General features: G+C 36.9%; 1 pseudogene; it reads right to left on the bottom strand.

Annotated features, from left to right (window-relative positions):
* Positions 1–2,140: 2,140 nt before the first annotated feature.
* On the bottom strand, positions 2,141–38,519 carry LOC109680302 (endoplasmic reticulum aminopeptidase 2-like; annotated as a pseudogene).
* Between the last annotated feature and the right edge of the window lie 26,201 nt (positions 38,520–64,720).

Genomic DNA, 64,720 nt, shown 5'->3' on the forward strand with positions numbered 1-64,720 from the left:
TTGAGGCTAGAGAAACAAAAAAAAAGAAGAAGTTCTATTATGGCCTTACTCTTCTTAATTGTAATGATATATCTTGGAACAGACATATGGAAATTTCCCCCAAAATTCATCTGAAGATAGAGGGCTGGACCATATGTTCTATGGTTTTGTGGTTTGCTGTATTTTTAAAGAAACAAATCCACAAAATGTCACTCGTCATTCCATATGTGTAGGTATTGTAAAGATATGGAGCAGTTTGATATCTTAGATCAGCAACAGGAGGAAATGGTATTCAGGGACCACAATTTAAGGTTTGGTACATTACAAACTAGTTTAAATGGCACTTGATTTTTTTTCTTTTCAACCAGAACTAATTTTCTAAAAATTGCCATTTTTAGAAATCTTTGCTTTTGTATTTGCGTACTTCATTTTAATGTTAATATTTACTTATAAGGACCCTTTTTTTACTATGGTTACTAAATTGTTTAATAAAAATCCAGATCCCCATCACCTGTCCTATGACTCAATCAATGCACAGAATTTTATCTGAATGTTTGTTTAGCTTAAAGAGTAAACATGTATATAAGCATACACTTTAGCCTAACAGGAACAAAAATCTACATTTATTTGTATACAATTTTAGGTTCATACCTCCTTTGCAAAATAAACCCATATTCCTGAAGAGCCAATATGGACTTTCTTTTTAAGATGAAATAAACACAACTTTTTGTAAAAGAAATTTAAAATTGTCATTTTAAATTCTACTCAACTCACATGAGGCCCATTTAAAATGAACGAAAAAAAAAAGAAAGAACAAAAATCAAATTCAAATGAATATCCATTCCTGGGTAAGATTCTATCTCCAAATTAACTGTGATTACTAATTACTTACTTTAACTCCTAAATTGATGTTTCATAAAGCAGGGAGGAAAGAGGCATATGTTACTGAGAATAGCATGTGAAAATATTTAAAATCAATTATGACAGTTTAAATTTTTTTCTTGTTCAACTATAGTCAGCTTTCCCTACTTATGGCCTCCAGGGATTCAACCATGATCCATGCAAATATTGGGGAAAAATATTGAAAATAGTTGGGAAAATGTGCCTGTCCTGAGTACATACAGACTTTTTTTTGGTAGGGAGGGAGATCACCATTCCTAAACAATGCAGTGTAACAACTTTTTACATAACTTTTTAACATTGTATTAGTCATTATCTAGAGATGATTTAAAGTTTACAGAAGGATGTACATAGGTTATACCCAACTACTACACCATTTCATATAAGGAACTTGAACATCTGCAAAGTTTGGTATCCAAGGGAGGCCCAGGAATCAATCTTCGCAATAAAGAAGGTTGACTATGCTTTAATCATAAAAGTAATTTAAATAAATATAAATGATTTTAAAAATAACTAAAAATTAGAGCAGAGAGGGAGAAAAGACCCATAATTTTAACAGCCTATACATTTAATTACAGTATTTTGGGCTAATTCCTTTGGGTTTTTGTTTCCTCTACTCAAACTTACATTTTGCTTTCCCCTACCCCCCCAACTACACATTACTTAAAATGTAATATTTTATGTGTTCACTTCCTCTTTCTACTTAAAACATGATGCTTTAAGCAATTTTATTAGGGGATACACATAATAGAAAGAGCTGACATTTATTGAGCAAGTACTGTACTTAAAGTTTTATCTAATATAATCCTCCAAACAGCCCTGTATGTTAGACATTATTATTACTATTGTTAAAGAGTTTTAGAGATTACAAAATTTAAGCTTCAAAGGGCTCAATAACTTGCCCAAGCACAGACAGTAAGAAAGAGGTAATAACTGCACTCCTCTGTTTTAATTCAAAGCTTTTACTCTTCATTAATCTGTCTACCTAATAAAGAAAAAGCTAATGTTTTCCCACTGGTGCATCAAGTACTGTGGTACTAAATTTAGATTACCCATAAATTTATAGACTTTCCACTACTTGAAAGATCAGATTTCATTTGCTGAATTTTAACTATTCTTTATTTTTCCAAGTCTTTTTGAAACCACCTTTTCTAAAACCTGTACTCTTCTCTTCCAACTAGCAATAGCCTCCTTCCTAGCCTGATAATCATGATTGCTCTTAGGTAAGATGGTGTTTTCCCCAATCTCGGCCTCCTGTGTGTTATGCCATCATGGCGTTCTCAGGCCCATCGGGTTGAGGGTTAGGCCTCACTTCTCCTCTTTCTAACTGGGGAATGCTGTTGTACTTAGAGGCTTCGCCAGAGAGATGTCCTGCTGCTTTCTTCCTCTCATTTTGACCCAAATAAACGCTGAAAAGGAAACAATATGTCACACTGAATAAACTGAGAGTATTATAGCAATTTTCAGAATAGGAACAGCTTATAATGCACAATAGCTCACCTGATCCTCAATTTTTTTCCCCTTTGGCAATCTTTTAATCTGATTTACTTCACATATTATTCTCAATGATAAACTAAAAAGGAAAGAGAACACTTTGTCTTTCCTGGAAAATCTAAAGAAGAATAAATATAATAGCTTATTCTTACTCATTTCCCAATCTCATACTGATTTCTGCACTTCAAGTAAAGTCATGAATGGATTGTGCCCTAGGATAACAGCTCACTTTAAATCATGAATGTTAATACTACAGTTACACCTGTTGTTTATGAGATTACACAGGTTGGCTTGAAGTGGTGGCACATCCTACAGGCTGGTGACTAGGGTGGCAGAAGTAGGAGGATTGCAATTCAAGGCCTGTCTGGGCAAAAGCATGAGATTCTATCTGGAAAATAACCAAAGCAAAAGGCTGGAGGTGTGCCTCAAGTAATAGAGTACTTACCTAACAAGCATGAAGCCCTCACTTCAATCCCCAGTATTGCCAAGAAAAAAAAAAGAAACAAGACAGATTGCACAGGTATTTGGTGTAATAGCTAACAGTATGAACAAATTTAAACTTTTTTTTATACTTAATCATATATTGTCCCATAGCTCTCTGATACTCTTGTCTTATTTCTTCATTTTTTTTTTCTGTTCTTCAGACTATCCTCAGACTAGAAAAGTATATATTTTTTGGTGGGACTATGGTTTGAACTCAGAACTTCACACTCACAAAGCAGGTGCTCTACCACTTGAGCCACACCTCCAGTCCATTTTGCCCTGGTTTTATTTTGGAGATGGAGTCTCACAATCTATTTGTCCTGGCTGGCCTAGAACTGCAATTATCCCAATCTCAGCCTCCGAAGTAGCTAGGATTACAGTTGTGAGCCAATGGCACCCGGTTCTAGTATGAACAGATTTGAAATTTGAGGTCTACTCTAAGTAAGTCAAGCAGGACACTGTGTGCCATTTGGGAATTTGGTTCAGGGAAGACCACTGGCCTGGCCTAAAGGTAGACCACCCCACTGCCCATTCCTCTGTGATTGTTTTGTAGGAATGAAGAGCCGTAGTTGCCAAATCTCACTTTTTAAAAATTCTAAGTCATGATTTTTATATAAAAATCTTAGATTGGCTGGGGATGTAGCTCAGTGGCACTTGCCTAGCATGTTCAAGGCCCTGGGTTTGATGCCCAATACTAACTTGTGGCCAGTGTTTGATATCCATTGAGACCCATATCATCAATATTAAACATTTGATCTGAAATCAAGCATATCTTGTTATGGGACAGTTATTTTCTATGAAATCAGGTAAAAGTTTGCAGTTCCTAACCAGCTCCTAGGCCTATTCTGTCCTTAATCCTGAGGAGTGTCTGGTTCTGATTGAGCTGTGCAACCAGTTGGTCACATCCATGCTCCTCACAGTGAAGGAGGTAGCAGTTCACATTGGGTAGCCTGGTGAGTACACATTGATTTTCACCCAGCTGTTTTTTTGGCAGTATGAGAGCTTGAACTTAGGGCCTCATGCTTGCTAGCCAGATGCTCTACCACTTGAGCCACACCTTCGACACCCAACTAGTCTTTTCATGTAAATCCAGAGTATCTAATAGTAGGAGATTGGCATAGGTATTTTGTTATCAACATATACCTCAGAAACATTTCCAAAACTGTTAGATTTAATACTATTTCTAGTAAACCAATGAGAAGACACAGTTTTAGAAGAGCCATGATGATATTCATTTCTATCGTCCACTGGATGGTTTCTTTTGGGGAAAATGGCTTTATTAAATTAGTAAATAAGAATAGTACTGCTGAAGAGGGAGGGGAGGTGGCCCAAATAATTATATACACATGTAAATAAATGTAAAAATGATAAAATAAAATTTAAAAAAGAATAATACTGCTGAATTTGTTCTCAAAAATAAATTAAGCAAGGATCCAGTGAGCCAGATAATGACCATAACTGGAATTTCGCTAAATTTATTGGTTTGGTTACTGGTCATTGAAATATGTATGTAGATGTAAATAAGTAATCTATTTTGTTTTGGTGGTACTGGGGTTTGAACTCATAGCTTTGTGCTTTCAAGGCAGGGACTCTACCACTTGAGCCGTGTCTCCAGCCCACAGAGTTCTTATTTTGATAAAATAAAGACTCAGATTGAACATGACATTAAGATGAAAAACTTCTAAAAGTTCATTGGTGTTGAGAGGTGAAATTAAAAGTATACTATATATATATAGTGTATATATACATTATACATACAGTGTATATATACATTATACATACAGTGTATATATACATTATACATACAGTGTGTGTGTATATATATATATATATATATATATATATATATATATATATATATATATATATATTGTTATTGTTTTTTCAAACCTCATAATCTACACTGGCCTGGAACTCACTATATACCCTGGATTGGCCTAAACTCACCATCCTCCTGCGTACCACCCCATGGTTGGGATTACGAGCATGCACCATCATGCATGATTATATTACACATCTTCAATAAGGTGTGTATTACACTAGAGAGTAAATTTACATCATAGCAGTCTTTAAATTACTCTGTGAGGCGTAGTGCTTATTCAAAATAAGATGAGAGTATTGAAGCTCAAAAGGAGTTGTAAAAGTTTCTAAGGTAACACATTTAATAGGTGACAGATTGAAAATTTGAATCCAGGACCAGTTAATTGCAAAGCATGTGTTTCCCTGATAAACATTTTCTCTTCATGCATAATCCACAAAAATGGATTTTAAAATCTAGATTCTGTCTATGAGAAAGAACATGTAATATTTGTCTTTCTCAGTCTGGCTTATTTCACTTAACACAATGATTTCCAGTTCCATTCATTTTCCTGCAAACAATTTAATTAATCTTTATGGCTGACTAATACTCTGTTGTGTACACATACTTCATTTCTTTATTCATATATTGGTTGATGGACATCTAGGCTGATTCTATAGTTTGGCTATTATGCACAGTGCTGCTGTAAACCTGAGTGTGTAGGTATCTCTATTGCATGTTTATTTAAATTCTTTAGACATATGCCCAGGAGTGGTGTAGTAGGATTGTATGGTAGTTCTACTTTTAGTTTTTTGAGGAAATTTCATACTGATTTCCATAGTGGCTGCACTAATTTACATTCACAATCACAGTGTATAAGAGTCTCTTTTTTCCCCTACATCCTTGCCAGCATTTGTTGTTATTTGTTTTCTCAACTATCATTCTGATTGGGGTGAGATGGAATTTCAGTGTAGTTTTGATGTGCATTTCCTTTATGGGTAAGGATGTTGAACATTTATTCATGTATTTATTGGCCATTTGTACTTCTTCTTTGGAGAACTCTCTGTTCAGCACATTTACCCATTTATTAAGGATTCTTTTGCTCTTTTATTGTTTACTTTTTGGAGCTCTGTATTCTGTATATTATTTCTTTCTCCAATAAATAGCAAAGATTTGTCTTCCATTCTGTAGGTTTTCTCTTCATTCTGGAAATTATTTCCTTTGCTGAAAAGAAGCTTTTTAATTTGACACAATCACATTTGTCAATTTTTGCTTTTATTCCTAGGACACTGGAGTCCTATTCAGAGAGGCATTACCTATGCCTATATTTTTATGGGTCTTCCCTATTTCCTCTACAGTTTCAAAGTTCCAGGTCTTTTATTTAGATCTTTTATCCATTTTGAATTAACTTTTGTATGAGATGAGAGATAAGGATATAGTTTCAGTGTTTTACTTGTTGATATCTATTTTTTTCCAATAACATTTTGGCACCTTTGTCAAAAATCAGAAGGTTGTGGCTGTCTGGACTTATTTCTGGATCTATTCTATTCCACTGCTCTGTGTGTGTGGTTTTGTGCCAGTACCGTGCTATCTTTATTACTATAGCTCTGTAGTATAACTTGAAGTCAGATACTGTGATACCTCCTGTATTATTCTTTTTGTTCAAGATTGCTTTGGTTATGCAGTCTTTTGTGCTTCTATATGAATTCTGGGATTGATTTTTCTATTTCTATGAAAAATAATATTAAAATTTTTATGAGAATTACATAAAAACTGCAGATTGTTTGGTACTATAACATTTTCACAATATTAATTCTGTTTCATGATCATGGGTGGTCTGTCCATCTTCTAGTGTCTTCTTCAATCTCTTTCTTCAGTGTTTTATAGTTTACATTTATTGTTTTATAGAGGTATTTCTACTCTTTTGTTAGGTTTATTCTTGGGTATTTCTTGAAGACTATTGTAAGTGGAATTGTTTTCTTAATCACCTTGTTTTTTATTAGTATATCAAAAATTACTGACATTTATACATTTGTATGTTGGTTTTGTATTTTATTACTTTGCTGAAAGTGTTTATCAAATTTAAGACTTTTTTGGTGGAGTCTTTGAGTCTTAAGTACATGATCACATCATCTGCAAATAGTGATAATTTGACCGTTTTTTGTATTTGTATCCCTTTTATTTCTTTGTCTTGCCTTATTGCTCTGGCTAAGAATTCTAGCATAACAATGAATAAAATTTGAAAGAGTAGATACTTTTGTTCTTCACTTTATAGGAAATGGTTTTAGTTTTTCCCATTTAGTACAAAGTTGACTACAAATTTACCATTTAACTTTTATTATGTTGAGGTACATTGATTTTATTCCTAGTTTCTGCAGTACTTTTATTATGAAAGAATGTTGAATTTTATCAAAGGCCTTTTTCTCTATTTATTTAGAGGATTATATGATGTTTGACCTTTATTCTTGTTTATGAGCTGTATTATGTAAATGTAGATCCATCTTTGCATCACAATGACCCAATTTGATCATGGTGTATTATCATTTTAATATGTTGGTGAATTCAGTTTGCGAGTATTTTACTGAGGATTTTTATATTTGTCTTCACCAAGGGAAAGTTATTTATAATTTTCTTTTCTTGTTGTGTCCTTATCCAGTTTTGTAATAAGGGTAATACTGGCATCATAATGTGAGTTTGGTTGCATTGTTTCCTTCTATTTTATGGAATAATTTGAAGAGCATTGTTGTTAGTTCTTTTTTAAAGGTCTTGAAAAACTCAGCAGCAAATCCATGCAATCCTGGGCGTTTTTGGTTGGGAGTCTGCTTATTAATTTCAATTTTATTGCTTGTTATAGACTTGTTTAAATGGTTTATGGCCTCCTGGTTCAATTTTGTAGGTAATATGAATCTAGAAATGTATCTTCCAGATTTTCCAGTTTATTAGACTATAAGTTTTTGAAGTTTCCTCTAATGATTTTTTGAATTTCAGTAGTATTTGTTGGGATATCACTCTTCTCAATCTAACTTTATTAATTTGTGTCGCTCCATCTTTCTTTTGGTTAGTTTGGAGAAAGATTTGTTGATCTCACTTATCATTTCAAAGAACCAACTTTCTATTTCATTGATTGTTCATATTGTTATTTTAGTACTCATGTTTTTAATTTCTGCCCTGACTTCATTATTTCTGTGTATTTACTGCTTTGGGTTTTGGTTTGCTCTTGTTTTTCAAGAGTTTGAGAAGCATCATTAAGTTATTTTCTTGGGGTCTCTGATATTTTAAATGAAGATACTCATAACTATAAACTTTCCTCTTGATACCACTTTTGCTGTGTCACAAAGATTCTGGTACGTGTGTTTTCATTTTTATTTGATTCTAAGAATTTTTTGACACCCTGTCTACCTGATTTCTTTGATGACCCGCTAATCATTCAAGAGTGAATTGTTCAGTCTCCATGTGTTTGTATATTACCTGTAGTTTGTCTTGTCATTGAGTTCTAGTTTCATTCCATGGTAAATGCAGGAAATTATTTCAATTTTCTTGTATTTATTAAAACTTGCTTTATGTCCTCAGATATGATTTAGTTTGAAGGAAGTTTTGTGGTTTGCTGAGAAGAATGTATATTCTGTGGGTATGTGGTAGAATATTTTATAGATGACTGTTATGTTTACTTGATCTATAGTATCATTCAATTCTGGAGTTTCTTTATTAATTCTTTTGGTCTGGATGGCCTATCTTCTGGGATCTGTCTGTGTTTTCATGTCCCGTAGGGTTTGCTTTATGAAATCGGGTATGCCAACATTCAGCACATATATATTTCAAAATGTTATCTTCTCTTGCTGTATTGTGACCTTCTTCTGACTAAATTTGATTTGAAGTCTGCTATGTCAATATGCATATAGATACTCTGCTTTCTCTCAGGCTCCATTTGTTTGGAAAATCTTTTTCCATCCTTTCACTCTAAGCCTATGTTTGCCTTTGCCAGTGAGGTATATTTCTTGAAGGCAACAAATCGTCATATCTTGTTTTTCAAGATACAATCTGCCAGTCTGTGTCTTTTGTTTGGAGTGTTGAGATGATTAACATTCAGAGTTATTATTAAAAAGTAGTAATTCCTGCCATTTTATTGGATTTTTAGTGTTTGATTCTTCCTTTCTCCACATTCTCACTAGTCATATAGTGAGATTTTTTTCTTTCCCAAAGGAATTCTGTGTAGAATTCCTTTATCTTTTGCAGTACTGTATTACTAATCATGACTTCCTTTGGTTTTTCTTTGTCATATCAGGTTTCTGTTTCTCCTTCAATGATGGAGGCTAGCTCTCCTGGATATGGTAAACTAGGTTGGCAGTTATTTTCTTCCTGGATTGAAATTCATCACACTATGCTCTCCTTATATAGAATACTTCTGTGAGAAATCTGCCATTATTCTGATGGGTTTGTCTTATAGATGTTGGCACTTCCTTTGCAGCTTTTAATACTCTTTCCTTATTCTATATGCCTAATGTTTTAAACTATAACATGACATAGGGAGGTTCTTTTCTGGTCTTATTTGTTTGGGGTTCTAAAAAGGCCTCCTGTACATGAATTACCATCTCTCCAAAGATTTGAAAAGTTGTCTGCTATTTTTTTATTGAATACATTTTCTATGCCTTCAGCTTGTACGTCTTCGTCTTCTTCTATGCCCACAATTCATGTTTGGTCTTTTAATGTTGTCCCAGAAGTCTTTCATGTTCTATCCATACTTTAGTTCCTTTTCTCTATCTTTATCTGCCTGTTCTAAAATATCTACCTTAACTTCAAGTCCTGATAGTCTCTTTATTTTTTTTTCTTTTATTATTCATATGTGCATACAAGGCTTGGTTAATTTCTTCCCCCTGCCCCCACCCCCTCCCTTACCACCCACTCCAGCTCCTCCCTCTCCCCCCCAAAACCCAGCAGAAACTATTTTGCCCTTATCTCTAATTTTGTTGAAGAGAGAGTATAAGCAATAATAGGAAGGAACAAGGGTTTTTGCTGGTTGAAATAAGGATAGCCAAACAGGGAGTTGACTCACATTAATTTCCTGTGCGTGTGTGTTACCTTCTAGGTTAATTCTTTTTGATCTAACTTTTTCTCTAGTTCCTGGTCCCCTTTTCCTACTGGCCTCAATTGCTTTTAAGGTATCTGCTTTAGTTTCTCTGTGTTAAGGGCAACAAATGCTAGCTAGTTTTTTAGGTGTCTTACCTATCCTCACCCCTCCCTTGTGTGCTCTCGCTTTTATCATGTGCTCAAAGTCCAATCCCCTTGTTGTGTTTGCCCTTGATCTAATGTCAACATATGAGGGAGAACATACGATTTTTGGTCTTTTGGGCCAGGCTAACATCACTCAGAATGATGTTCTCCAATTCCATCCATTTACCAGTGAATGATAACATTTCGTTCTTCTTCATGGCTGCATAAAATTCCATTGTGTATAGATACCACATTTTCTTAATCCATTCGTCAGTGGTGGGGATCTTGGCTGCTTCCATAACTTGGCTATTGTGAATAGTGCTGCAATAAACATGGGTGTGCAGGTGCCTCTGGAGTAACCTGTGTCACAGTCTTTTGGGTATATCCCCAAGAGTGGTATTGCTGGATCAAATGGTAGATCAATGTTTAGATTTTTAAGTAGCCTCCAAATTTTTTTCCAGAGTGGTTGTACTAGTTTACATTCCCACCAACAGTGTAAGAGGGTTCCTTTTTCCCCGCATCCTCGCCAACACCTGTTGTTGGTGGTGTTGCTAATGATGGCTATTCTAACAGAGGTGAGGTGGAATCTTAGTGTGGTTTTAATTTGCATTTCCTTTATTGCTAGAGATGGTGAGCATTTTTTCATGTGTTTTTTGGCCATTTGAATTTCTTCTTTTGAGAAAGTTCTGTTTAGTTCACTTGCCAATTTCTTTATTGGTTCATTAGCTTTGGGAGAATTTAGTTTTTTAAGTTCCCTATATATTCTGGTTATCAGTCCTTTGTCTGATGTGTAGCTGGCAAATGTTTTCTCCCACTCTGTGGGTGTTCTCTTCAGTTTAGAGACCATTTCTTTTGATGAACAGAAGGTTTTTAGTTTTATGAGGTCCCATTTATCTATGCTATTTCTTAGTTGCTGTGCTGCTGGAGTTTCATTGAGAAAGTTCTTACCTATACCTACTAACTCCAGAGTATTTCCTACTCTTTCCTGTGTCAACTTTAGAGTTTGGGGTCTGATATTAAGGTCCTTGATCCATTTTGAGTTAATCTTGGTATAGGGTGATATACATGGATCTAGTTTCAGTTTTTTGCAGACTGCTAACCAGTTTTCCCAGCAGTTTTTGTTGAAGAGGCTGCTATTTCTCCATCGTATATTTTTAGCTCCTTTGTCAAAGACAAGTTGGTTATAGTTGTGTGGCTTCATATCTGGGTCCTCTATTCTGTTCCATTGGTCTTCATGTCTGTTTTTGTGCCAGTACCATGCTGTTTTTATTGTTATTGCTTTGTAATATAGTTTGAAGTTGGGTATTGTGATACCTCCAGTGTTGTTCTTTTGACTGAGTATTGCCTTGCTATTCGTGGCCTCTTATGTTTCCATTTAAATTTAACAGTAGATTTTTCAATCTCTTTAATGAATGTCATTGGAATTTTGATGGGAATTGCATTAAACATGTAGATTACTTTGGGGAGTATCGACATTTTTACTATGTTGATTCTACCAATCCATGAGCATGGGAGATCTCTCCACTTTCTATAGTCTTCCTCAATCTGTTTTCCTTGTAGAGGTCATTCACATCTTTTGTTAGGTTTACACCTAGGTACTTGATTTTTTTGAGGCTATTGTAAATGGAATTGTTTTCATACATTCTTTTTCAGTTTGCTCATTGTTAGTGTATAGAAATACTAATGATTTTTCTATGTTGATTTTATATCCTGCTACCTTGCTGTAGCTATTGATGATGTCTAGAAGCTTCTGAGTAATTTTTTGGGTCTTTAAGGTATAGGATCATGTTGTATGCAAATAGGGATATTTTGACAGTTTCTTTACCTATTTGTATTCCTTTTATTCCTTCTTCTTGCCTAATTGCTCTGGCTAGGAATTCCAGTTGAATAGGAGTGAAGATAGTGGGCATCCTTGTGTATTTCCTGATTTTAGAGGGAATGGTTTCAGCTTTTCTCTGTTAAGTATAATGCTGGCTGTAGGTTTGTCATATACAGCTTTTATAATGTTGAGGTACTTTCCTTTTATTCCTAGTTTTCTTAGAGATTTTATCATGAAATGGTGTTGGATCTTATCAAAGGCTTTTTCTGCATCTATTGAGATGATGAAGTGGTTTTTGTCTTTGCTTCTGTTAATGTGGTTTATTACGTTTATTGATTTTCGTATGTTGAACCACCCCTGCATTCCTGGGATGAAGCCTACTTGGTCGTGGTGAATAATCTTTTTGATGTGTTGTTGAATTTGGTTTGCCATTATTTTATTGAGGATTTTTGCATCAATGTTCATTAAGGAGATTGGCCTATAGTTCTCCTTTTTGGAGGTGTCTTTGCCTGGTTTTGGGACAAGTGTAATACTGGCTTCATAAAATGTGTTAGGCAGTTTTCCTTCCCTTTCTATTTTGTGGAACAGTTTAAGGAGGGTTGGTATCAGTTCTTCTTTAAAGGTCTGATAGAATTCAGCAGAGAATCCATCAGGTTCTGGACTTTTCTTTTTGGGGAGACTTGATTGCTGCTTCAATTTCATTTTGTGTTATAGATCTATTCAGGTGATTAATTTCCTCTTGGTTCAGTTTTGGATGATCATATGTACCTAGAAAGCTGTCCATTTCTTTACAATTTTCAAATTTATTTGAATATAGGTTCTCAAAGTAGTCTCTGATGATTTCCTGAACTTCCATGGTGTTTGTTGTTATCTCCCCTTTTGCATTCCTGATTCTACTAATTTGGGTTTTTTCTCTCCTCATTTTAGTCAGGTTGCCAGGGGTCTGTTGATCTTGTTTATCTTTTCAAAGAACCAACTTTTTGTTTCATTAATTCTTTGTATTTTTTTTTGGTTTGTATTTCATTGATTTCATCTCTTATTTTTATTATTTCTCTCCTTCTATTTGTTTTGGGATTTGCTTGTTCTTGTTTTTCTAGGAGTTTGAGATGTATCATTAGGTCATTGATTTGGGATCTTTCAGTCTTTTAATATATGCACTCATGGCTATAAACTTTCCTCTGAGGACTGCCTTTGCTGTGTCCCATAGGTTCCGGTAGGTTGTGTTTTCATTTTCATTGACTTCCAGGAACTTTTTAATTTCCTCTTTTATTTCATCAATGATCCATTGTTCATTAAGTAATGAGTTATTTAGTTTCCAGCTGTTTGCATGTTTTTTGTCTTTACTTTTTTTGTTGAGTTCTACTTTTACTGTATTGTGATCAGATAGTATGCATGGTATAATTTCTATTTTCTTATATTTGCTAAGGCTTTCTTTGTGCCTAGGATATGATCTATTTTGGAGAAGGTTCCATGGGCTGCTGAGAAGAATGTATATTGTGTAGAAGTTGGATGAAATGTTCTGTTGACATCAAGTAGGTCCATTTGGTCTATTGTATATTTTAGATCTTGGATTTCTTTATTGATTTTTTGTTTGGATGCCCTATCTATTGATGATAATGGGGTGTTAAAGTCTCCCACAACCACTGTGTTGGAGTTAATATATGCTTTTAGGTCTTTCAGGATATGTTTGATGAAATTGGGTGCATTGACATTGGGTGCATACAGGTTGATGATTATTATTTCCTTTTGGTCTATTTCCCCTTTTATTAGCATGGAATGTCCTTCTTTATCTCGTTTGATCAATGTAGGGTTTGAAGTCTACTTTGTCAGAGATAAGTATTGCTACTCCTGCCTGTTTTCGGGGGCCATTGGCTTGGTAAATCTTCTTCCAGCCTTTCATCCTAAGCCTATGCTTATGCTTATGAAATGAGATTTTTATTTGAGTTATTAAGCTTTTCATTTCCAGATTTTCTATTTGATTTTTTTTAGAATTTCTGTATTTTTATTGATTTTCTCTTTCATGTCCTGCCTTGTCTTCTTTATTTCATTGACATCTTTTTTTAAGCTTTATTGGAATTCATTCAGGCATTTATTCATGTCTACTTTCATTGATCGTACTTATAATCATTTTTTTCTGAGTTCTTTGAGATTTCCTTTACTGTGATTGTTGCTGTAGAGTTGTTGGGTTTTGGAGTAGTTGGGATCCCTTGTGTTTCCATATTTCTTGTGTCTGCATTGAGATTTGCATGTCTGAGGCCAAGTCAACTGTTTGGCTTTCAATTTTTTAGTTGAAATATTCTCAATTCAGGCAGATCATTGTGGAACATTGTGGGTATAGCTCTGCTGCCAGCATTCACTCATATGCCCAGGGAACTGGGCCTGATCCCCCAGCACTGCTCAGATCAAGGAAAACTAGCTGGAATCTCTTGTAGCAGGGTTTGATTCTACTTCTGGGCTGCTTTCACTACAGAAGCTTTCCTTCTTTGTGTACCAGGAGCTACCATGGGCCTTAAGGAGCTTTATAGCCTGTGGGCGAGGCAGGTTCCCACCAGTACACCACCGTGTGTCCTCAGGGGCAGCAGCTGTCCACACCTGGAGGTATATTCCCTGAATGAATCAGAGAGTGGGAATGGAGGAAACAACAGCGAGTTCTTTACTAGCTGAGGGAAAACTAGGGGACCTAGGCACTCTGTCTGCTTCTCTCAATGCTAACGACCCCATTCAGGCATTCACCTCTCTAAGGGGAAGCCTCATGATTCAGATGGTGTGGACTCAAGTCCCTCAGTCTCACCTGGCAGCAAATGTATGCCAGTATGCAGCTCTCAGATGTGGTTCTCAGTACTTTCAGACCTGCCTAGCAGTTCACCTCTTATGGAAAGGAGTAGGCTGTGGAAATCACATGATTCAGTAGGCCTGGGTTCAGTGCCCTTTGACCGACTTGGCAGCAAACACACACCTCAATGCATTTGCCACAAATGAGCCGTAGCGCTTTCAGATTCTGCCCAGAATTTCACCTCCTTGTGTGTGTCAAGGGGAGGCTGTGGAAATCACATGATTTGGAAGATGTCAGCTTGGGCCCTTGACCAACCTGGCAGCAAACACATGCTGGGATGCCATTCTTAGAGGTGGAACTTTTAGACAGAGCTCAGCTATTTACTTCACTGTGCAGAAAGGAGGAGGCTGTGGATATCATGTGATTTGGAGGGTCCCGGCTCAGGGCCCTCAGACCCACCTAGCAGCCAACACACACAGGCAGTGGGCTTTTCCTGGAGGCTGAATACTACATGGCCACAGGCTTGACTGTGTTTTGTTTCCACAGTGGCCACCAGATGATGGGATTCACTCCTTACCAGGGAAGGTGGGGCCTCTGACCATCGCACCCTTTGCTGCTGAAGTTACCTGCTGCTTGAATTTATTTCCTGGACCATGTGAGACCTCCTCCCTTTCCACTACCACCTGTTATGGCCATCTCCCACCAGACACTCTGTCAGGGTGTCTCAAGACATTCTAAGCCATGATTATTCTTTGTTTTCAGGCCCCCAAATACCTCAGTCTGAAGCAAAAGTCCCTCTGTCAAAATGGCATCTTGTTGTAGCTCTCATAGATGAGGAAGCAACAAAATGTCTTTTTTCTCTAAGGCTAGCTTTCCACCCTAGAGCAGTCACTAGCTCACCAAATCCCCACACCTGGTTTAAGGCTTGTGTGGATGGTGTGGGCTTATCTTACAGCTAGATATGCCTGTATGTCACCAGGGTTATGTGGCTTACCTTGTGATTGCATCTTTAGTTCTCCCTCCCCCCTCACAGGAAGCCACAGGTCAGGCTTGTTGCTCTGTGCTTTTCTGCTGTCAGACAACTTCTTTCATGATTCCCCATGCTCTTTTTCTCTCTTCAGAATACAGTCTTTCTTGTGTCACCTGACCCTTTTTTCGTTCATGGAGTCAAAACAGTGGAAACTTCTAATCACCATCATTTCTTGATATAAACATAAATCTATCTCCAAATTTTATTTTATTTTATTTTTTTTTTCATTTTTCTTTTATTATTCATATGTGCATACAAGGCTTGGTTCATTTCTCCCCCCTGCCCCCACCCCCTCCCTTACCACCCACTCCACCCCCTCCCGCTCCCCCCCTCAATACCCAGCAGAAACTATTTTGCCCTTATCTCTAATTTTGTTGTAGAGAGAGTATAAGCAATAATAGGAAGGAACAAGGGGTTTTGCTGGTTGAGATAAGGATAGCTATACAGGGCATTGACTCACATTGATTTCCTGTGTGTGGGTGTTACCTTCTAGGTTAATTCTTTTTGATCTAACCTTTTCTCTAGTTCCTGGTCCCCTTTTCCTATTGGCCTCAGTTGCTTTAAGGTATCTGCTTTAGTTTCTCTGCGTTAAGGGCAACAAATGCTAGCTAGTTTTTTAGGTGTCTTACCTATCCTCACCCCTCCCTTGTGTGCTCTTGCTTTTATCATGTGCTCATAGTCCAATCCCCTTGTTGTGTTTGCCCTTGATCTAATGTCCACATATGAGGGAGAACATACGATTTTTGGTCTTTTGAGCCAGGCTAACCTCACTCAGAATGATGTTCTCCAATTCCATCCATTTACCAGCGAATGATAACATTTCGTTCTTCTTCATGGCTGCATAAAATTCCATTGTGTATAGATACCACATTTTCTTAATCCATTCGTCAGTGCTGGGACATCTTGGCTGTTTCCATAACTTGGCTATTGTGAATAGTGCCGCAATAAACATGGATGTGCAGGTGCCTCTGGAGTACAGTCTTTTGGGTATATCCCCAAGAGTGGTATTGCTGGATCAAATGGTAGATCGATGTCCATCTTTTTAAGTAGCCTCCAAATTTTTTTCCTCTATCTCCAAATTTTAAAAGAGAGCTTCCCACTGAATGAAAAATTAGGACTTTCTAGATGAAGAATTATTTTAATAAGTAATATATAGATATACTAGGACTTTCATATATAAATCTTTTATTATGTGATTTATTTATAGTACTCTTCCTTCAAATAGCTTAGAATATGCTTAATTTCAGCATTGAAACACCTGTTTGACTATTACTTTATTACCTCATTTTAATTTTACAATGTGTCTGTGAGTCATTTTTGAGGAACTTGTAGAGTAGGTCAATGGAATATGCCACAGGTACCTATATTTGAAAGTAAAGAGGGTCAAAGAGTGAATGAATGGCCCCCTCAATTCTCACATTGTGGAGAATCAACAGGCTGCAAAAGGCACCTAAGCACTAGTCCTGCACATTACCAATGGACTTACAAATTGTATAGGCTAACATGAGCATAACCCTGGATAGGAAGAAATTTCTTTCTGGATGATTATGAAGGAGCAGGAATTTATATACCTACCTGAACTCTGCAACAAATACTTGAGTCATTTGCTGTCCAAATCTCATAACAAATTCTATTTTTGGTGAGTGATTAATCCAGTCTTCCTTTCACATTTTCAAAAACAGCTTAAGTTTTAAAAATGTTGTTTTACTTTGTTTTTGTATTTGATTTTGTTGTTGTTTTTCTGACAGTCTAAAGTTGATTTAAATAACCAAACCAAAGCTGTAGGGAAGTGATTAAGAGGTAATAACTCTCTCCTGTATGACTTTTCACTTGTTCTCTTCTTCTACAGTTGCTAAATGATGTAAGCAAATGGTCACCAATGCTTCACTAGTGGCAAGAGTGCTGAGCTTAGAGAGCAGAATCACTGAGTGGACTGGAGGACAAGGACTCAGTTACTTTTTAATGGCCCTGCTATAGCAAATAGAAGAAATTGGCTATTTTTTTCTAACTACCTTTCTAGCAACTTCTGGTATTCATTTTTTAAAATTAAATCAATAGAGAAGATGAACCAATTTGGATTATAACACATATATACATGGAAATATCAAATGAAACTCCCTGTATAGCTATCTTTAACAAACAAAAATCTTTTTCAAAAGCAGAGAAGAGGGAGGTAAAAAAGGTCCTATTTGGGGGTTGGGATCAGTGGGAGGGGGGGATATAAGGAAAGGGGGTAGGAGGTGAATATGGTGGAAATACTATGTACTCATAGATAAAAATGGAAAAATGAGACCTGTTGAAACTACTCCAGGAATAGGGGGAAGGGGGATAAAGGAGAATGATGGAGGGTGTGAATTCAACTATGATATATTGTAAGAACTTTTGTAAATGTCACAATGTACCCCCAAAAACAAAAATAAAAAAAATTGCTATTGGATTGAGAATATGCAAATGATAAAAATGAAAAGAAATATAGTATATTTTATGTGTTAAAGACTTGATTTGCTTCTGACTCTCAGAGAAATTCTAGAAAAAATTATTAGACAGCTAGGTCCTTAGCAAAAGAAATAATGATTGTAAAATCCAGCACAGGTTCACTTAGATCATTCCATTTTAAATTAACCTCATTTATCTTATTAATAATACTAATAGATCAGAGAAATGTGGACAGTGTTTTTTTTTTTTATTACAGTAAAGCCTTTAACACATTTTCCCAGGATAGGCTGGTGAACAAGATGACAGTGTGGTTAATTGGATTTTCTTTCATTATTACCAAGAACATTGCATGTTTTCAGACAGTGCATTTATAGTCCATTACTGAAAAACACAAGGCAACAGGAGGTCTTAGCATCCAATTTATCACACAGCAATATCTTTTCTCTAACGATAAGAAGCATAGCTGTCAGAATACTTCCTAGGTATAAGCCAGTCTTATTAGGGTCCAGAAATCAGTATAATATAATAGAATCATAACCAACCTCTCTCTGTATCAGAACCAAGGCTCTGAAAACTGCATGGAATTTCTAAGAATGGAGCTGCTGAACAAAGCTGTGTGAGCCACCTGAAGCTCTTTAAACCTGTTACCAAGGCTTATTCAGGTCTCTGATTGCCATATAGAAATAGTATCCTATAGAGTTGCCAGAGGAGCTTAGAGAAAGCTCACGAAATAATGAACAAACTGAGATAAGGTAAACTAGACCAAAAGAAGAAAAGCAGCCACCTTTCCTACAGGGCCATCCATTCAGGGTCCTCCTTGAAAGCCCCCCTCAGGGAGCACTCCTGTTGTAGTCTGAGTGAACACCCAATTGTTTAACCACCACTGAAGACATCCTTTCTGGAAAGCCCATGTGTTCATTTTCCTCTGGAAAGGCAAACTGAAATGACCACATGACTTTGGTAACTATAGGGAGAAAAAAGACTCCAAAGAGAGACCAGAAGCTTCAATGTCCTTGAATGACTGCAAACAAGGGTGGAAAGGGAGAACTCAGGCTGGTATCTCAGGACAGAACCCAGGCAACTGGCTATCCCCAGGCTGCTCTCTGCAAGTTACCTGAGCGGCAACAGTGAAGGGAGTGTATAGGGTTATCACGTCTCAGGAAAAGCCAGTGAGGAAGGGGTTGGGACTGGAGCTCCTCTCCTACTCCCTTTTAAAATGAACACCCCTATTATAATAACTGTAGAATCAAATTGGGAAGGTTAGGAGGGAAATGTCTGTCATTAGAGGAGCTTTAAATAGTCCAACAGAACAATTTTATATCAATGGAAGTATATGGAGTGGAGGAGAGACAAATCTTTAGCCTCCATGTTTCTAGTAGGATTTCTGATCACTAAATCATGCTGAATCTTTCTTTAGAAATCATCATGGATTTTCCTGATTCTTATTTCTTTTTAAAATTTGTCTTTGTTCCTCCATGATGATTTTTTCTCCCTCCTATAATGTAAGTTTCTGAGTTGCTTCTGTAACTTCCTAGAGGTAAGAAAAAGATAAGACCTGCAAGAAAGCCAGACACTCTATTTCTAAACGTAACATACTTGTTTTGGCATTTTTAAAAAACCAAATGGATGCCAGTGCAGTAAGAACCTCTCAAAAGACTTTTGAGGTAAGATATTCTTAGCTACAGTGGAACTGTGGAAAAGCTGAATTATGACAATAAAAATATAGTAATAACAGCATAAACCCCCAAATGGCATGACTATTGCTGTTTCAGTCAACTTTGTTTCAAGGAAAATCATGGAGTCTCTCTTCCTCTCCAGTTATTTGAAAAGATAGGGACTACTTTGTGTCATAGATACTCCAGGGCAGGTGAGGCACCAGATCTCTCTCTCTTACTCTACACTTGTTGGATTACTTGAGTCATCTTGAAATCAGAATAACAAAATCAACCAGATTTTAAATCTCTTTCTAAACAACTCTATAAAATGAGAATAAAAGCACTACCTTTTAGGCACCAATAGCTGACTGAATATGCATGTTAGATATGAGTACACATTTATTAACACAACTATATGAAGATATAATTCATTTAGACACAATGATGAACATGAAAATGAAAAAAGCCATCTTTTCAATGACCTGACCATAGGGTAGAAATACACAAAAGTTATTATTTTGTTTTGTGTTATGTTGTTTGTATGTGTGTATAAAGTTCAATGTGATCAACAACTTTTAAGGAAGAATCAATTTGTTGAATTTTCCATGATTTTTTCCTTTCCCTTGGGAAAAATCTTATTTAACTTTTTTATTGTGTATGTTACTTATGTATCTATTTAGCATTTAGGCAACTCTGTCTAGTATTAATTCTCCCCTTCAAGCTCCTTGACAGTAGAGGAAACACCTTTGCTTACCTGCATATTTCTATGATGGCTATCACAATAGCATGCAGTAAGTGCATAATAAAGTTCAGCTGAATGGAACTGAAACAAGGCCTAAGAAAACCACCAACTTGACAACTGACCCTAAAAAGACCAGTGACTGAGGATCTAAGGGGAACTGCAAAGGAGAAAAAGGAAATATGCACTAAGGCTTTCAAGTGCTATTAAATGCTCTTATGAAAAATAATAGCAAAGATTCTGATTCTTCAGTTACTAATGACATGTAATAGAAGTGACTTTTTGTGAGAAATGGTAAATAAAATATTTTCAGAAATTTATTATTTTCAAACCATAATGTTAATTGATATCAGAAAGGGTTGGTTAGGATCTAGAATCTTTAGGGGACATTTGATGGGGACTTTTCTGATAACTAGGAAGTAGCTGTAGTGTAAATTGAAAGACTGAATATTGGACTGAAAGTCAGAAGACAAATTTTAAGTCCTCACTCTATCACTGACTTGGTGACTTTGAGCAAATCTCTTCCTTATTATTAGTTTTCTCATCTATAAAAATGGAGTGAGAATGAATACTTTATCTTTCAAGATGTGTGACAAAAATTAACAGTTATGTTCACAGCTGGCCCAAAATAAACCTGCGATTGCTGGCCAATTTTCCTATTTTGTCACCCCACCCTCACTATGTACACCACATGACAGATTCTTCCCTCTTGGGGAGAGGCTAAGCTTATGTCTACACTCACACATAAACGCTCACATACATGGCAAGAATGAGGAAGGAAGAGATGGATGTGAAAGAAAAGCAACATGGGCTTGGTGTTGAGAAGTTTAGGAGAAATCACAAGGAAAGAGTGCTCTTGTCATTGGCAGGCATGATGGAAACAGATACTACAGAGAATGTTTATAAGTATTACCAAGAACTATGTGTTTCAGCCCAGTTCAGATTTTTTTAAGTAAAAAAGATTTGAGCTGCTTTGAAATAATTTTTATCATTGGACTTTTTTCTTTGATCACAAAAATCACACATGAATTATAACTCTGGGGCCCCTGTAAGAACACAGAAATCAAAGAAGATAGTGTACACGAGAGTGCTTCAAAATTTGTAAAGTGTTATGCAGCTATGGAACTGTATTATTACCGCTCCTGGGGACACAAGGATTATGAAAAAGAGATGTCCTCAGCTAATACAATTGTTTAAGCTCTACCTGCAGGTGCAAGTTCTCCTCACCCGATTGTTCTATGAAAGACTCTTTTTTTGCACTAGAAAATTTAAAAATATTTTAGTGGTTGTTAGAATCACCTGAACCAACTTAATGTTTTCTGCTTGGTTTTTATTATTATACTACATGAATTGAAAAGACAATGAGATTATCTGTTCTTTAATCAATTATTAATTTAATTAATCATTATTATAGGACTAATAGTATGCTAGTTGGCATAACAATGGGAAAAAATGCATGATTCTTGTTCTGAAGAAAATTAATATCACCAAAACAACAGAAACCATTGTGTGAAAAAGACCTTAAGTGCATTCGGTACAGGCATATTAGGAGTGGAGTAGACCACAGGAACAGGCAAAAAATCTCCGCTGGATCCTGGAAGTTGGATAGCATTAAAGTTGAAAAGAAAGGGCATTTCAAGTAGTAAGGGAACTAGAAATAAGGAAACAGTGATGTAAGGATGAAACAAGACTTCTTTCAAATATGGGAAAAAGTTAGTTTCATACAACAACAAAAATAAGTACAGGTTGGGAAATAAATTTGAGCAGGTAAGTTCAACCTCAAAATTTATCAGAGAAAATTAGGACTATTTGGGAGAAACTACAAAGTTATTAATTATTTTAGAAGAAAGTGATGTGATTAGCCATAGAAAGGAGCCCCAAAAGTGGATGATCAAATAGTGAAGCACTGTAGCCCTCCCAGTACGGTATACTAGTCTAGTACGGTGCCAAAGGAAAGACAGGACTTCCCTTTTATGGCCCCTGGCAACCTAACAAGCAGATTAATGTTGTTGACTGACAACACAGCTATTTTTAAACCTTCATAATTATCCTGTAACTTTTTAGACTTAACAGTCTCCTGTAACACAACATATGACTTACATCTGACAGGTTGTCCCACAAATCATCTTTCTTAGTATTTCTGTTGCTGAGTTTTTCTAGCCTTTTCTAATCTTTAATGTCAAAATAATAACCCCAACCATAAAGAATGTTGCTCATACCAGAAATATCCCAAATACCTAGGATTACAGGCTTCAACCACAGCTCTCACCGCAGCTCAGCTTCCTTATATAGTGAATTATTCCTTTCTGCAACTTTTCCTCACTCTGAAAATCCTTGAACATAATCAAAATGCAATACCCCTAACACAAAGAAACAAAGAAAAGATGGCTTAAACTTTGTGGAACATGTGTGATGTCCAAAAAACAAATAGCAAATCAAAACTGAAACAGGAAGCCATAACCTGGCAATAAGGAGTTAAACTGCTGATTTTGTACTTGCCATAATCTTTCTTCTGAAAGCACAGCTTCCACCTGCACAAGATGTTTACTACCTCGTAATAGCAAACTGCATCAAAGATTTCCTGTATTTAAGTAGGCAGCTAGGGTGAGATGAATTCAATGAATCTTTTGTGAGTACATCAAAACACACATACAAAAAAGTAGCTCTCTTAAATAGGGAAAAATTTAATTTCTATTTGATACTCTAAAAACAGTAGAAAACATGGTAGATTTAGTAAGATGTTCTTAGAGGTAAAAATTTAACCAATATTTCTTCTAAGATGGTTCTTTCTATGTATGTTCCTCCTTTGCCATTTTTTTTGTTCTAAAAGGGTACAAATCTACCTTTGGCTAAATGTTTACCATGTACCAAGCCCTGGAGTGTAGAAATAAAAATAAAAACAAAGGTTTCTATTTAGTGAAAACTTACAGTACTTGTAGGGTGACTAAATATGATTGAATATGCATTTTACAAATGAGTATATATGAATCTTTGGGATTGAACTACAAATTCAGCATATAAGAAATAAAAGAAGACTCTGATTTTGAACCTATGTTTGTCTATATGTACCAGACTATATGTCTACTCCAAAAATCTAATTAACCATTTTTAACCACCTATGGATTTGGAAATGATCAAACCACTTTTCACAAACAGAGACATACTTAAAGGAGTCCCTGCATGCGGCCCTTTGGAAATTGTGGAGGTGTGTGTCTCCATGTTCAATTCAGGTTACATGCCAAGAACTCTGCATGGTACCATGTATCAACAGGAATTGCCAGAGACAGTGATATTTTTTCCTCTTGCCCCACATACACATTTATTTGTGCTAGCTTTCTGTCTCTGTCCACAAACTTCTGGATAAGAGTTTTATATTGAAGATTTCCTGTTCATAAAACACAATGCTATGTAGTTTTCTCTTTAACATTTACTCAAAGTTTTAATAGTAATTCCATGATAATTTGGAGGGAATGGTATGATACCCAAAATTACGAACTTAACAATTTGCAGTTTTGGATATGTAGTATTACCAGAAATAAATTCCATGTGTTTTCAAAACCACCAGTAAGCCAAAAATCATTCCACAATTCCACAGTAACCAGGTTGCCAAGCCACTATGAGGTAAAAATTTCAATTTTATTAGAAGATAAACAATTTTTAAATGTAGCAAACATTATTATAGTTCCTAGGTTTTTAAAAATTGTTACTAGTTAAGGTCTCTTCTATGTATTTGCTACCCTTCACTCCGCACAATTTTCTTCTACTGATTTCCATGCCTTTTTGTTCTTACCACCACATTTTGTTTGCTTCCCTTTTCTTTCTTTCTTCCTCCTCCCTCCTTCCCAACCTTCCTTACTTTCCTTTCTTCCTTCTTTGTGTGTGTATTTGTGTGTCTTTATTGTCCTTAACACTTCAGCTCCCATTCTATCTGCCCAACATTTCCTAGTTATTAGACTTAGTATTAAGGAGGAAAAATGAAGCATTTTGTAGGAATAATTTTTTTCTTTCATGAATAATAGCAATAATCTCACCTGTCCTTGTTTGATGATGATGATCTAAGGAGAAATATAAAGGAAAATGTTCTTGGTATAGCCACTTTTTTATATTAAGTAGCATGTACTTAAGAGAGTCATAAAATTCATTTGGGGCTCTCAGATTATTACATAAAATTTCCAATGAATGAATTTAGTCATTAACCCTTGACCCTGATTTATTTTTAGGGAGTAATTTGGCCACCAAAAAGAATGAAGGTCTAAGATTTAAATATATATGTAAATAAAATTAAAAGCACATATCTAAATAGAGATATACCTTGACTTGTGTCTGATCTGCATCAAATGTTTTCAATATTGCTGTTCCTTCATGTGCTTTCTTATTTCAGTTTTGTATTTAGCTTACAAGCACAATACTGTACATTTATTATATTTAGTTTAGGATTAAAATCTCCAGAGGAACAAGAATCTTAAGTAATAAATAATTTTAAGGTTCAGGAAAGCCTTGTTATAGTTTTAGAACATGGAACTGTAGGTCTGTAGTTTCTGCAGATCATTTAAGCTCTATTCCTTTTGCAACAATCCTGAGATTATTTTGCAAATGGGCATCCATTTTCCTAAGGACATCAAGAAAATGTTTCCCTGACTTGAGAATTTGTGACTATGAGAAGAATACATTGAACAGATTCTGGTCCCTACCCCAGTTACTGAGAGTGGTTTATGTTTTCATTTATACATATCTAATGAGAACCTACTACGATTCTGGCACAATGCCACATGTTAGAAATACAAAAAGGTATTGAGTATAGCCACTGCCTCATACAAATAATGATGTTCAACCAGTAGATCAAAAAATGCAGCAAAATGTTATAGGTGCTAAGATCAGCATCTCTTCCAGGGGCACAGAGGATTCCAGGAGGAATCAACCAGTTCTTTTGGGAATGATTTATTCCTGAGTCTTGCAAGTGGTCCTCAGGTATGCTGATGTGTTAGGTAGCAGGAGCAAAGGCATAGAGGGATAATGCAAACTGTCATGTTTAGGAAAAGATGAGTAAAGATTAAGGTGTAATTAAGGGATGAAGCTGGGGGGGTGGCTGGGTCATAGAGTCCTTGAATGTCACACAAGCTAACCAAGGCCACTGGGGACACCTCATACACAAAGAAGTAACATGGTCATATGGACATCAATAGGGAGACATAATAGTCAAGGCAAAAATTTCAAAGCTGTTGGTTCAGCCCTAGATTTTGAGTTTTCATGACAGAGAAGCTATTTGGGGGGCATGGAACTTCAGAGGGAGTGCTCTCAGACCATTTCTCTACAACTCTGAACAGAAAAATTAGAAATCCCCAGACTCAGTTAAGCACTTTAGAGCTCCCAGTGACTAATGATTGAAAATCTTAAATGGGACAGTGGGGAGATGATGAATTGCAGAAGCAATCCCAGGTATAAAACATTCTCAATGCACTACAGTGCTGAGCATGACTTCCTGTGTACTTCCATATTTAGTTCTCTGCTAAAACAACAGCACTTCAACAACAGCTCAATAACTTATTATTATGGTGATAATGAAAGAGAAAGTAAAAAATTTGAGTTTTGTTTTTACCAACTTCTACAATGGACTTCTTCTGTGTGGTGAAAGAATTTCTAGTGCCATTAATAATTTATTGTAATACTTAGCATTTTCAGAAATGAAATAAAGTGGAAATAGTCCCTGATTCTCTGTAAAGTTAGGTTTTTTTAGTTCCACATTTTTATGTAATGTAGTGTTGATAGATAGCCATTGGATATCTTGAAATGGTAATATTAGAAAAAGCCATTGTTGTTGTCATTAATAACCAACAACTACTGAGTGCTTATAATATGACAGGCACAGACACTTTATCTATAGTCTTCACAACAGTCTTATGAAGCAGGAACCATTATTATCTTTATTTCATAGATAGGGACACTGAACTTCAGAGAATACAGTAATGTGTTTAGGTCAGCAGACAATGAGCAATGTACTTGAACTTCTTCATTATAGCCATGTAATAATAGTAAGAGTCAACTGAAGGGAGACTGGCTTTGCTCTTGATTGCAATGCTAGGGTACTGGGAAGGGATAAGGAGAAATATTTTTATAGAAATCTTCTGAGGTTTCCAAGCCTGTGCTTATTGTGTCAGCATATCCCATCTCTTCCAAAGAACTTTTAGAGACTTGGCCCTAAAGAATGCTAGAAGATAAATTTGGCAGCCACTTCACTTGTGAGAAAATTTCAGTATTAGTTCCATAATCTAAAGGCTCAAGGGGTGGACTCCTGCCTGGAAAGTATAAACCCCTGAGTTCAAATCCTAGTACCATAGAAAAAAAATGACTTTCACACCAGAGGTAAGATATGCTCTCTGCTCCAAAATGTTATGATCCTCTCAGAACACATAAACAAACTTTCTGAAGGCATCAAAATATTTCTAATCATTGAGATGATGACTTATACTTGAATAGAATATGATTAGAATAAAAACTGCCAATACAGTTCTGTAGCTGAGGTAACTTGTTTCCACTTAATCATTTTTTTTCCTTGAAACTTCTGAACTCTGAAAAATTTGGGGGCATTACTGCCCAAAATAATTTATTTAAAAATACTCATGTTATATTCATATTTTTATATTAGTATGATTAAAACTTTGAAAATAAAAAGTATCAAATAATTTCTAATATATTTGAGATTAATCAGAATATATAATTATTTCTTTAAAAAGACAAAATTTTAATTTTAGTAGAACATCATTTACAGACAATCTCTGTAGTCAATATTTTAATTGATTTTTCAAGTACATATGGTCTCTATTATGAGCAAGTGTCTTTCTAAGGCAGTAGAGGAAAAAAATCTCTGGGCCTTCATTCTTTCTGACCTCAATTTTATTTTCACCATTGATATTTCCTCCTTCAGGTCTCTGGGGTGGGGGGGACTGAAATCTAATATTAAAGAAACTCTGACATAAAATGTATATATATATATACACATATATATGTATATATATATCTTTTGCTGATGGCTTCATGCAGGTTCAACTTTTTCTGCTTAATTAATCTTGGAAATCTGCTAGGGCATTTTGAAGAGATACTATTTGATTAAAGAAGATAGTTTTTTAAGGTTTGAAATGAATCATTTCATTTGGCACATAATTACATTGTCTGAAGTTAATACTGGTTAATTCTAGTGGATAAAAACAAACATTTATAACACAATGAAAAACAAAATTAGCAGTAATAAAGATTAGTATTCCATAGCATTTTAAATGGGAGAAAGACTGCCCTTCTAAATTGTATTGATGATTTTATATTAGTTGGGTTATTTCCCATAGCCATTAGAGGTGCTTATATCTGCTCTACTTTTTCTTAAGCTGTAAGCTTCTTTTCAGTTAGTTTTTGAAGATATTTCATATGATCTTCAAGGTCGCATTTTCAATATAAGATTGATGGCTGTTATCAGTCTTTTCTTAACTTTTTTTTACCTAGGGGACAGCGGTAGATCATGGGTAAATTGAATTCAGTACATTTGTACTAAAGAATGTCTAACCTGCACTATAACATTACAGTGAAACTCAAGAACTGTAGAAAAAAAAAGTGCTTGGATACACTTTTTTGATGATTCTTTTTAGCTTCTCCAAGGAAAAGGGCATGGCAGCTGTGGGGGAAGAGGAGAGCAGGAGTTTGCTAAGGAGTATGCCTTCACATCCAAAATGGAAAAAAAAGTTTTTTCAGTACAGAGATTAATCCAGAAAATCCAATCAATTTAACAGGCAGTGCAGATATTTTGACATTAAGCCTCATAAAATAGTGAGAAATGATCCACACTATTTGGACTTCTCATAAGTATTGCATTTTCTGCACATAAGGGACATCTTTGAAGAATAAATTATTTCTTTCTGGGTCAATTCAATCTTTTCATTGCTCATTTAAATCATATATGAAGAGAAAAGAAATGAAAGCAACTTCTATGAGCAAACATAAATGAAAGGATGTAGAATTTGAATACACCAGCTTTGGAAGGCAATAGTTAGTATCAAAGTATTTGAATTTCATAAAATTCAAATAAGCTTCAGTAATGCCTGCAAAGCACAATGTATTTGGGATGAATAGAAGGACACCTGGGAAATGTAAATGTAAATCAGAAGTGGTCTTTGAATAGCATTCCTTGGCTCAATTCCACTCCTGAAGACACTCACCCATAGAAGGCAGGCTGCATTTGTCAGAGTATTAGATACCTTTAGCATTTTGTCAATAAGGGATAAGAGGTTCTGTATAACACTAATACAAAACAAAATCAGCCTTGAAATTATAAGCAGCCTGAATGTATTGCCGAAATCAACTCTAGATGGTAATCTGTAAGTCATAAAAACCCACTTGAGTTCATAACTGATATACTGTGGAACTTGGGAACTAGAATTCCCAAATTATGATGGTAAGTATAAATAAATGAGACCCCATAATCTACATGGGGAAGTCTTCAAGAATGTATAGGGTCATACAAATACTCCCTTCTAGTTTGCTTTAAACTAGAAAATGTCCAATTATACTCCAAAACATCCCCATCTGCTGTTTAAGCAGAAAAAAAACAAAGTTAGATTCCAATTTTCTTGGCTTCCAAATATAGAGCTACTTTGATCTATTATCTCCCTTCATACTCTGAATTAACTGGTGTCTCACAACACCAGTTAATTTGGAGGATATGCAAATAGCCACCATTTTTGATAGCTTACCATTATGCTAAATGCCTATAAATAAAATCTAATTTAATTCTGTCTCTTGTGCATACACGCGTGCGTGCGTGTGTGTGTGTGTGTGTGTGTGTGTGTGTGTGTGTGTGTATAGGGGAAGTTGGTGCATGGGTGTGTGGAGTAGGTGCTATTGAAACAAAAGAAATAGATCACTGGAGATTAAATCGTGTCCACCAAATTACCCAAGTAGAAACACATAAAGCTAAGATGTGAATTCAAGGGAGATGACAGAAACCTGTCCCTCTAAAGTGAAATGTATGATATAGACATACCTGTGTCTATGCATGTTTATATCTATGTGTAGAGATGCTATTACATGTATGTAGATACACAACTCACAATACATATCTGTATATCCACAAGTATAATATGTATGTAAATTGTAATAGATGTTTTAGACTCATTTTTCCTAACCATTGTTTCTTTGAAAATGTTTTATATCTATAATTTGGTTCCACATGGCAAGAAATTCTTTTATTATTTCTTTAAAGTTTCCGTTGATGTTAGTAAAAATTTAACCTAAAAGATAATCATTGGGCATTGTAGTAAACTTTTCCAAATAATAAATATGCTAAAATTATGAAGACCTCTCCTTTCATTGAGGAAAAAAATTTATAGAAAATAATTAGAAACATCACAGATGTCTAAAGCAAGGTATTGATTCTAAAAATCTTTATGAGCTCTATGAAATTAATACAATATAAAAAAAGTTAATTAGCATTTAATTGTGGGGTTATTATAAAAATTGAGTTTAAATGGTCATATTACAGTTATAAAAACTATATGCATATACTTTAAAAAATGCATATACATAGAGTATATACTGTTACTAATTACACCCACATACACTGACATGAATAGAGAAAATATTCGGAGGACTTAAGCAACTATTATCAGTAACTATATCTTGGTAGTAGAATTAGGTATAATTTTTAATTTAATTTTTTAACTTATCTCTATTTTGTAATATAAGCATAATGTTTCAATAATAAAGCAAAAAGTTTAAGAAAATAATTACAAGCTCATGGTTCTCAGGACACTATCCTGCACTGGGTAGGAAGTTAGAATTCCGTCTCAGCTTGACCCCTGATAAGGGTGTGCACTCACAGAATTGAAATAACAAATTATGTTGGCTACAAGGTATGCACTCATTCTTACAGTAGCTTCAAAGTGGTTTTCAAAAAGGCCTTCACATTCAATTATCTTAACCTACAAGATGGGAGAAGAATTGACATTTGAGAATTGGAGTATATCTTGATCATACCTGACTTCTGGCAGGACAGAGGGAAACAGGAAACTCTGAAAGACAATAGACCTCTCTCTCTCTCTCTCTCTCTTCCCCCTCCACTCTCCTCCTTCCCTTTTGTTGCTTGAAATCACAAAAATATATTGGATGCTTATACTTTTAAAAAATGTAATAATCCCCAATGGTGGCATAAATTTAAGTGCTGGACTTCTCAGTAAAAGTGCCAGAGAATGCCCCTATCTTTTTGTTGTACAATAAGTAAACCTCTGCAGCAGAAAGAAATGGGGAGGAAAACTGTGCAGAAGCATTATCTCTTAATCCGCATGATGTGCCTGTAAGGTAGGTATTATTTCACAGGTGAGGAAACATATGCTCAGAAATGTTGACTGGATTGCCCTAGGTCACAAGACTGGTTTCACAGTGGGACCAACATGTGGATGTGACTGTGTGACTCCAGAGACATTGCTCATTCTTCCACTGGCTACATGACAGCTTGAGTCACAGTCTTATTTTATCTTTGCTTCATTGATTCAGCAATGAAAGTAGTCAAGCCAAGAAGGTCATTAGTAATTTAAGCTTCTGCCCATCTACTGAGGAAGGAGAAAATCTTCCGCCTACAGGCTAGTCAGCTGCATCCATCAACTTCACTGGGAAATAACTGAACTCTCTTATTTTAGTCTCAGTAGCTTGTCCGGGAGATGGTCTCCACCATGGTACAATGCGCCTAAGTGCTGAATGGATACAGCTCCAAAAACCCTACTTTCTTCAAATTGGTCATCATTTCAGCTCTCTCTGCCCTACTTCCCAACCCATCAAGAAGTCAGTTTTATGGCAGCACTGACCACGGCTTATTAAACAAACTTTATGTGTTGAATAAGAATGCAGTTTGTTTTGGCCAGAGAAAATAGCTTGAAGTATTACCATAAACTGTTTGCCTACTTCAATGGCAAATGTATTAAATTATACAGAATTTAATGCAACAGAATTTTATTGATAAAATCCATTTGTGAGTTCTAACAAAGCAGAAGACACTGATCAGATATTCTAAGAAGGGTAGGAGTACACACATGACTAATTTATAAACTCTATGCAGCAAATTAATTTTGCCCAGCAACAGACACTATTTTAAGGAGTCTGATCCAATTAGGGTTCTCTCCCAGCATAGGAGCTGTCATGCTGGGGGGAAGGGAACTTGTATGATTGTGATTTTCTGCCCCAAATCAGCAGCAAAATCATTAAGTCAAGTATGTGGAGGGATGGGGAGGAGGCAATGAGCCTATGGGACTATGGGGAAGTAAACATCTGGTCCACTTGAAAGCTGGTGGCAGAGGTGGTTACCACACAGAAGAGCAGTTGCTCTTTTTTCTGACCAAGTTTTGCCCAGGAACCTGGAGTCACCCAAATAGATTACCATCTCCTTAAAAAGGATGTGTATGGAGTGTTAGTGTGAGTTCTTCCAGAATGGTGATATAATCTCCAAGTTCAAAATGCTCATTGTTGAATAAAGATTTGTTCTGTTTTATCAATGCCAGCAGGTCTCTGCTTATACAGCAAACATGCCACCAGGTATGTGTCCCCTATGTAAATAGGTGTGTAGTCCCTTAGGGATCAGAGGGGCAAAAGGATGCCCCAAAGGTATGCTGCCTGTACTAGTACTTGGGTGATCGCTCATTTCCTTTAAATCTCTTCTCCTTAACTAAACAGATCGGGAACTCAGTGTGTATTGCTTCTTCCCACCAGTCCATAACTCATCACTGAGTTGCCAGTATTACCCAACGTGATTGTAGTGTTATTTTGTTCTAAACATGAAAGGCTGGGTGGGGCATGTCAATGAAAAGCAAGCTTAATCAGTATTTGCTGGAAAGAGCACCATCTATCAAACTGCTCCCATCATCTGAGGCAATATAGAGAGTCAAGGATTATTTGAGATAAAGTTTCAAAGAGCTTATCTTTCTTAAACACCAGAAGTTACTAGAGGTTTCTAAAGATAGAAATTCTACATCTTAATATAATATTAATGGCAATTTGTGTTTGTATCATATTTTAATAAAAAGACCTTACATGTGTATTTTACTTTACCCTAATTATATTAATAGAAAGCTTCCAGGAGAGCCGGGGGTGGTGGCTCACACCTAATCCTAGCTATCTGGGAAGCCAAGATCGGGAGGATCATGCTAGGGAAATGGTTTGTGAAGACCCTATTTCCAAAATAACCAGAGCAAAATGTAGGACTGGAGGAGTGGCTCAAGCAGTAGACCACCTGCTTTGCAAGCATGAAGTCCCAATTCTTCCAAAAAGAAAAAAGCTTCCAGGAAAGGGCTAGAAATGATTGATGCCCTTATGCCCTTAAAGGGATACGACGTTGGAAAGACCTGCAGTTAAGGTAGCACATCACCACCAATGACAGTGAGAGGGCAAATTAATTGCTGTCTGCTTGGTCACAGGAAACTTGTGGGATATGTTTCACCTGCAGGTTTGCCACCCTTTCCCTTGGTCTGCTTTGTCACTATTTCAGAGAAAATGTCTCTTCCAGCATTAAACAGAAACTGGGGAAACTCAGTGTCAGATCTCAGACTGTCTCCTGCATCAGAGGCCAGACCCTGTGTAGGAAAGAGGGAAAATGTTGTAGGGCCACTTGCCTGTTGCTGTTGACTGGGTTGCTTGTGTAGTGACAGCCTCCTAAAGCACGGCTGGGAGAGCCTTGATTTTTGTCCTACTTTTCACAAAGCAACAGGGAAATATTTTACACCTCGTTCAACAGCACAAACACAAGCACATCATTAGTGAGGCGACATCAGTGAGGCTCCAAATCTTTTGTACCTTTCAGTCTCTGAATTTTGAGAACTAATATAACCCCTCCAAAAGTATCCAAAGATTTCTTTCAATTAAAAATTTCTATAATTATTGCAATAGATTTTGTAAATAATATTCAGAAGTACCGTGGAACTTAAAAGAAAAGGGAAATGGATTGTAAATCCCATTATAGACTGCTGGGTCAGAATTTCCATAACTGAGCCAGGCAGAGTGCTTGAGGTCCTTGCCACTGCAAATGTGGGCAAGCAGCAGCAGCAAAAATTGGGAGTTTATTAGAAAAGCAGACTTCAGCCAGGCATGGTGGTGCATGCCTGCAATCCCAGCATTTAAGTGCGTGAGGCAGGAGGATCACAAGTTCTAGACCAGTCTGGACTACCCAGTGAGAGTCTGTCTTACCCTAAGACCTACTGAATCAGAATCTGAATTTTCATAAGATCCTCAGGCAATTCATCTGAACACTGAGGTCTGAGGACTGCTGTAGGTGATTCTGAATTTCTTCCCTGGCCAAGTACTGATTAAATACTGATTTAAAAGAATACTGTTTCCAAAATGAGCACAAATAAAACATAAGTCACCTTGTTTGGGGAGGAAATAAAAAACTTTTTGTATGGCATTTCCCTGAATAGAATGATATTAAAACTCCAGAAGAATTGGAATAATTATGTAATATGTTGGTGAGTAGCAACAAATTTGCCAGGTGCTTGTGGCTCATGCCTATAATCCCAGCTACTCAGGAGGCAGAAATCAGGAGGATCGCAGTTCAAAGCCAGCCTGGGCAAATAGTTTGAGAGACCCTATCTTGAGAAAACCTTCACAAAAAAGGGCTGGTGAAGTTGCTGAAAGTGTAGGCCCTAAGTTCAAGTCCCAGTACAGCAAAAAAATAAATAAATGAAAGAAAGAACAGTAACAAATTGATGGCTTAAATCCTGAAAGCAAAGAAAGCATTTCTAAAAAATACAAAGACAGGGCTGGAAGCATGGCTCAAGTGATGAGTGCCCACCTAGCAAGAGTGAGACCCTGAGTTCAAACCCCAATACCAAAAAACAAAAAAACAAAAACAAAACAAAGACATAAGTTCAAATTGAGAACAATTTCCAATGTTCCTGAATGTGGCAATTCCTGTGACATATGTACCTGCCTCTCTTTTTGTCTTGATTGAAAAGTTGACTTTGAACAACAGTTTGCAAAAGCAAGGGAATGCTATACGTGCCTGAGTAGGTTCAGATAATCAGTTACTGCAATTATTCTGTGAAAAGATTCACCCCCTAGCAAGAATATACAACTGAGATCTAAAATCAAAATGAATTGTACCTTCAGCAAACAGCTTAACAAACCTGGAAGTAATATATTTAACTTATCAAATTATAATCTTAGTGAATTCAAACTCCGTTTTTGAGGAAAATGAAGGCAAAATCTTATTTAGTGGCTTCAACCATGAATAATGCACTATGCAGGGGACTGAAATTATTTCTTCATACTCATGTCAGTCAAGGATATTGAGGCAATTCACAATAGCCAAGTTATGGAAACAGCCAAGATGCTCCACTACTGACGAATGGATTAAGAAAATGTGGTATTTATACACAATGGAATTTTACTCAGCCATGAATAAGAATGAAATCTTATTATTCTCAAGTAAACAGATGAAACTGGAGAACATCATCTTGAGTGAGGTTAACCAGACTCAGAAGACCAAAAATCATATGTTCTCCCTCATATGTGGACTTTAGATCTAGGGCAAATGCAGCAATGTGGTTGGACTTGGGTCACATGATAAGGGGAGAGCACACACAGGAGGTATGAAGATAGGGAAAACCCAAAACATGATAGTATTTGATGTCCCTGCTGCAGAGGAACTAATACCGAAACCTTAAAGCAACAGAGGTCAATAGGAGAAGGGGATCAGGATCTAGTGAAAAGGTCAGGTAGAGATGAATCAACTTGGAAGTTAACATATTTGTACATGGAAGCAATGCAAGAAATCTCTCTGTATAGGTATTATCCCAACTAACAAAAACACTTCGTCTTTCTTATTGCTTATACTTTCTCTTCAACAATATTAGAGTTAAGGGCAGAACAGATTCTGCCTGGAAGCGGGGGAGGGGGGCTGGGGGAGGAGAAATGGCCCAAACAATGTATGCACATGTGAATAAATAAATTTAAAAAAAAAAGATATTGAGGCTCAGAGAATTTGGTTGACCCTACCAGGATCTTCAGTTAGTGAATGGCTGAGATGGGACTCAAACCTAGCCAATTTGACTTCAAAATTGATTAGGAAGTTAGTAGTTCAGGGTTGTCTACAAACCTTAGGGAGCCTCAATCAGATATTTGAATAATGGTGTATATGAATGTTGTTTTGGATTGTGTTCTGAGGAAGCAGATTTATTAAGAACGTGCTGCTCAGATGGAGGGAGTGAGGGAAGAAGGACAAGCTAGGCAAAAAGTGCAGTACCAGGCAAAGTCCTGGCTTCAGTCCTATCCCCACAGCACTCTGGAATGGATACTACACCTTCAGATTGCCCCCATTTGAAGGCAAGGAGTGTCCTTTCATATCCCTGTGCCATCACTGCCTGAAGGTCTCCATGTGGCACTGAAATCCCCAGACACGTCTAGCTCTCTGCTGCCAGCAAAGTGCCTCCAGGCTTCAGACTATGCCAGGTACATAGAAACGATGACAAATCTCCCTATTCCAACAACTCAATAATGCTTAAAACTATACAATGACATTCATTGTTTGAACTTTAAGCTTCAATTAAGAAGCAAATCTGGGGAGCAGATTTTGATTGGAGGAGGGGATAATAGAACATCTCAAGTAACAGATAATTGGTAGGAACCCTAGGAGGGGAAACGGAGCTATCAAGATCATTTTACCTCACCTTACTTTATTTTTTTGATGAAAATGATACTATACTAGGGATGTAAATGATTCACTCAGGTCCCCAGAGTTTCATTTGGATTTGGTGACAGGTACTGCAAATGTAAAGCAGTTCCATGTATCTGAAATAATTTTTGTTAATTTGAATTTTTGATTCTATTAAGTCTTCATCAGAAAAGGAAAAAAATCAAGCCTTTTCTTTACTGTTATATAATTAATTTTCAATCCACCACATGCAAAGTAGTGGTTCCTGCTTCTCAAAAAAACTATTGTTCACTGAGTTAGGGGTGTGTGTGCACATGTGTGTGTATGTGTATGTGTGTGAGAGAGAGAGAGAGAAAGTTCTCTTTGATTTAACTGTCATTATACAGCATATCATCCTACATTTTAGGCCAAGTGACTGAGTGTGAACAGAACTGACTGACTAATCTTAAGAGCCAGAAATATCTTTCAATTAATAATGGAAAGCCTGCTGGAAAGTCCTCCAACCCTAACTCCAAATTTCTATACCTGAAACCTCCCATATTCCCCAAATTGTATCCTGGAAAATATGTGAATTCATATGGAGCATTTTCACTTGAGAAAGAGAAAACAAAAGCTATCACTGGCCGGCCATATAGTACATTAGTGAGAAGGAATTGATACATTTCTTTTTTAGTTCTGTGCTGGGCCCAAGAACAGGCTCCTAAGAATTGAGTCTGCAGTGAGCGGAAGTGTTACCAAAGGATGGGGAGATGAACTGGGGCTCTGGGGTGGAACTTGAGGCCCCATGGGCAGTGGGCACCTAGGTGAAGAAGTAAAAACAAGTATGTAGTAGACACTGCTAGTCACCCACACAATATCCATTCACCTTCTTCAGTTTCAAACTCTGATATTTTACCTCCCAAAGTACTGTCAAGTTCAATCACTACTTCACAAGCAATGCCACTAACCTAGCCCAAATTACCATCATTTCTTACCGAATCTACTGCAATGATGTCGCAAATGATTATTCTGCTTCTACCTTTTCCTCTGCATAACATACCTTCAGCATACCCTTGACCTTTATAAGACATACATCAGAACAGAAACTTCCTATGACTTCTCATTGCACCCGAGTAAAAATTTAAAGCCTTACAAGGGCTCCAAAGCTCTCTATGAGCTCTCCTGGTTACTCTCCTCAATTCACACTGACCCTCTGGCCTCAGTTTTACCTTACAGTGCCCCACTGTGTTCTCATGACTGTCCATCTCTGTCTCTCACCCTCTCTATGTCTCTTCCTCTTTCTCAGTCTCTCTAAGATCTCAGTTTAAATATCCCTATGTGACAAAGACCTCCCCTCCAACACATCAAAATTAGTTCCAATCCCCAGCTACTCTTTTTTTTCTATGCAGCATCTTGTTTCATTTTTTTCATAGCAGTTATCACATATCTTGCACATTTCATTTATTTTCTTTTCTTTATACCTTTCACTATCTCCCACTACTATGCGCTCAGTGTCTAGAGCAGTGCCTGGCACACAGCATGTGCTCAGTGGATGACGAAATAAACCATATCCTTCAATTCTCCAAACAGATTTGTTTCATGTTCTGCTTTCTGGATTTGAATCATGTAATTTCCTGATGATATACATTCTCTCTTCTCTTTCACCCCAATCTCATGTTTCCTTCTGATCCCAGATCAAGGTTCACTGCCTTGGAGAGATCTTCCCTATTTCAGCCGTCTTTGTACTGCCTATCCCTTTCCATAGCAAATAAACATGTCTGTCTTATCACAGTCATAGACTGGATCTCCTCTTAGCTATTCTAGCCCCAACTGTTGTGTCTCTGCATCCTGCCTTCCCATATCTCCTGCAGGTTCCTTAAAGAATGGTGGAGTTTCTCCTTCTTCCTCATTCCCTACAGTTTATTGGGCTTCTCATAAATGACTAGTGAAGCATACTCTTGACAAAGAAATGTAACCTATAATCTTATAATGAAATTATCACAAACAATTGACTATACATGTCTGGAGCAAAATCTTACCTTGTTTTACAACTGAGAGTTCTGTATATGCTTTTATAAAACTCTTCAAAGCCATCAGCTAACTTGTCTTGGAAATCACTAGCCACATAATATCTCAGGTCAGTCGTAAGTTTCTCTGGAACCAACAGTGCAATTTGTTGATGAACAGGATAACTCAAAACATGAACTTTTCCTCAACTTCTCCTATGTCAAATCTTTCTCTAACCAAAGGGTGGCATTTATGATTTCAAGATCTTTGCTGTGCAAGATGATAAATTGAGTGGCATCTCTGGCCTTGATTTTCTCAGATGCAACAAAGTCTAGAGAGGTTTGATTCAGATGAGCAAAAAGGGGAATGACTACACTGGGGAGGCCTTAGCTCATGCCAAAGAAGTGGTTCCTCATTGGTGGTTGCTGGAAAAGCCATGGGGTCCTTATTGAACTGTTAGCTAGATGGTACTGAAAATTAAGAATAAATGCATAGTTAGGGTAGAATAATTTCTGAGCAGTAAAATCCTATGTAAATATTAAGTATTAGTTTTGTGAATTAATCATTGCAGAAGAATGGAAAGCTAAATCCACAAATATCCAGGGTAAATCTCAGCTCTCCAGTTACATCACACAAGATTTGAACAATGCCTCAATAAATGGATCTGCTGTACACGGAAAAAAATTATTAGTATGAAGAAAAAGATTTCAATTCACAGATAAAACCTTAAGGTCAGGGTGTGTTAACCCACACTTGCAACCCAGCTTCTTGGGGGACAGAAATTGGGAGGATAGAGCTTTGAGGCCAATCTAGGCAAAAGTTAGCATGACCCCCATCTTAACCAACAAGTTGGATGTTGTGGTTTAGACCTGTGATCCCAGCTATGTGGAAGGCATAGATAGGAGGAACACAGTCCCAGGACAACTTGGGCAAAAACACAAGACCCTCTCCAAAAAATAGCTAAAGCAAAAAAGGACTGGGGGATAGCTCAAGTGGTAATGCACATGGTTAGCAAACGTAAGGACCTGAATTCAAACTCCAGTACTTCTAATAGATAATAAGTTAATTAATGAAAAACATGTGGAACATGAAGAAAAAGATTTCAATTCAGAAATAAAATCTTAAAAATAGAAAAAGACTCTGAGTTCAAACCCCAGTTCCACCAAAACTAAATAAAAAGAAATGTGTGAATGAAGAAGACTGCTCTCTATCAGAATGAAGCCAAGTATGCATAAAATATAGTAGAAACAAAAGTACTTTAAAGCTCAAATAAAAAGACTTTACCTTAAAACTGCACACAATGGAGTCCCTCATTCCTGTGCAATGGCAGGAATGGCAGATGTGTAAATTAATTGCTTGTTGAATGCCTATAGCATTTGGTTACGTCATTCTAAGAGTATGCCCAAATGCCTGAAAGTAAACTACAAGAAACCTCTATTTTGTCTTGATAAGTCACAAAAAATACTCTATATTCTTTGGATACCAGACAATATTATTTTATTAGTGGTATTAAATTTAACCTGTTTTAATAAATAACATCATCTGCATGGCCTTATTCTATGGCCACTGGTGCAAAGGATGCTGGTCAACAAGGTGTTTATCCCCAGTTTATTGTTAATATTCCAAAAGCCATGGCAATAAAATTTGTGTTTATAATATTTGAACAGAATATTTTTAAAAACTGCAGCCAGACATGGTGGTATACACCTGTATCCCAGCACTAAGGAGGCTGATGTAGGAGGATCAGGAGTTTGAGGCCAGCCTAAGCTACACAGCTTACCTGGTAGACCCCTCCAGAGTTCCAGGTTCAACCCCACCCCCATCATGTTTTGGTTCTCTTACCTTCCATTACTCTTCCATTACTTTTGAAAACACAACATCTCAGTCAGCAAGCTGGATATAGTGGTGCACACCTGGTATCCCAGCTACATGGGAGGCATAGGTAGGAGGATCACAGTCCTAGGCTGACCCCAGGGGAGAAAATGTGAGACTGTATTTGAAAAATCACTAAAGCAGAAAAGAGCTGGGTGAAATTGAATTCACTGCTTCTATAAATACATCTAAAGCACTTTCTTCCTATTAGAAAACATATAAAATTGGAATAAATAATGTAGCTAACTTAGGTAATTCAACTCTGTCTCCTGCTCTGCCACCTGCCTCTATCTCTTCCTTACTCCATCTTAGCCCCATGAATGGTTTTCTTTTCTTTTTAAAAATCATTAACAAGTTCTTCAGAATTAATTATATACTTACTTCAATTTTCAAACATGCAGTATTAATGCAAATCAACAGGTGTCATTAAAGGAACAAGAAAGAGAAGAAAATAATGATTAAATAATGACACTTTTTCTCCCCTTTTTAATACAAGCATTGAATTATGGTTACCAAATACCAATGTTCCAAGAATTTCTGACAAATAAAATCATGGTGTATTGCCTTGAATTTCTGAGGATTAAAAACAGAATGGCTTCTTATTCTGGACTTTGAAATCAAAGCACCCAGATTCCAACCCCAGCTTCAATAAACTTACCTGTATGATCTTGGGCAAATCCTTGAGTGTTTAAACATCAGTTTCATTATCTATAAAACAGTGTAACAATCATATCTTCCTCATGTTGAAAGGATCAAATGAAATAATTCACATAAAACTTTGACACAGTACAGAGGACACATGCTATGAATGTCAGGTATGACAGTGGTGCTGTGGGTTATTGTAACTTGCCTGCTTGGCAATGGAGCAGTTTTGTACCTACTTGTAGCAAACTTTCCAGAGAAGAGTCTTTTTTTTTTTTTTTTCTGGTAAGAGTGTAGAGAAAGGCCCTGACATTTGTTTTTTTTTTTTTAGGAAGATTTAACTTTTATTTTCACCAATAACTTGTCTGTGTCAGGCCAGTGCCTATAGTGTTTTAGAAAAGAAGGGTCCCTCCCCTACCTTATCCCTGATTTCTTCTTCCAGGAGACATTCATTTATATCCATTTATAGCTTTTAGAAGTTGCTGCCTCTGCTAGTTTCTTCTGTTTCTGAATAAATAACCTTTTACTACCATTTATATTACTTACTGGTTTTTAAAAATCACTATTCAACATCTGTAATAGTTACAAAGATAGTATGTATTTCCTTCCTCCTAAAATACTGAATTACTTGGGTTTTGTTTGGTTTTGTTTTTTTTTCATTTTTCTTTTATTATTCATATGTGCATACAAGGCTTGGTTCATTTCTCCCCCCTGCCCCCAACCCCTCCCTTACCACCCACTCCGCCCCCTCCCTCTCCCCCCCAATACCCAGCAGAAACTATTTTGCCCTTATTTCTAATTTTGTTGTAGAAAGAGTATAAGCAATAATAGGAAGGAACAAGGGTTTTTGCTGGTTGAGATAAGGATAGCTATACAGGGCATTGACTCACATTGATTTCCTGTGCGTGGGTGTTACCTTCTAGGTTAATTCTTTTTGATCTAAACTTTTCTCTAGTACCTGTTCCCCTTTTCCTATTGGCCTCAGTTGCTTTAAGGTATCTGCTTTAGTTTCTCTGTGTTAAGGGCAACAAATGCTAGCTAGTTTTTTAGGTGTCTTACCTATCCTCACCCCTCCCTTGTGTGCTCTCGCTTTTATCATGGGCTCATAGTCCAATCCCCTTGTTGTGTTTGCCCTTGATCTAATGTCCACATATGAGGGAGAACATACGATTTTTTGTTTTTTGAGTCAGGCTAACCTCACTCAGAATGATGTTCTCCAATTCCATCCATTTACCAGTGAATGATAACATTTTGTTCTTCTTCATGGCTGCATAAAATTCCATTGTGTATAGATACCACATTTTCTTAATCCATTCGTCAGTGCTGGGAAATCTTGGCTGTTTCCATAACTTGGCTATTGTGAATAGTGCCGCAATAAACATGGGTGTGCAGGTGCCTCTGGAGTAACCTGTGTCACAGTCTTTTGGGTATATCCCCAAGAGTGGTATTGCTGGATCAAATGGTAGATCGATGTCTAGCTTTTTAAGTGAGGGTTCCTTTTTCCCCGCATCCTCGCCAACACCTGTTGTTGGTGGTGTTGCTGATGATGGCTATTCTAACAGGGGTGAGGTGGAATCTTAGCGTGGTTTTAATTTGCATTTCCTTTATTGCTAGAGATGGTGAGCATTTTTTCATGTGTTTTCTGGCCATTTGAATTTCTTCTTTTGAGAAAGTTCTGTTTAGTTCACGTACCCATTTCTTTATTGGTTCATTAGTTTTGGGAGAATTTAGTTTTTTAAGTTCCCTATATATTCTGGTTATCAGTCCTTTGTCTGATGTATAGTTGGCAAATATTTTCTCCCACTCTGTGGGTGTTCTCTTCAGTTTAGAGACCATTTCTTTTGATGAACATAGGCTTTTTAGTTTTATGAGGTCCCATTTATCTATGCTATCTCTTAGTTGCTGTGCTGCTGGGGTTTCATTGAGAAAGTTCTTACCTATACCTACTAACTCCAGAGTATTTCCTACTCTTTCTTGTATCAACTTTAGAGTTTGGGGTCTGATATTAAGATCCTTGATCCATTTTGAGTTAATCTTGGTATAGGGTGATATACATGGATCTAGTTTCAGTTTTTTGCAGACCGCTAACCAGTTTTCCCAGCAGTTTTTGTTGAAGAGGCTGCTATTTCTCCATCGTATATTTTTAGCTCCTTTGTCAAAGATAAGTTGCTTATAGTTGTATGGCTTCATATCTGGATCCTCTATTCTGTTCCACTGGTCTTCATGTCTGTTTTTGTGCCAGTACCATGCTGTTTTTATTGTTATTGCTTTGTAATATAGTTTGAAGTCAGGTATTGTGATACCTCCTGCATTGTTCTTTTGACTGAGTATTGCCTTGGCTACTCGTGGCCTCTTGTGTTTCCATATAAATTTAACAGTAGATTTTTCAATCTCTTTAATGAATGTCATTGGAATTTTGATGGGAATTGCATTAAACATGTAGATTACTTTGGGGAGTATCAACATTTTTACTATGTTGATTCTACCAATCCATGAGCATGGGAGATCTCTCCACTTTCTATAGTCTTCCTCAATCTCTTTCTTCAGAAGTGTATAGTTTTCCTTGTAGAGGTCTTTCACATCTTTTGTTAGGTTTACACCTAGGTATTTGATTTTGTTTGAGGCTATTGTAAATGGAATTGTTTTCATACATTCTTTTTCCGTTTGCTCATTGTTAGTGTATAGAAATGCTAATGATTTTTCTATGTTGATTTTATATCCTGCTACCTTGCTATAGCTATTGATGATGTCTAGAAGCTTCTGCATAGAGTTTTTTGGGTCTTTAAGGTATAGGATCATGTCGTCTGCAAATAGGGATATTTTGACAGTTTCTTTACCTATTTGTATTCCTTTTATTCCTTCTTCTTGCCTAATTGCTCTGGCTAGGAATTCCAGTACTATGTTGAATAGGAGTGGAGATAGTGGGCATCCTTGTCTGGTTCCTGATTTTAGAGGGAATGGTTTTAATTTTTCTCTGTTAAGTATAATGCTGGCTGTAGGTTTGTCATATATAGCTTTTATAATGTTGAGGAACTTTCCTTCTATTCCTAGTTTTCTTAGAGCTTTTATCATGAAATGATGTTGGATCTTATCAAAGGCTTTTTCTGCATCTATTGAGATGATCAAGTGGTTTTTGTCTTTGCTTCTGTTAATGTGGTTTATTACGTTTATTGATTTTCGTATGTTGAACCACCCCTGCATCCCTGGGATGAAGCCTACTTGGTCGTGGTGAATAATCTTTTTGATGTGTTGCTGAATTCGGTTTGCCATTATTTTGTTGAGGATTTTTGCATCAATGTTCATTAAGGAGATTAGGCCCTGACATTTGTTTAGATAGTCTTTAGATCTAGTAAGGATATTAAAGGCCAGGTAGTACAAGTCCTTATGTTCAGATAAAGGATCCAAGGGCGAGTGACTTTCTCAAATTCACACAAGAAGTGTGAAGCAGATTCAGGACTAAAATAAAGCTTTATGACCCTCTATCTAGTGGACTTTCCATTATGCAGCTCTGTACCTTGTACAGTATTGCAGTGAACAAAATATCCTGGGATTGAAGATGGAAGAATTACAACAAGTCATGGGAAAGGTTAAAAGGAGTGACTCAGTTGAGCTCAAAGAGCCTTAGATCAGTTCTTTCCCCCAACTTCACACACCTTCAGGTATACCACGCCAGATTCACCCTCTTTTCTAAGTTTCAGCTTAGATGACAAAACCACCTCAATAAAGCAGTTCTGTATCTTCAATTTAGAAGGTCATTCTTACTGAAAATTTCTGAAGTAAAGGTAAATGCAAACAGACATTGATATGTTCCATGCAATTGCAAATTTAAATGGAGATTTTATTTGTGCTTTTACTTTCTATTCTGTTACTATTTAAAACTTTGCATATTTCCTGGTTAGAATGCTAGATGGTTCATTATCCTGTACGTATAAGTAAGGTCTAGGACTAAAGGTTTATTCTAAAAAGTACGAAAATTTTCTGTAGAATATGCCACTAAGTATAGAGTTGAAAAGCCAGTCAGCAAGATAGGATCCAACTCCAGTACCCTGTGGATGCTGCTTCTACTGTTTTATCTCCCCATGTCTGCTCATGGCTTTTAGTGTCAAGTTATTTTAACTCATGTTCTTGAATTCCTCACCGTACTGAGTCCTTAGTGTTACAAGATCTGATCACTGCGGGCACCAGGGGACTATAGCTCACCCTCGTTTCGTTGACCTCTTTGTCAGCCGGGTAGAGTTGGGCCTCTACTTTCTCTCCACCCTGAATATGGGCCTTCCGCAGAGATAAAACCCTTACCCTTAGCTCTTCTTTCTCCTTACCCTTTCCAGTGCGGAGATTTAACATTTCTCAGTACCTCACATTTCTCCCATTCTGCTCTCTCCTTCGAGGGTTTTGCTGTGGTAGTTCCAAAAGCCTCGTGATCTGTCAGGGGAGTGCCCTGCTAACAGCTTCAACAATGTCTTCTTTGGCCGCATCAGCACCGTTTGCTGATAATTTGCTTTAAGCCTTCCTCCACTATCCATGCTTGCAACATGTAGTTAACTATGATTTTGTTGCTCTCCAGTTTGCTACCAAGTCCTTTTTAGTCTTCCTTTACAGTCTCTCTGTGTCCAACTTAAAAAAAAATTCCCACAGTTATTATCACTCCTCAGAATGGTCCTCAAACAGCTCTTCTTGCCTTCTCAATGCAGGCTCCTTATACAGTGCCAAAAAATTAATCCTTTCAGTTACTACTTGATCATGCCTCCCTCCCTCTACTCAATAGCTTTCTATGGTTAACTTGTGTACACCAGGAGGCGGGTCCAGTAGGAACACTATGGGTAGTCAGTAGGCAGACTGTGGACCAGCTTATGGTTACTTTCTTTAGATCCTGGTGTATTGAAAGGCAGTGAACCCCACAACTGCTAGTCTCATGCTGCGCATTTGCTGACAGCCTCTGCTTTGGGCCAACATCACATGTTGCCATGATTAGGTACTGATTACCTCTCAGCACTTAACTTTTACTCTCTTTTTATAATTTATGATTTCGGTCAGGATAAATGATTTGATAAAGTAAAGAAGGAGAAAAAGACAAGGAGGTAACCTAACCTAGGGACAGAGGTCCAAAGTTGAAGGTGGTCCTCTTAGAAGTGCATCAGGGAATTGGTGGTGGCTGGAAAAGTGAGTGGGGAAAAGGAGACAAAGAGGAGACTGGCAGGGTCCATCTGTGGAAATTTAATTCTGCAGTGTGAGGAGGTAGCTCTATGACATCCCTTGTCACAGGAGCCACCTCAATAGAGTGTGTGTGTGTGTGCGTGTGTGTCTGTCTGTCTTTCTGTCTGTATCCTCAGAACTCTCCCTTGATCATTGGAATAGAAGCAGTAGTGGAAAATGAGGAAACAGTGAAATGAAATTCAGCTATAGAATCCTGGAAGAAAAGCTTGTGAAATATTAATTTATAACTTGCTTAAAATGGTTTCTCATCAAAAGGATTTCCTAACTTGTCTTTTTCTTGATAAGAGAATATGCTCTGGGATGTTTATTACTTAGGGAATTCACATGTCTCTCTTTTTCACTTTAACTTCATCTTGGTCTTCTGAACTGTCTCTTAGTGCACCCCTCCTTGTTGGCTTTATCTAAAGTGGTAGCACCCCTACCTGCTACCACCCAGGTCTCTCCCTGAAGCCTGCTTTATTTCTGTTAGTATTTATCATTGCTGGTACTTCACTACTCTTGTTTGTTTGTTTGTTTGACCATACTCCCCACTAGAACATAAACATTTTCAGGCAAGGACTTTATCTGCTTGCTCACTGCTGAAAGCCTAGAGCCTCAAATGTAAGAAACCCATAATAGATAGGAGCTAAATGTTTTTAGTTTTTTCATCTTGGATTGCTCAAAATGTGCTCCATGTTTCAAGTATATCAATACACTTTCATTTCTGGATGAACCAGTGTTTCCTCATCTTACTGAAGTTGCCACTCCATGTGGCATAGAGTACAGGACACTGGATGTCTCTTGTGCAAGCTACTGACTGCAAGGTAAACGTAAAGTAAGCCATGTTGAAAGTGACACATATTTCCTTTCTAGTGCCTAACCAGACTTTGGTCACTTCTACTGATCCTTTCCTTAGACTTCACGTTTTAGAGATAGTCACTAATTGCAATGAAAATCTTTCTCAAATATATTACAACTCTTTCCATCCCCTTAGGGTGTTCTAAACAGATTTAAATATTAATGACTCTAGTTGTTTGTTTATTATAAACTGGATCTAGAACCTAGAGAATTGGGCTTCTTAAAAGTGACTTAATGTCCTCATCTCAAAATTAGAGATAATACTTTTCTTATTTATTACCAAGGATTCTCAATCTCAGAACCAATTTCAGATAATGTGTAAAAGCAGTTTATAAATGTTTTACCTTTAAATTTGTTTGATTGCATCAGTCACCTTCATAATGACAATCAGTGGTTAGTTTGTGTTGTAATAAAGTGCTGCCCTTGAGACAAATGAGAGGTAATAAATGACTCCATGTTGTCCTTTTGAATTCTTGCTCTACAAAGTTTGTTCCAGTTCCTCAATTATTATCAAATTTTTGTTTACCTGTGTTGTCACCTTCAGTGATTCTCAACCTCCAACCTGGATCCATTTCAAGGTTGTTCCTTTTAATGAATGAGCTACAAACTGAAAAATTACAAATGAAGCTAGATGGACATCAATTCAGACACCCAGAAGACTGAAAAATGATATCCTAATGCAGCTTGCTTCAGAATAAATGAAATTGCAAAAGGCTTCTTGACAAATGAAACTTTACTGAATCTCCTCCTCCCTTTTTTGCAAGCATTGCTATTGAATTTCCTCCCCTTAAGGTAGTCACGACTTGGCCTTTGTCGATGCTAGATGCCTGCTTCTCTCAATATGAAGCCAACTTCAAAACAGCTTCCTCTTCTTTGCCTTCCATTTCTTTTCAAAAAGATCTCTGAAAATCAAAAGTATCTCACAGAATTATTGCTGTGTCTCTTCTCATAAATAAAATAATGTCAGTCTATAATATGATTAAAATTTTTTTAATTTAATGAAAAACACATGAAAATTTCTGCTAGTACAAAGACCCAGGGCCTTATGAAAAATTTCAGAGCTGGGGGAATAATGGTTTGCCTAAATAAATGCATTCTGTAACTTCCTTTTAACACATTCAGTTTCAACAGAAAATTAAACACCGTAATCTCAGAATCTTAAATCAGTAATTTGCAGGAAGAGGATTTTTCAAAAACTGACCACTTATAGCATGCCTTCCACAAAACATTTTCTAAAAACAAAAACAGAAGTACACAATAAAGATCTTATGTTGTTAAAGTAGAACAGAGTGTTAAACAAGACTGATACTAGACAGCTGAAATCATACATCTTAAATTCTTATTTAATAACTAAATGAATAATTCTGGTATTTCTATCATATTCCAATTAAAGACTACCTAAATAACTTGATGACACATTTTGAAACAAAAAAAAGTTGTAAAATATACCAGTAGTCCTGAGATTTTTAAATACTTTATTTTGAAAGTAAAATTTTATGCCTACCTCCAACCCATAACTAGTCAAGCCAGATCAGTATTATGTTGGCATCTTACTACTTAAAGACTTATCTAAAAAATCTGTAAGAACTTCTGCTTTTGGCCAAGATACAACAGAGACTTGGATTTATTCTCTTGCTTGAAACATCAAAAAATGGAACCAGTTTATGTGTTTTTTGCAAGACAATGAATATCGGGCAACCAAAGACTGATTTCTCACCAGAAGGAAACAAATATACCAAGCCCATCATTTTCCCAGTTTCCTGCCTTAGATCCCAGACTAGTTCCCAGGGAGAGAGAATGGAAGCATAGTCCAGTAGATCCTTTGAGTTTCAGAGATGAAGTTAGAGTCTGAGAAAGCAAGAAAACTAAAGTTCATAGGATAAATACCCAAGACAAGAGAGCTGAAAGAAAGTGGAAGGCTTTGGAAATCTGCAGAGGGATCCCCTTGAGTATTCAACAGGTCAAGGATCAACACATGGGTGTGCAAAAATTCTGGAGCCAGAGACTGAACTACTGAAAGAGTTAAAAGTAACAGTATGTGGTGCTCCCACAGAAACCAAAATAGTGCCTGTGCCCATCAGCTAGACTGGAAAACCTCAAGATGAGTAACAGGTAGAATGTACTAAGTGGTCTTCCCTCTAATGGGAAGCAATTTGCTGTAGAAAAAACTCTGCTCTAGTCACAACTAACAAGTTTGAAAAGATAAAATGATCAAAAGATCTGAAAAGATCAAACTATTTCCAAGTAACTTAACTTGACCTCTGTACAAAATTAAAATATGATTACAGAAATAAAAAAGAAAATCCCCCATCCAACCAGGTGTAAAGATGGGTAGTGATTTTTTAACAAGTCGCTGTTTTGTTACTCATTGTGGCAAGGAAGAACATACACCATGGAGATCCTCAGAAAGGAAGTATCAGGAAGGGCTTATTATAGGATATGTTAGGTAATGAGAGGGGTTAATGAAGCAAGGCGTCATTTTCATTTAGATGTTCTCAGGAAGTGGGGTAATTCTATAACTGGGTATTTTAAGAAAGAGGAAGGATTAGACCACAGCTAAGGTTATATTAGGTTATTGGTAAAGGAACAGCAGGCACTCATCTTCGTGAGAATAGGGAGACATTGCTTTTGTGGCTTAGGCAATGCTTATACTTGTCTATATTCAGTCATGATTGCAGAGTTAACTTGTGCTTGTGCATCAGAGTCACAGAGTGGTTTGATGTGATGTTGACATTCTGTGTTTAACAAGAGAAAGCTAAGACTGGGCTGTGAGTGACAGTTCTGCTCCTGGATGTTAGGGACTGCTTGCTGGTCACATTATTTTCAGAGGATCTTAGACTCAGATTTTTTTTCTTTTTGTGTTACTTGGATCAAGGGCCTATACCTTGAGCCACTCCACCAGCCCTTTTTTATGATGGGTTTTCTTTCCAGATAGGGTCTCTTGAATTATTTTGCCGGGTTGCCTTAAATCTCGATCCTCCTGATCTCGGCCTCCTGAGTAGCTGGGATTACAGGCGTGAGCCACCGGAGCCTGACTTAGACTCAGATTTTATACTCACTTATACTGTGAGTCTGTCAAAAGGCGAGTCAGTCTCTTTGTTTCCTCTTCCAAGTCTTTACACGCCCTGAAGTATACTGGAATCCATAGCTCACTGTTTCAGTTTCTATCTTCTCTAGAATATTGGCTCAGTAAATCTCCAATATCTTTTTAGTCTGATGCTTTTAAGAAGATATTTTTATATTTTGTCAGTGTTTATAGTTATCTTCAGTGGAAGGCTGGCTTGATTGCATAGCACCCTCCCCTTCCCCCTGTCCTACCTATAGAATTCTCTGAGCCTCCAAAAACAGTGTTTTGGACCTTTGGGCATTCATCCTCATTTACCAGAAGCATTTCAATCCAGATAAATGTCTGATAGCTGCACAGTTGCTCTACAGGGTGATGTTTGCATTATTGAGTACTTTCACCACATTTACATTTAATGTCCCTAATCCAACACTCCTTCAGGTTTGTTCCTAAACTTGCCAGTCATTTGACAATGCCTTTGATGTGTAGAAACAGCTACAAGACAAGTTCCTTGGACAGCAACTTCTTCCAACCAGACTGCTGCTCCTACCACAGTCTTCTACATAAATTCTGGATCTATCTCTTATTCTGTAACAAATCTGTAAAGTAAGCAAATGTGGGTGGGCTCATGGTTATACTTTTGAAAATATGTTGAGTAAGTTATTTCTCAACTTTTATCTTTCTCATGACATCCCTTGTTTGTACCTCCCTGAAGACAATATTTAGTATAAAACTAGTAGGGGGAGATGGGTATGTATCTTTAAATAAACAGTCATTAACAGTCATGGGTTATAGCTTTCAGGTGCATTTTTAATACCTAGCTTTCTGAATTTTATTGAAATTAACCAGACAAGACCAACCATCTTACCGACAAAGCAACTTTGAGCAATGTAAGTTGTGGATGTTAAACTCTAATCAATCTCATCTAATAGTCAAACATCTCAAATTCTCTTGAGGGAAGAAAGCAAAAGCAGCAGGAGCTTCATCTAGTGGTAACAAGTGTTACTGCAGAGGGTCCTGTTGTAGAGCTAACCCTGTGCAAACATGTCCTGTGGTAAAGCACACCATCCCCAAGCAATCATATACAGTTATCTAATGTACAGTCTAGACCTAAGATAAGCAGGTGTATAGATAGGCTTGAATATCTGATATAGAAGCTGAGGACTCAAGGGTCAGAACTCATATGATTCCATTATTAAATCTAATTTGGATGCTTGAATAGCTACACTATAGAAGTTTATTCTAGGGCAGAGGCTTTCAAAGTACTCCCCCTCCCCCACCATCCCACATACAGTATCAGTAGCAGGAATATATTTGTTAGAAGTTCAAATTCTCAACTTGGGTGGGGGGAGTGCCAAGAAATGTGTATACTAAAAAACTCTCCAATATAATATATGTAAAAATTTGAGCTGGCAGCCAGCAGCTCATGCTTGTAATCCTATGCACTCAGGAAGTAGAGATCAAGAGGATCGAGGTTCAAAGCCAGCCTGGCGAAATAGTACATGAGACCTTACCTCAAAAAACCCTTCCCAATAAAAGGCTGGTGGAGTAGCTCCAGATGTAGGCCCTGAGTTTAAGGCTTAGTACTGAAAAAAAAAATGAGAACCATCCCCTTAGTGTTAGGAGTTTAGTATCTTAAATAAAACTTTATATCTCAGTTCAACTCCTTAATGGCTAAGAGGCCTTGGGCAAAACACTTTTTTCTCTCAGTTTCACATTTCCTACTTACCAAATGTAGTAAGATTAAGTAGCACAAACCTCACATTGTATTGTGAGAATTAAGTGATATCCATACTGCCTTATTCAAAGTTCTCCATCCCCTACTCAAAGAGAGCCTAAGGAAAAGGCTAGGTATTTATGCTTTACTGAAACCTGGGGCAGATTCTATTTTCCAGAGACAGACACATTGAAACATAGCCCATCCATATGCTCCTGTGAGTGAAGTCTGTTTTCTCCCCGACTCTTGGCAAATCTTTATAACTGCCTTCAACAATAAGCAGCAGAAGTGACATTTACAGCTAAGTCATACAAGGGAGATAGAACATGTGCCAGAGCTCACTCGTGAGAACTGATTATACATATTTCTTCCCAGTCTTGTATTCAGTGGCTTCAAGTTGGTGACCTGAAATCAGCCACAGGAATATAAACATCAGGCAAATCAACAAACTATGCAAAGCATAATAGGAGAAAATAGCATAGCCAGGAAAGCTGGATGTTAAACATTCTCAGAACCACAACTTCTGATTGGTTCTCTCTATCCCCTTCTCTATCTCTGTCTCTCTTTCTTCTGGTCCTGAGAGCCCAGACAATGCTACAAGAAAGCTCAGCTCAGCAGGAAGAAACCACATGACATTAGCATCCTGACAGACAGTTCTAGGTGCCTCCAGATGACAGTAGTTTCTACCACCAGGCAGGTGAGAGAAGGAGTCTAAGATCATCCCAGCCCTACCTTTCAAAAGTTCAGCAATTTAGAGAAAGGATGAACAAATGGGACTACATCAACCTAAAAATCTTCTGCAAAACAAAAGATACAGTCCCTAGACTTAAGAGACTGTCCATAGAATGGGAGAAAATCTTTGCCGGCTGTTCATCTAAGGCATTAATATCCAGAGTCTACAGGAGCTCAAAAACTCAACCCTCAAAGAATTAACATCCCAATAGACAAATGGGCATGTGAATTAAACAGGGAATTTTCAAAAGAAGAGGTACAAATGGCCAATAAATATGTGAAGAAGTGTTCAACTTTTCTGGTCATACAATAAATGCAAATCAAAACTACACTAAAATTTCATCTCACCCAAGTTAGAATGGCCATATTCAAGAGCAAAAACAAGAATGAATGTTGGCAAGGATGCTGGTGGGAATGTAAATTAGTTCAACCATTATGGAAAGCAGAGTGGAAATTTCTCAAAAAACTAAAGATAGAACTGCCATATGATCCAGTGATACTGCTCCTGGGCATCTGTCCAAAGAAAAGTAAGTCTGGACACAATAGAGACACTTATATACCAATGTTCACACAGCACTATTCACAGTTGCCAAGCTTTGGACACAACCCAGGTGCCCAAAAATGGATGAATGGGAGATATATATATATATATATATGTATCTTGTGATATATAATCACATTTTATATACCCTATATACAATAGAGTTTTATTCAGCCATAAGGAAGAATGAAACCATGTGGTTTGAAGGTAAATAGATGGAATTGGAGACATCATGTTAAGTGCAATTAGCCAGATTCAGAAAGACAAAAGCCACCTGTTTTCTCTCATATGTGGAAGATAGGTTCAAAAGATAAATGTATACACAAAAATATACACGATCAAATATATACAAATTTATATGTAGAACATGTTTGTAATGGTGGAACTACTCTATGGGATTTGGGACAGGAAGGAAAGGAAAAGAGAACAATAGACTCACAATATCAAATACAAGTAGAGGATGCAACAATATATACTGAAAGCTGTTGAATGATGGGGGTGGGAGGAAAGGGATAAGGGAGCATAATGGAAGGGGTGAACTGACCAAAGTAAAGTATACTCACAGCTGGGATGCATTGGGAAACCCCTTTGAACATTGACTTTGGAATTAATAATGAAAGACAGGATTGTAAAATAGGTACATAGCAGCGGGGACTGTGGGAGGCAGAGTGCGAATGGAGGAGATGAAGGTGAGGGAGTATTGTTGATGGGCTTCATACATGGAAGGGAATGATGAAACACTTGTAATTGCTTTAAGTGGGGTGGGGAGGGGGTTGTGGGGGGTTGATATAACAATATTGTCACAATGAACCCCTCCTGTAAAACGAATATATCCTAATAAAAAAAGTTCTATCTGTTGAGTCCATACATTGTAAAACAAAGACAAATCATCCCCACTATTCCTATCTGAATCCCCAGTCTACAGAAACTATGACAAATAATAAATGATTCTTATTATTTTAAGTCACTACATCTTGTATTAATTTTCCATGAACCATAGTAACAAAAACATGAAGTGTAAGCTCAGGGAAGCAAAAGAGGGGAAAAGGAAGTGAGAAAAGGAAGGAGGGAGACAAACAAGGTGAGTAAAACTGATGAGCTGGTCACACTTCATGAAAACATCTGGTTCTTGGTACATTGGGAAATCCTGTGTGGCCTTTATGGAAGAACTGGACCTGAGAGTGTTGTATTCATGGAGCAAAGGGTAGGCACATATCTGCCAGCTCCTCCACAGTGCATTTACTCCCAGTGCTTCCCAGTTGTGTTGGTGGGTCCCTCTGGGAACCTGCTTAGCCTCTTGGATGGCTAGTGCACTGTCTCCTCACTAGAAGGTACCATGCTTTGGCTCCTATGTTTGTTGTGGCTGCAGTGCAAATCTAGGCTTTATAGCTGCAGGAAGAGCATTGGCTGTTACTTCCTAAAGAAACTAGCCAAAGGCAGTAAGTGAGGCCTGGGGGCAGGTGGGGCATATAAACTGGGTTGAGTATAAATACCTCTACTAAGTGTTGGTTATAATTATTACTATTACAACATACATTGCAACATCCATGTCTTTCCATCAGTTCTTCAATATACAGGTGTGCTTTTATTACTGAAATTAATTTGAAGATTTACCTAAAAGTCGGCTCTTCTAGGCAAGACTCACAGGCCCAAATTAGAGGTATCTTGTTTAAGTAACTTGTGCAAAATTAATCCCAGAGTTCAGGCCAGGCCAACTCCTTAGGAGATGTAAGAGAATTCAGAGAATATGATCTATTGACTAAAGGAGAAAGTGCAGCCAAAGCTGGATGCACTGGCTACTGCCTGCAATCCCAGCTACTTTGGAGGTTGAGGCCAGCCCTGAGGAAGTGGGAGGAGGATGTTAGGGAGGCCAAATCTCGAAAAAAAAAAAAAAAGGCTGGTTATGATGGCATATGCCTGGAACCCCAGCAATGCAGAAAGCTGTAGGGAGGAGGATCATAGTCCAGGCTGGCCAGGGCAAAAAAACAGAAGACCCTATTCAAAATATAACTAAAGCCAAAAAGGGGGGGAGGGGAACCTGGGGAGCATGGCTGAAGTGGTAAAGCAGCTGCATAGAAATGAGGTGGCTCTGAGTTCAAACCCAGTACCACCAAAAAAAAAAAAAAAGAAAAAAGAAAAAATAGGAAGTGTAACCTTGACATAATGCGAAGGACTAGGGCATGAGGTATGGATAATGCTCTTAAACTTTATTAATGTTCTAAACTGATAACTATGCACCATTTCATTTTCTAGTGTGACCATTTGTAAATACACAGAAAAGTAAACTTAAATATATAACCAATTATTGTTGGCATGCATATTTGGTAGACTGAGAATAGAGAAAATAGTTTTGTGTGCAGCATTCACAGAGTAAATATCAATTAACTTTTTACTGTTCTGGTATAATGTATATGGACAAAAGTTATTGGCAAAGACTGCTGAAAACAATAATGTTTGGAAGATAGTATTCTGTTCTATATGTGGACCATATTTTATATGCTATGTAAATGAGAATCACTCATCCATTCAAAAACCATTTATTAAGTTCACTTTGTAACCAGATTAAGAGGCATGGCATGGTGTGTGGTAGTCAAATTAAATTTTAAAAATATGGGAATTTTGGAATTTTGGTTTGGCATAAGTAGAGCCACACCAGGGATATAGCTTGGTGGTTGACACTTGTCTGTCTTGCAGAAAGCATTGTGTTTGACCCAGAGACCAGGAGAGAGAGGGAGAGGGAGAGAGAATACCCAAATAGGATAGTATCACCTTAGATTTCTTTGTTTGCTTAAAAACATTTGAAGATTGTCTGGAATTTTTCTTCATTTCTCAGTATGGTTTACCAATTTACAAAATGAAACTTCAGATATACTCTTGTAGAGAACAAATATATAATAAATATTACTGAGATTGGTTGTTTTGATGTCATTTCTATAGAGTGCAAACTCTAAGCAAATCTCTCATTTTAAATTCATTTAGAAGTAGTTTGGCTTAGGAAAGAAATGGGGCTTTCATAGGCATGTTTAAAATGAAGACAAAAGCAAAAACAAACCGGTGTCATTACCTCAGTGGGGACATTAGAAATGGAAGGAATAGACCTCCTTCCCAACCTGTCATGGTGGAGTGCTTTGATCATAATTGGAAATAGAAAAATTTGTACACAATGCAGGGTTTTAGTGACATTCTCCAGTCTGTAAGAATATTCAGAGACCTTTGTCATGATTTGGAGAAGAATGTCACTCATTTAGAAGATATAAGGAAGATCCAGGAAGTCACATGTCAGTTCAAGGGAAAAGAATCCTACACTCTGTTAGAGACCTTATTTTGTCACTTTAGCCAAGTGCTAGTCTTGTTAACAATCGACTAAATGACCACCGAAAGAGAAATCATAAGAAAGATAAATAACTAAAATAAATTCTGACTTGAATCCAAGATTTCTTCCTTATGATTTGAGCTCTGCCCAACTCCCAAATATCCTTAAAACTAACATCTTAGATTTGCGTAATTCCACCAATAAGATCCTAACTTCCCTTGCTCAACCTAATGAATCTTTCTAAAGAAATTTCTACTTACTTTGCATCTTCAAGAAAAAACTTACGCAAACTTTTTGATATGACATAATTGACTGAAAAAGTTGAATTCCTTTTCAAAACATGGTTCCCTTCCAAGGGATTATGCAAGTTTCTTAAGGAAACAATTGACTTTTGACACGTTGCTTTATAATTTTATTTTGTGAAAAATAATCTTAAACCTTTCTACCAGAGTGAGCACACTTCTGTTTTTCACTTGATAGGATATTTCTGTGACTATTTACTAACCTGGTATACATAAAAAGTGGCAAAGTAAATCTGAGATTTTCACTGTCCTCTTTCCCCTACTGAGAACTATGTCATTTTTAATGCACATCAATTTTCCTTGAATTGCTGAGAACATTGAGTGTCACTTTAGAGAATAAGACGCATCTGTTCTGCAGTGTAAGGGAAAACACAGTGACACAGGGGCTTGACATATTTGGCATAAGATAAATTATTTTCAGAAACTCAGCTACTATGTTAATAAGGCAATCTTATTTGCTTTGGAAGATAACCCTGTCAAGTCAACCCTAAACTTTTCTCAAATACAGGTGAGAGGAGCAACATTATTTTTTTCACAGATTTTGTGTGTATGTGCATACATAATCGGCAAAGAGTTACATTAGGTGCTGCCAAGGAGTCAAATAACTCTTGCTCCTGGTTGAAGCATCTGTGTGTATATAAATGCAAATGTTATGAATGTTTCCATCATTTCAAAATATTACAGTAGCATATGCATATGTTAAAAAATCAAGTGGTAAGAAAGTTATAATAAAAAACAACAGAACTTCTCCCTAGCTTTCCTGCGTCCATTCACACTTTTCAGAAGCAACCATTTGTAAGCGTTTCTGTTTTTCATTGTTTGTTTTCTAATGTTATTTCCCACATTCTAGATAATATTTGTTTTGTTACCGCTATATCTTAAAAATAAGTTCCATTGTTGCTTTGATTTAAAATAAGATTATTCAGTTCACTTCTGTTCTCAATTCTCCTTCCTACTTCAGTTTTTAACTGCTTTATTTTAGTTTCCCCATTACCTTTATGTCTTTATATATACACACACACACACATATATATATACATATGCTTTTGTTTCTGATTCCATCAACTTTAGATGGTTTTTCTTTATGCTCAAATATGTTAAATAATGATCGCTAAAATTTATTGGGCATCTACTATGTGCCAGACACTGTGGTAGGTGTTTATATGAATTATCTCATTTTATTCATCTATCACCCTATAAAGTATCATTCCTAATCTATAGGTAAGAAAAGCTAAAGCATAGAGGATGGGGGATGGCTTGCCTAATGACAGTGCAAGTTAGGTGACAGAGGGATTCAAAGCCATTCAATCTGAGTCCAGAATCATGAAGCCCCACCACCTCCCATCTGATGGTGTTAGTGTCCCTGCATGTCCCTTTGCCTCTTCTCTCCACTTCGTTCTCAACTCTGCCAACCAAATATTCACTTTATGTGTCAAAATGAATATCTATAACCTGTCATACAATCATGTTTAAATTTGCTTCCCCCCACACTTCAGTCCTCAAGGTGGAAAAATGAATAAATGTATTTATATATCATGACTATGCAAATATTCCCAGCAGAACCAAGGAGTAAGTTTTACATTTTCTTCTCCATCTCCACAAATATCTGAAGCTCTTTCTTCATTCATGCCTTTTTTCATATGATCAAGAAACATTTTTGAATGTTGGTAAGAGCTGAGTTGGGTGACATGGAGAGTGACAGAGATGAATAAAATAAGAAATAAACATTGCATCCATGGTTTCTGTTCACGTCAACTTATAGTATAGAAGTTACATTGTAGATGAGATCAAGAAAGTCTTTAAGGAGAATATGAATATAAACTGAGATTTAAATGAGAACTTAAAAAAAGGGAAAAAGGGCACATAGAAAAGAATACTAAAGGAGCAAAGTGATAGAGATGAGATTTTTTAAAAGAACATGAGATTTCTAAGTTTCACACATACAATCAGTTTTTACACTAGAGCAAGTGATGGGAGTGACTGGATTCTAATCTTATCTAATTTGAAGAACTGATAAGAGTTTCCATATAGAAATCAACAGGTAGTTAGAAATGTAAACAGAAATTTATGAGAAAGTCATTTTGGAAGTCACTTAAAAAGGCAACAGAATTGTGACCACGATGAGGCTATTAAGAAAAAACACATGGCAATAAGAGGGAGGGGCTGAAGGAGATTACATTCTTTGGGAACAAGAAAAGGAAAAGAAAGGCGAAGAAGTCAAGGAGAAGGGGACGATCAACAGAGGCTGCAGAGAGAGACTTTTACAAAAGAGATGTGGTAAAGAGCAGTAAATGAAAGCCAATTGAACATGAAGGTTGAAAGAAACTCATTGGGTCCAGTGACTCAACTTATGAGAAACCAGACAAACCACACACTGCAGAGAGCAAAGGTGGTGGTTGAAGGGAGTAAAACTGGTGGTAAGAGTCTGCAGAGGCTGTCTTGAAGAGGCTCTGCAACTGACAGGGGTGAAGGCGTGAGGATGTGAGGAAGGTGAGACTGACAGGAAAACCTTGGGGACTGTGATGGCTAATTTTACATGTCACCCAGACACATATTAAGGAATACCTACCTAGACAACAGGTAAAGCATTATTTCTAGGTGTCTCTGTGTCAGGGTTTCAGGAGAGAGTAGTCTGTGAGCCAGTGGACTGAGTGAGAAAGATGTGCTGTCATATTGGTAGATAATATGCATTGCGGAGTTGTATTTTATCTCAGTCTGATGTTAAATCACAAAAGAGAATGCATTCTACATCAGATAACTAAACTAAACTAAACTAAACATTATGCTCAGCCCAATGCTGAGAGCAGATAATATGTTGGACATTATTTTATACCATTTGGATTGTATCTCAAATTTTTGTGTAAAAGCCCTCTTGACCTTGCTGACTTTATGAAGCTAAAAAATCAATATGTCAGTCACAGAAACCATCCTACATGGATAATGCCACAAATACTACCAATAATAGCAGCCATATTTATTAGACCTGCTTAATAAAGCACTTTCACATATATTGCCTCATCTGTCCCCAGTACATTTTTTTTTTTTTTTTGCAGAAATAGGGGAAGTCTCATCTCATTTGACAAATGAGCAAATAGAAGCTCAATGAGGTTGAATGGCTCTCTGGGTCTTAACAGTGAAAGATCATGGTAAGAGTCAAGTTTTACACCTCTGCCCTGGGTATTCTCCATAGCTATAGAAACATTGCAGCACAGATTGTCTCAACTCAGGAAAGACATTAGCAGGAAACTCTCCACTCAGAGAGGAGAATGTCCTTCTTTGGTTCAAACCAGTATTCCAGTCTGGAAACCTGAGGCAGCTCTATACTCTTTTCTCAATGAGCTGATGAAGAAGGAAAAATCTTCAGAGCCACCCATCTTGCAACTCATTGGTGGTTGATGCTGTTTGATTTCCGTATGCCCACAAACCAAAGACATAGGGAAGTTTTAAAATGGTGAGGATACCTAGCTGGCATTCCATACTGAAATGGTGTTCCATTTCATTTTCTCACTTTATTCTCTTGCCTGTCTCCTATTCTGGGTATAAAATATTTGTTATAGTATTATTTATTTTCAGACCACGATTAATTTAACTTAAGCCATTCTCTGGGCTCTATCAGGAAAACAGATGTAATGCTGGTAGGGATGGGAGGCATTGCCAGGCACTATAAATCCAGTTAATTTTATTATTGAAGACAAATACGGTCACCCATATTTAAGGCTCCTAGAAACCTCCAGAAAATGTTCAGTGCTCTTTTGTGTAAGGCCAGAGTTGAATGGCTATTGTTGATCATCAAGTTATCATTTCAAGTTTATTTGGTGCAATTAAGTGAAGAGACATTTATAATCCTTGACATGGCTTAGTGAGTGTTCATTGTAACTAAATTAATTAGATATAACATATCTCCTGTTGTAGCTTATTAGCAAAAACATGTCAGTGAAATCTACCTCTCATCATCTTTGCCCATCCAGCCTGCTGGCCATTGCTCTTGTTTTCTGATTCCCACCTCTGCCTTTGCTCTATGATCCTTCATGAGCACATTTTGGGGGCTTGATGTTGCCTTTGTCCTTTGGCCATGATTTTTGGTATTTTCCTTCTGGCCATATTCATTTTCTTCCTTACTCTGTGCCCTGTTCTCTAGGGGTCCTGCCATCTAGGCCTACACATAAAATATAGAAACTCAGTGAGGATTTAAATAGCCTGATATAAAACATTTTTCTTACTCAATATGCACTTTTGAAATTTAGGTTCATTTTGAACTAATGGAAAATGATACTTTGTGATTTCTGTGGTTCAGTCTGAACTCAAAAATAATAAGCACAGATTATAAAGTAGTAATTAAGCATAAAGACTTTGGAAACAGACTGTCTAGCTTTGAAACTCACACCTGTATTTCTTGGCTGAGTGACCTTGGGGAAGTCACTTAATTTCTCTGTACTCAGTTTCTTCATCTGTAAAATGGAAATGATGGCAATATACCTGCTTAGAAGTGTCACCTACTTTCATTAGATTTCATTGGTTTATTGTGATGTTTACATATGTGCTTATAATATATGTTAGTTAGATTTAGCCCTCCATTGTTCTCTTTTTCCGCCCTCATTAGAACAATTTCAACAGCTTGCATCCTTATATTTCCATATATGAATATACAATACATCCACCATCTCCACCCTCATTCCCCCTCTTCTTATGCCCTCCCTTCCCACTGGTACCCATCTCCACAAAAGACCTATTTTACCCTCTTGCCTTTTTTTTTTTAAAGTGTGTAATGATGGTTCAAGGGGGTTTTGCCTTGATACTTCAGGACTGTATTTATTAACCCCCCCAATACTTATTCTTTCTCTATCACCATGCTCCCCTAATATTCAACAGCTTAATATATAGTACATTATATTATATTTATATATTGATGAGGTGTTTCAATATTTCTCATTCTCTAACATTTCCTTCCCTCTCCTCTGTCTGTGGTCCCCTCAGAAAGACTCACTAATATAATTTTGTTTTCTTTCTTACTATATAAGTATGCATGTATATATGATCATATGTGTATTTATACATACATTTAACTTACAGGTTTAGCTTTTATGTGTGAGGGAAAACATGTGACCTTTGACTTTTGAGGCTATTGCTGGACTGTATGATAGTTACATTTTTAGTTAAAGGGACCTCATATTCCTTTCCATAGCAGTTCATACATTCCCACCAACAGTGTAGAAGTGTTTCTTTTCCTCACATTCTCGGAGCATTTGTTGTTGTTTGTGTTACTGATGATATTGTCATTTTGACTGGGGTGAGGTGGAATCTCAATGACATTTTGATTTGCATTTCCTATGGCCAAAGCTGGTGAGCTTTTCTTCATATGTTTATTGACCATTTGAACATCTTCTTTCAAGAACTGACTGTTCAGTTCATTTGCCCATTTATTCAGTGGGTTGTTGATTTCTTGAGAGATTGGTTTTCTGAGCTACCTGTGTATTCTGGTTATTAATCCCTTGTCAGATGTATGGCTAGCATTTTCTCTCATTCTGCAGGCTGTCTCTTCAGTCTGTTGACTGTTTTCTTTAATGAGCAGAAGCATTTTAGTTTCATGCAGTCCCATTTGTCAACACTTTCTCTTAACTGCTGAGCTATTGGGGTTCTTTTCATAACATTCTTACCTGTGTGGTCCAATGTGTTCCCTGTTTTTTCCTGGAGTTATTTCACTGTTTCAGATCTTACATTAAGATCTTTAATCCACTTTGAATTGATGCTGGTACAAGGTGAGAGTGGGATCTAGTTTCAGTCTTCTGCAGGTGGAACCATTTGTTGAAGAATTTATCTTTTCTCTAATGAATATTTTGGACTCTTTGGCAAAACTCAGATGACTGTAGTTACGTGGGTTTGTGTAAGGGTCTTATATTTTATTGCATTGATCTTCATATCTGCTTTGCGCCAGAACCATTCACAGTCTCCTGTGTGCTGGGATTGCAGGTGTGTATCACCACGCCTGGCCCAGCCTTAGTTTAGACATCCAGCAAAGACTGGTGCTCAGCAAGTAGCTAGCTGTCTTATTTTTTAGTTCAACTCTGGACTCCAGTAATGGTAAGAGCAGAAAACAGATATGTAAGCCCACTTGTGAAATATTATTTATTCTTGAGAAGGAAAACATGCACCCACATACACATATATGTATGAATTTGCACATATTATCAGAGAATTGAAAACTCCTTTCCCCTGCATCTTTCTGCTCTCTTTTACCTACAAGATGAAGAAGGGAATGTCTGGGAACTCAGAATCACTTGACTGCGAAGGTAGATCCAAGTGTTACTCATCCTGTCAAATAAGTGGGAGAGAGGTAGAAATGATCCAATATTAGCCACAGTTCTGCTGCTGTTGCCTCTGGGGTGAGTCAAAGTTTTTAAAATGTCATCACCCTTTTCTCTGGAGTCATGGAAAGGAGCAGCAAACTTTAGCCTAAAAGCATAGGTCTCTATGCAATCACTGGGGAATCCCCACAGGGAGAGTTGACCCAGGTCAAGTTCTGCTCACCACATGGGTTTTTTTTTTTTTTCTCCAAAGCCTTCTGGATACATAGTTGTCTCAAGTGCAATAGATACAATATGTTCAATGACAGTATTCTAGGCAGAATCCAATTGCTTACATTCTATAGCTGCTTCATTGCATAGTTATCCAACTTTGCAACAGTTTATTCATTTAGAGCTTTCCTTCAGTTGATTAAAAGTAGCTTTTCTACGGGCAATAAGGCTTAGTGACGGGTATCATGATTATGTATGTCATAAACATGATGATGCAAATATAGAGTCTGTGGTCCCAAAATGTGTGTTTCTTTAATACTAATTAACTCATATGTGACTGGTGAATAGGAGGATGATGTCAGTAGAAGTTGTGGAGGTTTGTACACAATTTTCCCCAGCATGAAAATCTTTCAAAGCTATGAGAGCCAAGCTTTTTTATAAATAGAGAACAGACTTCACTGTATATTAAAGCTTTAAAATAAAAGGTGAATATAACTAACAGAAATGCCTTCCCTTTGTGCAAAATGTAGCTTGTTGAGGGCCTTCAAGAACTGCTAGATTGCTTTATTTTATTTTGTTTTTACAGTGGTAAGCGCTTTGGGGAATTCCAAGTAGAGCTAAAGAAGCCTGAAGATATTTCCCTCATATTAAAAGAAAAATTAGTAATAAAGATGGTTATACTCAGATTGTGTTTTAATTTTGTTTAAACTGATAAGTGAATGTCTTCAAAAACATTCATTTCAAAAGAGGAAGGAAGCATGACTCTATACTAAAAGGCCACAGGAATGACTGAAATCTTGTAGCAAAAGCCCAGAGAAATTTAACCATATGAGTATAATTCCCTATTAGGATTCTAATCATTTATGTTAGAATGGTGATTTACAAAGTTACATTGGCTTTTATTATTCTGCCTTTAATGCTATTTTCTCATGGGCCTTATTATTTTTAGTGTGAAGTTTTTGCAAGATGTGGTTTTCCAGGAACACATCTAGTGTTATGGTAAGATGTTTATATTTGGCATTTGATCAAAGAACATAAAAAACAAAATCAAGTACTCATGGTCCTTTTACCACATTGACCTTCAATGATCTGAGTGCATAGTTCTGTCCAATGCAATTTGTTCATAAATCCATGTTAAATTGTGGGCTTTAAAACACTCCATCGGATAAGGGCAAAATAGTTTCTGCTGGGTATTGAGGGGGGGAGCGGGAGGGGGTGGAGTGGGTGGTAAGGGAGGGGGTGGGGGCAGGGGGGAGAAATAAACCAAGCCTTGTATGCACATATGAATAATAAAAGAAAAATGAAAAAAAAAATAAAACACTCCATCGACATCTGCTCATGTACTTGGGGTGTCTATGGAATAAAAAACATAGTACTGATTTCCATCAATGGTTGCAGTCACATACTGCCCTTTACAGCATGCCAGATTCACACTATGCTAAGCACCTCACATGGTCACTGTGTGTGATTCTCACAACAGATTTAGAAGGTGATGCTATTATCCCATTTTTCAGATGAGAAAAAAAAAGTTTGAAAGGTTAAGTAATCAGCTCAAGAACACATACACAGTGCTCTGTGTGTGCGTTTGTGTGAAAGACTCAGGGAGGTGAGGGTTAGAAAGAAATTGACTCAAAATAAGGTCAGAAGTGGCTGCATTTCCAGATTTCTTTCAATGAGGTGATATTCTTTAAAACTCATCTTTTACCTGTTCTTTACAAGTGACTATTTGGACACAAATGTAGTTGCTATTGCTATTAAGAGGCTGCACTACTTTGTTTGCCTTTCTAAGGTGTAGGAAAGTCACCGTGTTTTATTTCTTAGAACATTTAAATAACTTTGATCTTCAGATGTGTAACACTGTCTCCTGTCACTTAGACACTCACCACACAAATTTTAAAATACTACACAAGAAGAAAAAGCTTTCTAAAGCCACATTTCCCAAATTTCTACACATCTACTACTGGCCTGTGTGAGAAAGGAGCTTTGCCTTTCTAAGTTGGC

This window comes from Castor canadensis, chromosome 6, assembly GCF_047511655.1.
Source record: "Castor canadensis chromosome 6, mCasCan1.hap1v2, whole genome shotgun sequence".
Classification (NCBI taxonomy): domain Eukaryota; kingdom Metazoa; phylum Chordata; class Mammalia; order Rodentia; family Castoridae; genus Castor; species Castor canadensis.